General features: G+C 38.0%; 1 protein-coding gene and 3 long non-coding RNA genes across 5 annotated transcripts; 3 read left to right on the top strand and 1 right to left on the bottom strand.

The window, feature by feature from the left end:
• Window positions 1–26526: 26526 nt before the first annotated feature.
• On the top strand, window positions 26527–34534 carry LOC137244580 (uncharacterized). Its single transcript, XR_010951117.1, has 2 exons — window positions 26527–26651; window positions 33077–34534. It is a non-coding gene; the product is annotated as an uncharacterized lncRNA (long non-coding RNA).
• Window positions 34535–36791: 2257 nt separating this feature from the next.
• Window positions 36792–43270, top strand: LOC137246756 (uncharacterized). Of its 2 annotated transcripts, XR_010951690.1 has the most exons (7): window positions 36792–36897; window positions 38976–39065; window positions 39130–39185; window positions 41284–41316; window positions 41384–41563; window positions 42572–42718; window positions 42776–43270. It is a non-coding gene; the product is annotated as an uncharacterized lncRNA (long non-coding RNA). The 2 variants fall into 2 exon arrangements; XR_010951689.1 differs by lacking the exons at window positions 36792–36897; window positions 38976–39065; window positions 39130–39185 and adding an exon at window positions 39352–39455 and having other exon boundaries at window positions 42776–43266.
• Window positions 43271–50477: 7207 nt separating this feature from the next.
• On the top strand, window positions 50478–53617 carry LOC137246754 (uncharacterized). Its single transcript, XR_010951688.1, has 4 exons — window positions 50478–50583; window positions 50639–50824; window positions 52496–52607; window positions 52752–53617. It is a non-coding gene; the product is annotated as an uncharacterized lncRNA (long non-coding RNA).
• A 10658-nt stretch (window positions 53618–64275) lies between these two features.
• LOC137246753 (annexin A7-like) lies at window positions 64276–66194 on the bottom strand. Its single transcript, XM_067777765.1, has 4 exons — window positions 65602–66194; window positions 65324–65536; window positions 65032–65263; window positions 64276–64974 (listed from the first exon to the last, which is right to left on the bottom strand). Exon 1 carries the CDS (start codon window positions 66053–66055, stop codon window positions 65654–65656), a length of 402 nt encoding a protein of 133 aa, XP_067633866.1. The 5' UTR covers window positions 66056–66194; the 3' UTR covers window positions 64276–64974; window positions 65032–65263; window positions 65324–65536; window positions 65602–65653.
• Between the last annotated feature and the right edge of the window lie 5895 nt (window positions 66195–72089).

The following is a 72089-nucleotide window of genomic DNA, read 5'->3' as shown; positions in this document are numbered from 1 at the left end:
TTCAGGACAATTTGTCCAAAATTGAGGAAGTTTTCATTATTGTTTTGATTCGCATACGGATTTATTAGATCATTTTGTGAAGAACCATCTTCTAAATTGATAAGCGAATCGTTAATTTGATGTGTTGATGTAGATGAATGTCTGTGGTGTGTTGGTGTATGATACATAATAAATTATATTAATTGAAATAAATTCTCAAAAATAAATATTATTGGTGATAATTAAAAATAATATTTAAGATCTCTGGAAAAGAGCGTTTACAATTTAAAAAGTTTTACCAGATAAAAATAAATAAATCTGTATTATTGACCAAAAGAAAAATTAATAGTATGTAAATTTATATCTGAGTAATTGAATTACGCAAAAGTGATATTAAATTAGAAAAAGAATAACATTAATACATAAATGATATTATAAAACAATATTAAATATGACTACCAACGTTTCACTACCACCAATCTATTACGCAAACAACGTTCAATGTTTGTGTTTCTTTTTCTATGTTATATGGATTTGCGTTATTTTGATTTAACGTTTGTCAACTACATACAATCCAAGATTCGATAATGACGTTGTAATTGTGTAAAGGGCATTATTGGTAATGTTCTGATGTTTTTATTGCTTTTTTTTACACTTAAATGGAACACAAAAACGGCAAAGTAGTTCCAAAGGAAGTTCACTGCGTTAGGCTAACGTTTCCGTTTTTGTTATACAAGAACTGTTTGTATTTCAACTTGTTAGAACTTTATCAGTTATGATGTCACTATCATTTCAGCTCTGGTGTGGCAAAATGTGCTCTAGATTTTAATTGAATTGAATGTCCGTTTGTAATATTAGTACCTCTATGTTATCTTTTCAGCTCTGGTGTGGCAAATCGAATTGAACATCCGTCTGTAATATTAGTACTTCTATGTATCTGCAACTGAACTCGACAAAAGGCGGGATCGCCAATTGTAGTTATATGAAAATATGTTGTTTAGACTTTCCGTGTAACAACTAGGCGTATACGCAACTTTCTCGTACTGAATGTACAGATCCAATAGTTTAGACTTCCCGTGTAACCACTAGGCGTATACGCGACTTTCTCGTACTGACTATACAGATCCGACTAAATTTATAAATTTCTATTTAATATATATTGTTTTATAAAATGTAATTTTTATTTTAATAGATATTTATCTTTTATTAAGTTTATATTCAACACAATTTCTTTTTGTAATGAAAATTTTTGATAATCACAAAATCAATATTGAATATTAAAAATTGGTAAAACATTTCAAAATTACAAAATTCAAAGTAACTTAAACACAAAGTTAAATGAAAATAATAAGAATCCTACATTAAAAAACAAATACAGACAGTGGTAGTTTAACAAATTCTGCTGTGATAAGTGGGGATACAAGTGACTGTCTGCTTTATTGTTGTTGTGACTTCATTTACTTAAGCGCCAAATACACGACACTAACATTTCCGCGAACATTCCCGTTATGTCATGTTTCTGCGAGCTTTTCTGTTGTGTATGGTGGTGTTTGCCAGTTCGCGCAAATGTTCGCCAAAAATCAAAATATTTTAATTTTTGGCGAACATTTGCGCGAACTGTTCGTGCGTGTATGGCGAAATAGCTCATAACCGTAGTAATTTCTGAACGGAGCAGACGTGCGCGGAAAAGTAAAATGGACAGTAAAAAATTTCTGAGTGAATTTATTGAAATGTATAAATCTTTGCCATCATTGTGGCAAGTAAAAAGCAAAGATTATTGTAATAGAATTAAAAAGAATAATGATTATGCGCAATATTGCTGCAGCACAATTGTTGTCTGTATTCATCGCTGTCTGAAAGAGAACTAATGTTCGGCCAAAAGTTCGTATGGTGTATGGCCAAAGCTGCGAACAAGATTGCGGAATGTTCGCGGAAATGTTCGTGTCGTGTATTTGGCGCTTTAGCATCAGACTAGGGATGTGAGTATCACTTAGTGCCACTCATACTCGTCACAAAATATTATATGAAGATATTCGGTGCCTAAGTATTTTTATGAAATATATCGTACTAAGCAGAAATTTTGTATTTTTTTAGTCTTCATCTTCTTTTTCTCAGTTGAGTGTAGGAAATATGAGAAATTTCAAAAAGATGAATCTAACTTTGGTGTTTTGAAACCCGGAACATGGGTGGTTTCATATTGCATTTTGAATGAAGATAAGGTTAAAGTAAGTAGTATTCAGTGTTACTGCATGTCTATTTCATATCATTGGTTGTAAGTCAGTGCAGTAGCAAATCGAAAATTAAGATTCGACATAATAACAATTAAGGAAGGCTAAGTTCGGGTGTAACCGAACATTACATACTCAGTTGAGAGCTATGGCGACAAAATAAGGGAAAATCACCATGTTGGAAAATGAACCTAGGGTAACCCTGGAATTTGTTCGTATGACATTTGTATCAAATGGTAGGTATTAAAGTGTATTTTAAGAGGGAGTGGGCCATAGTTTTATAGGTGGACGCCATTTAGGGATATCGCCATAAAGGTGGACCAGGGCTGACTCTAGAATTTGTTTGTACGATATGGGTATCAAATTAAAGGTGCTAATGAGTATTTTAAAAGGGACTGGGCTTTAAATTTATAAGTGGACGAGTTTTCGAGATATCGGCATAAACGTGGACCAGGGGTGACTCTAGAATTTGTTTGTACGATATGGGTATCAAACGAAAGGTTATAATGAGTATTTTAAAAGGGAGTGGGCCTTAGTTCTATAGGTGGACGCCTTTTCGAGATATCGCCATAAAGGTGGACAAGGGGTGACTCTAGAATTTGTTTGTACGATATGGGTATCAAATGAAAGGTGTTAATAATTATTTTAAAAGGGAGTGGGCCTTAGTTATATGGGTGGATGCCTTTTCGAGATATCGCCATAAAGATGGACCAGGGGTGACTCTAGAATTTGTTTGTACGATATGGGTATCAAACGAAAGGTTATAATGAGTATTTTAAAAGGGAGTGGGCCTTAGTTCTATAGGTGGACGCCTTTTCGAGATATCGCCATAAAGGTGGACAAGGGGTGACTCTATAATGTGTTTGTACGATATGGGTATCAAATTTAAGGTATTAGTGAGGGTTTTAAAAGGGAGTGGCGGCGTTTTCGAGATATCAACCAAAATGTGGACCAGGGTGACCCAGAACATCATCTGTCGGGTACCGCTTATTTTTTTTATATATGTAATACCACGAACAGTTATCCTTCCAAGATTCCAAGGGCTTTTAATTTCGCCCTGCAAAACTTTTTCATTTTCTTCTACTTAATATGGTAGGTGTCACACCCATTTTACAAAGTTTATTTCTAAAGTTATATTTTGCGTCAATAGACCAATCCAATTACCATGTTTCATCCCTTTTTTCGTATTTGGTATATTATTATGGCATTTTTTTTCATTTTTAGTAATTTTCGATATCGAGAAAGTGGACGTGGTCATAGTCGGATTTCTGCCAGTCGGATTTCTGCCATTTTTTACACCAATATAAAGTGAGTTCAGATAAGTACGTGAACTGAGTTTAGTAAAGATATATCGATTTTTGCTCAAATCGTGTTAACGGCCGAGCGGAAGGACAGACGATCGGCTGTGTATAAAAACTGGGCGTGGCTTCAACCGATTTCGCCCTTTCTCACAGAAAACAGTTATCGTCTAATCTAAGCTTCTACCAAATTTCACAAGGATTGGTAATGTTTTGTTCGACATATGGCATTAAAAGTATCCTAGACAAATTGAATGAAAAAGGGCGGAGCCACGCCCATTTTGAAATTTTTTTTATTTTTGTATTTTATTGCACCATACCATTACTGGAGTTGAATGTTGACATAATTTACTTATATACTGTAAAGATATTAACTTTTCTTTTAAAATTTGAATTTAGACAAATTTTTTTTTTAAGTGGGCGTGGTCATTCTCCGATTTTGCTAATATTTATTAAGCATACATATAGTAATAAGAGTAAGGTTCCTGCCAAATTTCATGATGAATCTTCAACGACTGCCAAATTACAGCTTGCAAAACTTCTAAATTACATTCTTTTAAAAGTGGGCGGTGCCACGCCCATTGTCCAAAATTTTACTAGTTCCCTATTCTGCGTCATAAGTTCAACTCACCTACCAAGTTTCATCGCTTTATCCGTATTTGGTAATCAATTATCGCACTTTTTCGATTTTTCGAAATTTTCGATATCGAAAAAGTGCGCGTGAAAAAAAATTATGCCGTTATATTTGCTAACAATAAATATTATCTCTCTAAAAACCATAGAAAACCTAGAACATTTTTCATTTCACTTTACTGTCAAAAGTTTTCTACACATAACAACAAAATTGTCTACGGTTTCTGCATTTCCCATACCCAAGCCAATATAGTCTAAAAAATTAAGAAAATATCCTACGCTTTCTTCGGATTTTAAAGTGAGACTATTGCCCTTATATTTAGTACAGAAAATTTGTTTACGGTTTCGGGTTTCGCTTCAATAATCCCTGTAGATATTCGCTTTGGATGAATCGCTTGGGTGCGGGACATACCAAAACAAAGAATCTCCTTGTATGTGATCTGCACTTCTCTAAAAAAATGAAAATGGACCGGAAACTACTTCCAGAAGCTGTTCCGGACCAAAATCTTCCAACAAATGTGCCTGATCCCAGTGCTTTGTCTGAAAATATAGATCTTAATTCTGTTGTCGAGTTAGGAACTGAGGACTTTGATCCAATTTTCAATTATTTAATGAAGCAAGCAACTTATATTTGCTTGGTGCCGTGGTAGAAGAAAGCCAGGAGGAAATAGATTTATTGGACATCGAAATACAGCGTGATAATGATTATTTAGCAATAGAGCCAACGGTTGTACAGAGGAGAACTTAAGCTTAACCTCTGGAGCAAGCAGAGAAAAGAGACTCGAAGAACAGAATTTAAAATTAAAGGCAGCCCTAGAAGAAAAGGATAGGAATATCATATATTTAAAGTACCAATTAGCAGAGATGGCCACCAAACTAAACAACTTGAAAAAAGAGTTAGCGGATTTGGAGGTGGGTTTCGATTCCGTCCGTAACTTGTGTAGCAATCTTACTCCGGCTATGGTACAAAATTCCTTTAAAAATGACAGTCGCCACTAAAATTTCCCGAGACATTTGAAAAATAAGAAACACTTATATATTTGTATGGGTTGCTCATTTCGGCGCAATAGTTTTTAGATAGAATTAAACTTTTTAAACTCATTTACTTATAACAAATATTTTTAATACACCAAAAAATAATGCTTATGCATACATTAACAAACGACAAAAAAAGTATGAGATACTAACTATATACCTAAAGGGACAATAATAAAAAAAAAATCAGGTATATCGTTAGTTTCAAGGGATTAATTAAAATTGATATTGTTAAAATTTATATTTTAAGGAAGCCTTTTCTTCTCGCAAAATTTCTGTTATGTTTTTATATAATTATAAAATTCAATTCAAATTAAATATAGCAAGCAGTTCTGCTCTAATTAATGAAGTAGTATATCTATTTCTTGTATCAGTCCATTTTAGTGCCATCTGAGAAAAAATTCTTTCTGCAAAGCAATTAGAGTTTGGAATACTAAAAATAAATTAAATAATTTCAAATATTCCCGGAAGATCGGTGTAGCGGAATTGCTTCGAAATTAAATTCCATTTTTCTATAGCTAGCATTTCACTTACATTTTTTTCAATAACAACATCAAGTGCTTCCCTAATACGTTGAAACTCTACATATCGAGAATCATTATTAAGGTCGCGTTTACTTATAAGCTGCGCAGCCTCCTCAAAATTTGCAAAGTTTAGGGGACCTCGTAAGTTTAGAAGCATAAATTTTGAAAGAACAAAAAATCGTTTTCCAAAGCTTCCTGTTCAAAAAGGGTAAGCCTTGATAAATATGGCTTTGTTTGACTGCCGAAAAACTGGTCAATTATCCTCTGCTTTATTTTATTAAATAATAAGCAAATCTCATGATGAACCTCCATAATAGTAAGAGAATTTTATTCCAATTTTTTGATCGATCTTTCTAAACTAAACATAATATTAGCCGTGTTTTTTTTTTACACGCGTATACGTTTCGTTTGCGCGTGAAAAAAACGCCTATAATCGCTTAGATAATGGTTAGGAGACAAATCTAGCGGCAATTGTAAAACAACTAGCTACAGCACATGGTGTACCGAAAAGCGGAGACACAACCCTCTGTTGTATTTCTGTGTATAACATATAGCTGAATCAGTTGTGATAAATAGTGGAGGCGCATAGAATACATAGAATTAGTGCAGAGGGTGAAACATAAACACATATTTCAGTTACATCTGAGTATAATGCGTATTGAAATTTAGTATTACTAATTATATGCGTAGCAATTTCAGAGGTGTATTTAAAGTTTGTCACTTAGCAGTCCATATAAAGTTTAAGCGTAAACGTATATATATGTGAAAAAAAAACATAGCTATTGTGTGCAAAAGCTATGTAAATAAGCTAAAACTGTATATTCACAGTTTTTCGTCTTAAATACATTTTCTATTAAGCGAGGGCACTCATTTACATTTTCTGCAAAATGCAATTTTAAAGCAGGCCATATGGCTGGTCGGTGGCCACCGGGGTGTGATGGTAGCGTGCTCCGCCTGCCACACCGTATGCCCTGGGTTCGCACCCCGGGCAAAGCACCATTCGAATTTTAGAAATAAGCTTTTTCAACCAGAAGAACATTTTTCTAGCGGGGTCGCCCTTCGGCAGTATTTGGCAAGCGTTCCGAGTGTATTTCTGCCATGAAAAGCTGTCAGTGAAAACTCATCTGCCTTGCAGATGCCGTTCGGAGTCGGCATAAAACATGTAGGTCCCGTCCGGCCAATTTGTAGGGAAAATCAAGGGGAGCACGACGCAAATTGGAAGAGAAGTTCGACCTTAGATCTCTTCGGAGGTTATCGCGCCTTACATTTATTTTATTTATTTTTTTTATATGGCTGGTTGGGACATGTTTTACAACATCTATCCACTGCATTTCGTTATGTTCAAACTCTGTTGCAAAACTTTCCTCGTTTTTGCAGACCGGCTGAAAAAGGACTAATTTTTAAAATCAAAACCTCGACGTCACAGTCCAATTTATCTGTACAATGCTTGCCAGCATTATGGAGTATGTGGTATTATCTGCTGAAAATGCTGAAACTCTTTCCAGAGATAGCTCGTTAGCTTCCAAACAATTAACAAGCATCTTTGTAACTTGATCTGCGGATTCGTCAACATTTTCGATAAAGTCTAGCAAACGATTTTCAACGCCAGTTTTTGTAAAGAATTAAAATTGAAACACCTTATAGTCGTTTATATATATGTTTGCTTTATTTGGCAAAACAATTTCTTCGACACTCGCGACTAGTGATGGAACGATATTTCGCTATTGGTGATTGCATCGCCGTTATTGACAAATCGCTAATAGCTATAGCTATTGCAATCCAAATATATCAGTGATTGGCGATTTTCCTTCATTCGATTCTTTTGAATAACAATCACCTCTAGCAGAATATCGCCAATAGCGATTATAGCGATTGGCGATTTTCCTTCAGCATGAAATTCTAATACTAAGGCAAGGTGCACACGAGGCTACGCGTCATAGACTACAATTATCATATAGCTACAATTTCTCTACGCCTCAAGATCTGCACACGAAGCTACTTTCGAGCGTCGCTACAAAAAGCAAACAATTATTGAAAAAAATAAAAAATTCAATTTCTTCAGCTATATCCGTCCCCGAAACCAAAGGAAAATAGGTATTAAACGTTGTTTGCATCCCCGTGCCTTTGTAAATTATGAAAGGCAATTTTAAACCACCGCGGACTAGAGAAAAGGGTGATTTCTAGTTTCCAACACTTTTTAATCTTCTAAACGCTTCAACAATGTCTAACCAAGCTGTTGTGGTATTTAATACTCTTTTTCGCTTTGGTAATATACCTTACACGCAATTTTATTAACTAAAGTAACATTTTTTGACCAATTACACACATTTGCATACAAAAAAATGTAAACAAACATCTTGTTCTTCCTTTTTTTCAAGCGTACGTACGCTCAGCAACCAACATTGCTGTACGCTTAGCTACACGAAAATGTCATGCTTTGTCGCTTTCATGCAGCTGACGCCTCGTATGCAGCTCTCGATTCAAATACATGTGTTCGGCATCAAAGCGTACAAATTTCGCCTGCAGCGTCTATGACGCGTAGCCTCGTGTGCACCTTGCCTGATAGTGATAGCGGGGATGCAATCATCGGTAGTGAAATATCGTTCATCACTACTCATCTGTGTGCTTTACTTTCCGACTGAGTAAAAAAGTTTATTGGCTACAAAAAGGAATAATATTCTCGAAAATTGGAAAAAATATACTTTTACACAAGTTTGCCAGCTATTATCGAAAAATGGGGATAGTTGTCTTAAGAACTAATGCGAGAAAGTTTTTGGTCCACTTGTGCGCCTAGAAACAGAATACGATAAAAATTTAAAAGAATCGCAAACACAGGAGGGTATAGAAATAGGATGGGACGTTGGCCTAAAAAAAGAAACAATAGCATATTTTACGCTTGCTAAAACTGATTCGGACATGAAACTAATGCATGTGTTATTTATAAGTTAACACTTCTAGGCTGTAGCCGTTAACAGTTTTATAAAATTTGTGTTTTTGATGAAAAAATAAAAGAATTATAGAAACATATATCACTCGTCTTATTGTAAACAGATTAACACAAAATTTTAGTTTTTTGGGAGAATGCAATTCAAGCTTTTTCATATGGTTTGTATATGGTTGAATTCTCCGGCTAATTTCTAGGGCACTGAAGTGGGTGGCTATTTTGAAGAATTTGCTATATTTTTCCCTCTGTATTGTTCATTAAAAATTGATTCACTTTACTGTACAAATATTATGCAGCCAAATACAACTTTCAGAATAAATTTATACGGAGTATTTCTGAATACATCGGTGTAGTATAATATAGTAAATAAATCATGTTTTTATGGTGTTACATATACAGATTTATTTCGGGTTGATTCATCTAGCATTTAAAAATCAAAGCATTTTCAATTAGCAAAATTTATAAAACAAAGATGCATAGATATCTATTTCAGCTAGTTTCATCTCACTGAGTGTAATACGAGCCTGAACATATTAGAATTTCACATTACATCAGTTTACAATAAAAGGTACATATTTTTGTCTTTTTATTCCAATTTTGGTTCATATATTCAATTAACATTCAATCTACTCCGGTAAACAAACTTAAACATTCAATTTTTATATCCAAGTATACAAATAATTGCAGATTCGCTTATCAAAGATAAATGAAAGCGATCGCCATAGCTGTAAAAAATAGCCATATTATTCACTGATAGCTCAAAATCGCTGTATCACCCATCATATATTCTGTATAGAATCGCTTGTTAAAATAAAGCGATCGCTATAGCTATAAAAAATAGCCGTGATTCAAAAATAGCCATATCTATTATCACCAATAGCTCAAAATAGCCATATCGTCCATCACTACTCGCGACGTGTCATTCTCAGTTGTTAGTTATCAACTATAGTTAACTATAAGGTGTTTCAATTTTAATTCTTTATCGTGTGAATCGTTTACCGCTCTATATTTATTATTTAACCAGTTTTTGTGTTGATTTGAATAATTTTTGCTTTCAACACATCATTTTATATACATATATTGGCATTATCTTTTTTGATATTTTAAATTTTCTTTTTGGTTTGTTACTATGATTCAAATAAATCTCTATATTTTCCTTATATTTATCTATTTATTTACTTTTTTGAATTCTATGAAGAAACTACAAAATCCCCAAAATTTATCAGAAAAATCCCCAATTTTACTTTCCTTGGATGTGGAACCAATCACCTATGTTTTGAAAAATGTGCATTTTGACAGCGCTCTCTCGAAACAAAGAGTTGCAAATCCATTCATCCATGGCTAAACCTAAGAGCACTCATATCTAAAGGCCGCGGCACAGTGAAATTTTTCATATATGTACCTAGATGCGTTTAACGCAATCTTATGCATACCAGTAACGACGCCACAATCAACCAAGATGTTAGCCGTGTTTTTTTATACACGCGTATACGTTTATTCGTGAAAAAAAAAACGCATATCCTCGCTTAGATAATGCTTAGGAGACCCATCTAGCGGCAGCGGTTAAATAACTAGCAACAGCCACAGGGTGTACCGAAAAGCGGAGACACGACCCTCTGATGGCCATAGGGTATAACATATACTTAGCTAAATCAGTTGCGATGAATTGTGGACACACAGAATACATAGAATTAGTGTAGAGGGTGAAACAAAAACACATATTTCAGTAACATCTGAGTATAATGCCTATTGAAATTTAGTAGTACACATTTTATGCGCAGCAATTTCAGAGGTGTATTTTAAAGTTTAAAGCTTAGCAGTCCATATATAGTTTAAGCGTATAGACGTTTACGTGTAAAAGAAAACACGGCTGTTGTGTTTATAAATATGAAGGAACTTCAAACTTGACACTCAAAATCCGTGTTTCTTTTTTTTACACGTAAACGTCTATACGCTTAAACATTATATAGACTGCTAAGCGTCAAACTTTCAATACACCTCTGAAATTGCTGCGCATAAAATGTGTACTACTAAATTTCAATACGCATTATACTCAGATGTAACTGAAATATGTGTTTTTGCTTCACCCTCTACACTAATTCTATGTATTCTATGTGTGTCCACAATTCATCGCAACTGATTTAGCTAGCTATATGTTATACCCTATGGCCATCAGAGGGTTGTGTCTCCGCTTTTCGGTACACCCTGTGGCTGTAGATAGTTATTTAACCACTGCCGCTATATGGGTCTCCTAAGCATTATCTAAGCGATGATAGGAGTTTTTTTCACGCGCAAACGTAAACGTATACGAGTGTATAAAAAAACACGGCTAAAGTCTATTTCGCCTTGTACATTCACATAAAAAATTTCGCGAAGCACTAGTATAAGCATTCTCCCTATACACCAAATATACTTGCTAACATATTTTGTGTCGTATTCATTTGCTATATTGCAGTTTTTAATTGCGAAAAATTGTATACTGTTTTCACACAGACGGCTTATTAAATAATAAAGGCAGTTTTCTACATTAAGACGCTTATTGAGCTCAATCTTCCCTACAAAATTCGAATCTATAATTAGCCGCGTTTTTTTTTACACGCGTATACGTTTCGTTTGCGCGTGAAAAAAAAACGCCTATCCTCACTTAGATAATGCTTAGGAGACCCATCTAGCGGCTGTGGTTAAACAACTAGCTACAGTAACAGGGTGTACCGAAAAGCGGAGACACAACGCTCTGATGGCCATAGGGTATAACATATAGCTGAATCAGTTGCGATGAATTGTGGACACACATAGAATACATAGAATTAGTGTAGAGGGTGAAACAAAGACACATATTTCATTTACATCTGAGTATAATGCGTATTGAAATGTAGTAGGACAAAATGTATGCGCAGCAATTTCAGAGGTGTATTTAAAGTTTGTCACTTAGCAGTCCATATAAAGTTTAAGCGTAAACGGATATACGCGTGTTAAAAAACACGGCTATTATTTCATTAGTAGCTAATGGAATGCCTTATGAAGTCAAAAGCACAATTCAAACTCTGTTGGGAGCGTTCAGTTTCTTAGTTTTTGGTGTGTTCAGTGCTTAAAAATTTCATTTGTCAAAGTAAATGTCATTGTCTGCATGGCGGACCGATACAAGGTGGCCGCATCGAACAGCTGATTATAACCTTTTTTTTATTTGATTTGATAAATGTACGATTTTGACATTTGTCCATCGAATTTACAAAAACAAAAGGGGGACTCATGTAACCGTATAAATGCCTTATAAAGTGTGTAAACGTATAAATTTATCTAGTGCGTAAACGAACTGTCAAATTTTGTATGAAAAATCATTTACCCAATTTGTATAAATTTACGCGCACATTTCATTGTGTAAACGCGGTAAACTCAAAGGAATGCAACCTTGCAGACATTACAGCAGGCATTTTCATCAGAAATCTCCAACATTAGCAAGTCATTTACAAGAATATCTTAGTACAGACGTTTTAGTTTTGATTTTTCACTTAATCTTGCCATTTTTTAATTAGTATAACAATCTAAAAAATTTTGTTAAACAATAATACATCTGATAAACAATCAAGTTTATCAAGAGTATTACTAGGTGCGTTCATATAACAGCGTGTGTAATGGGTATAATTTTACACCTTATAAGTTTATATGCTTTCATGAGTCCCCCTAAAGTACATCCCATCAAAAAACGCGAGTACTCTATAAATAATGTAAGGAATACTCCTTTGGGAGTATAGGACTGCTCCAAATCTAATCTGTATTCATACAAAAAATGTGCTCCAATTAACATTGCGATGTCATAGGAGAGGAGTATGTGATCCCACTATCGTTTTGTTTGTGAGTATTCCATAGAGTACATACGTGAGAGTACTTTCCAAAGTACTTTCACTGTAGTACTCCATGGAGCACCCACAGAGGATCATATGCCAAATTACTAAAGAGGAATTGTGTCGGAAAGAATTATCGAAGTGAATTTAATTTAAAATGAAAGTAAATGAAGGGGGGCAATACAACTTTTATATTTTATACTACGAATATTCTTATGTTATTTAGCATTTGCGTGAATAAAGAAACTAATATAATACGTATACGCATACGTGAATAAAGAAACTAATATAATATGTATACATAAAACCAGTGCGCTGTTGCATTTTATCAGAGTTGCCAAAGTCAAATTTTATTATTATTTATTTGCATGCAATATTTTACTTTTGGCAACTCTGTTCGATCGTCATCGTGTCATGATCACTGTCGTTAAAAAACGAGCAATGATCGGCTGATGGTGGTCCGCAAACGCATTGCAAAGGAGTATTGTTAGAGTACTCCAACATGAAGAAAATGGAACACGTAATCCAACAATTTTTGCAGGGATGGAATTCTTATTTATGTATGTAGGCATGTCACCATGCTGCCACCTTGTATCGTTCCGCCATGATGGTCTGTCATATAGCATTGTCATTTTATTCGCTTGACATTTCATCCTTCATACTAATCCAGCAGTTACTTCTGTGTGAAAGCAAAAAATTTACGATTTCATTAGAAGGTGAAATGAGATCATTAAGTTTCTGTGTGAAAACAGTATTAGAAAAGTTACCAACGAGTGGAGAAATAGTTTTACTTGCCAAGTCTGCCAGCACCCTTAGCCAAAGCAAATGTCTTACGCTTTGCTTGCACCAAAGGTTGAGATTTGGCTGCTTTTGATAATTTTCGTTGATACGTTGCAGACATATTTCCGTTAGTTGAGTGATAGAAAATCGGTTATATAAATGGCGAGTTGGGCAAATGAAATAATTACAATTTTTAAGTTTTAGGGAAACAGGTCTCTAAAATTAGATTTTATACTTCACTAGAATACATGGCGGAACCATACAGGGGGCAGCACCGCGTCAGCTGATTGGAACTTTTTTATTTGCAAAATATGGTATTATGTCAAATTCAAGGTGAATTCAAAATAATTGGTAATTTATATTGTAAAATTTTCGTTGTTTTATAATAAAACGAGTTTATTTTTTTGGCAAAAATAGTATATAAATTTTTAAACTGCGTTATTTGTTTAAAAAAAATTTTACGAGGAACTGGGTCGTTCTTCCAGGTACCTGCCGACGACGAAAAATGTTTGTTGTGGGAAAGTAGCTGCCAAATGTACCTTCGAAGAAAGGATTTCATTTCCGCAGAACATTTTTCGCGAGCGGAAATGATCTGCGGTGGAAGGAAGGCAAGATTACTGCCAAAAGCAATACCATTTCGGCCTTTGGCAAATGGTTCCAGCATTAGTTGTACGCTGGCAGCTCACGAAGCTTTAGACTCCAATTTCAAAATGAGTAAGTTGCCCTGTTACTTTTCAGTTGAAATTATTTTTATTAATTGTATAAAGTAAGCAATTCATAAGTATTCGGAGCATATGGATGTATAAATGTTGTTCTAATGTGTTTGAATGGATTCGGCATGCTCTCCGAAAAAGTACGCGCGTTAAATGGAAATGATCGAACATTTATACTGGTATGCACACATAGCTCCAATATTGATATCACATGCATACCGCTGGGTTACAACCCCGAAACACATAACCCGTTACATACAAAAATGTACAAAAATAAAACTTGACAAGGTTTTCTTCAAAATGTGCATACAAATATGCAATTATAAACTAAATATGTTTTTTAACTAGTTCTGGGCAATTTTTCCAAATGGAGTTTGTATGTAGTGAGGACAATTCTTTGGCTACAGCAAATAAAGACGTCCAAACACAAACAACAAGGGAGCTTGTAACAGACGCTGAAACCCAAACCCAGTAAGTGGCTGTAAACAGGAATTTTGAATTAAAGTTGATTTCAATATACTTTAATATTTTAAAAATCCTTGCAGCTGTATAATTTTCGAGGCCCTAATGGATCCCGAAATACAGATGTTAAAAAAAAGAGATTAAAGAGTTAAAGGAAGTCAACAAAGACTTGCGTCGTAAGCTGGACGAATCCAACCTCGTGCTGTATAGTTTCCGAAAAATATTCACGAAAGTCAAATACGGAAGCTGGTTTGTCCAGGTATGCTATTGTGTTATATGTCTTTTTTTTTTTTTAACTGTGAGAGTAATTTTATAATTTAAACATAGATCGCAGGGTCTTTTGGAAAGACCTGACTGATAGACTGGAAAGGACTGGAAAGATATTTCGAGTGCGATATGCTTAAATGCGGCTGGACCGAGAGCTTACCACCACTTTTATTACAAGGGTTTTCCACTTCCCCACGTCACAACTTTACAGCGTTCGTCTCGATGCGTTGGCACACATGTCTGAACTCAGTGAAGATGACAAAATGTGTGTTCTTTCTTTTGACGAGATGAAATTCGCAGAGGCGTATGAGTATGATGAGCCAAGAGACCAAGCTCGGCAGCGGGTTAGGGGGTCAGAATATTCCCGCGGTAGGTATGCCTGTCGTAAGAGGCGACTAAAATACCAGATTCAAAGAGCTGTGTAGCGCAACCCTTCAGGTTGCCAGCGCAATATATAGCTTCTGCAAACCCAATTGTCAACCTCACCTATCCGCGGCGAATCCTGTTTCACTAACAGACGAGGCTCTGGCGACCCCAAGATCCTCATGGAACTTGGCGGTGGGGAGGGAGGGGATCCCCTGAAGGTTTAATGTGGCCACATAAATCGTTCCATCGATAACACTCCCCAAAGCCTTCGGTGAGCAACCTTATCGCTACAACAACAACAACAACAACAACATTGTGCAAGTGGTGATGGCTCTAGGGTTGCTGAAGTCATGGAAGCAGCCTGTGTTTTATGCTTTCGTTACAAAAATTACGATAGATATATTGTGTCGTTAAAGAAAATAAAGATCACAGTGGTAGCTGTGGTTTGCGATCTAAGATCCACAAATCGCTCACTTTATAACCAGCTAAAGATAATCCCAGGTAAAACAGCACTTAAAATAACTTTCTTGGTTTTTAAATTATGCAATACGAAGGATGCTCAACTTTTTTCCCTTCTTTTCAGATAAGCCCTGGTTTCAACACCCGTCGGACGAGACTTGGAAAGTCGATGTTTTTTGGATGCACCGCATCTTTTAAAGCTGGTGCGAAATCATTATATAGACGACGAGATCATATGGTATGGACATCGCCTAGGCACAAGGACAATTTGCGATTTGCCAAATAAAATATGCCTTATAAAATATCGCACGAACACCTTTCTGTGCAAGGACCAGGTAGGTAGTTACTGTTTTATATTAAGTTGCAGATTATTCCATGAAGCATAAAATATAATGTGAAAAACTAGAACTAAATTTTTATACTCTCCTACTTATTGCGGAAATACTCTCCATTCCAACTAATATGTTAGTTTCAGCACGACAAAAAGTGAAAATAGCAGCCCAGTTGTTTTCAAACACGGTTACCAATGCCATCCGACGATGTTATTCGGTAGGGTTTGACTTATACAAACCAGTCGAGACTGCTGATTGAGCTTGTTAATAGATCACCAGGAACCTTTCGAGGTAAACGGATGTGCTTAATCGCATGAACGATTCCATTTCGTCGCTCATTCTGCCCGAAAGGACGCACCTGGAAATATTTCAGAAGGGAATATTATTGACCAATAGAGCGCTGGTAGGTTTATAAAACGACCTTAAACAAAATTCAAATGTGGAATATATGTATATTGACATACCGGCTAAGCCAAGATGTCCTTGAAAATTTCTTTGGTGCTATGCGTAGCAAAGGTGGTTTAAACGATCACCCGACTCCAAAGGAATTTCATGCATAGACTCTTTTAAACCGTTAAATTCAAGAAGTAAGTCAAAGCGTAACAACTATCGCGCATGGAATCATCCTAGGTGGTAATACTGGTTGCGAAGACGATAAAAAAACTGGTAATATAGATGATAGCATGCCTGCATCCCAAGAACTATTGAATAATATCGGCGACGTATACGACTGATGTATTTTACAAGAGTACGTTTTGCCGTACGTCATTGGATATATGATTAAAAATCTGAATTTAGAAGAACTTCGCGATTTTGGACCTTCATTCGGGTTTAGAGACCAAACCAGCAAAGGATTTAAAAAGAAAAGCCTAATGCGAATTTCCTACACGGTGTGGAAACAATGGAAAAAATATTTGACCATATTAACGCATAAGAAATTTCTAATTGTAAAAATCTGCATAAACGTATAGTAGATAGTAGCGCGCAGGCCCAAGTACCCGAAAGCGTGAAGCGGCTGTTTTTCAAATGCTTCATTCACTTTCGCATCCGTAGCCTTAAAAGGCGCCTAATTATTTGTAATTGTATATGAATAAATATTTATTTAATATTTTCACAGATTTTATTGTAGTATATTTTAAGTTTCGGATTTTATGTTGAATATAAGTATATCGTCCCTTCATATTTTTATGTATATAAAAGGTATTATTTACAATGTTTAAATTTTTACTTTTGTCGGCTTGCCGTTATCTTACCATCGAGTTTTACTATATTAACAATAATTTTTTACATAACCTAGAACTCAATGCTCATTTTATATGATAAGTATTAACGAAAATTTCTTCTTAAGATTTACTGTTGACAAACGAAAATTATGCTCTACAGGTCACTTATCGTATCTGAATCTATACGAAACAGATAGCAAAACAAAACGTAAATACTAAAAATTCAATTGTTTTGTACGTAAAAGTGCAAAAGTTTTTAAAACCTGTGATAATAAAATTTTTTCTGCAACCTCTGTTGCCTTTTTTATAAACTCAAATGAATAAATTGACGAAACTTGCATAGAGGTCATAGAAAGAAGAAAATTGAGAGATGCTTCCAATCTTCTTGAAATGAACTCTACACTATAAGTACTTGACATATTAAAAGTAAAAAAATGTTGAATAAAAAAAATAAATTTCAGAGTATGTCTTAACAGAAGTAGAAGGCAATTTGCGCGCCCGTAAAAATAGGTCATCCATCCCAAATATTTTGAAGGTTTGTACCACTTTAAGGTTTCTTGCCCAGGGTGTTGCAACATAGTGTTGAGGCTTTAGTTGGATTATTTTGGATTTTTTAATAATTTTATATTTACTTTTATTTAAATAGCTCCCAACGTATCGTGCAAAAATTTATCAACGATAGCTAGCGTAGAAAATTGAACAGCTGATGCGGTAGTTAGCGTATGGCAATACCACGATAAACGATAAACGCTAACGATCGGATTTCACAAACTAGAATTTATTTCATAATACGGTACAACAGATTGCAAGCGTTTATCTTGTATCGTATGAGTTCATAATAGGGATGTTACTTAAAAAGTTTTCTCAAAAAACACTATGTTTTCAAAACTTTGCTTTTTGTTTCCAAATCAATAATCGAAGCGGCTCGTTGCTTTTAAGCTTATTAATAAAATTTCTAAAAGAAAGCTTGATATAAATTGTTTTCGATTCCAAAATACGATTGAAAAGTTATTTAAAGTTTTGTTATTTGCTTTTGATACCAATTTCATTATTCTTTGTTAATTTTCATGAAAACTTATTATATTATTGTTAGTACGAATAACTTTACACATATAGGTTTAGATTTTGTTAAAACACGTAAGATATTTTATTGTAGTAAATTGGAGTTCCACCGAAATAAATCTGAAAGCAAAAAGGAAAATGACTTTGACTTCAAAGCATTAAATATCAATTCTTTAGGTCGTAATTTGACGGAAAAAAATATATGGCATGAAAAAGTTTGCTTTCCTATTTAGGAAACCGCTTGAACGGTATTTTTCAAAATCTGTGGTTTATTTTTATTTGAAAGTGAAACAATTTAAATAAATATTTTCATTAAGTTTGAATATTGAAATAACTTACAAAAAAGTGGAAAATGATTTAAAAGGTTACACTTTTACTTTTTCTTTTATGTTCATAGGTACTATCCCTCAGTAAACCCCAAATATAGTCTTCCATCATGTTTTCATTATAATGACCTTGATAACGTTGTTCGAAGCTCAAATTGTACTGATGAAAATGTTCTCCTTGTCTTCTGAATATGCCCCATGTTGTTTTTGAATTTATCTAAATGAGTGTACAGCACATTTACTTTTAATGACATTCTGCAGCACATCGCCTTAAAATTTTTAGCATATTTTCAACTAGCTTTTCGTAGTTTTCAGCTTTGTTATTTCCAGAAACGACTGCTTTGAAACAGTTCCAACTCGCTTTTGAGTACGACTCAGCAATGTTGGAAAATTTTCATTGCCGAAAATCTGTCTGATTTGTGGACCATCAAAAACTTCTTACTTACTTAATTGGCGCTAAACCATCTAGAAGGTTATGGCCGTCCAACAAAGCGCGCAAGTCGCTACTTCGCTCCGCCAACCGGCGCCAATTGGTCACACCAAGGGAGTTTAAATCGTTTTCCACCTGGTCCGTCCAAGGGAGTGGGGGACGCCCTCTACCTCTGCTTCCATAGGTGGGTTCCGATAGAAACACTTTCTTGGCCGGAGCATCATCTTTCATTCGCGTAACATGGCCTTGCCAGCGCAGCCGCTGCGTTTTAATTCGCTGGACTATGTTGATGTTTGCATATAGATCGTACAGCTCATCATTAAATCTTCTTCGGTACTCGCCATCGCCAACTCGTAGAGGTCCATAAATCTTTCGAAGAACTTTTCTCTCGAACACTCCCAAAGCCGCTTCATCTGCTGTTGTCATGGTTCATGGTTCTGCCCCATATAGCAGGACGGGTACGATAAGTGACTTGTGGAGTATGATTTTCGTTCGCCGAGAGAGGACTTTACTTTTCAATTGCCTACCTAGTCCAAAGTAGCATTTATTGGCAAGATTGATTCTTCGCTGGATTTCAGTGCTGATGTTGTTGCTAGTGTTGATGCTGGTTCCCAAATAAACGAAGTCTTTTACTATTTCGAAATTATGGCTGCCAACAGTACCGTGGTTGCCAAAACGCGTATGCGCTGACTCTTTGCTCAATGACAGCAGGTACTTCGTTTTGTCCTCATTCACCATCAAACACATCTTTACCGCTTCTTTTTCCAGTTTGGAGTAAGCAGAACTAAAAGCGCGGGTGTTTAGGCCGATGATATCAATGTCATCATCATATGCCAGTATTTGCACGCTTTTATAGAATATTGTTCCAGTGCGGTTATATAGAAATTGCATGATAGGGGGTCACCCAGTCTGAAACCTCGTTTAGTTTCGAACGGCTCGGAGAGGTCCTTCCCAATTCTGACTGAGATGATGGTGTTGCTCAACGTCATTTTGCACAGCCGTATAAGTTTTGCGGGGAAACCAAATTCAGACATAGCGGCATATAGGCAGCTCCTTTTCGTGCTGTTGAAGGCGGCTTTAAATCGACGAAGACGTGATATGTGTCGATTCTCTTTTCACGGGTTTTTTCCAAGATTTGGCGCATTGTGAAAATCTGGTCGATGGTAGATTTACCAGGTCTGAAGCCGCACTGATAAGATCCAATCAGCCGGTACACGGTGGGATTCAATCTTTCGCACAATACACTTGAAAGGATCTTATATGCGATATTAAGATGGCTGATTCCACGATAGTTGGTGCATTTTGCAGTATTCCAGTTCTTGTGGACTGGGCAAAGAACACTTTGATTCCAATCATCGGGCATGCACTCGTCCTCCCATATTTTGCTAGGAAGCTGCTGCATGCGCCTTACCAACTCCTCTCCGCCGTACTTGATCCATCAGCGCCCACGGCCTTGTTGTTTTTCAATCTGGTTATTGCTATTCTAACTTCGTCATAATCGGGCGGGGGGGGGGGACATATATTCCATAATAATCGATTACGGGATCGGGTTCGTCATCTCTGCGCGGTGAATCGCTGCCTCCATTTAGGAGAGCAGATAAGTGTTCCCTCCATAATCTAAGTACTCTCTGGACATCAGTTACAAGGTCGCCGTTTTCGTTCCTACGGGAGTTTGCCCCAGTCTTAAAACCTTCCGTCTGTCGCCGTATTTTTTGGTAAATTTTTCGGGCGTTATTCCTGGTGGCTAGCAGCTCAAGCTCCTCGCACTCACGCCTTTCTGCTTTTGCTTTTTTCTTCCTGAAAAGGCACCTCGCTTCCCTTTTCAACTCACGATAGCGTTCACATACTCCTCTTGTTGCACTCGCTTTTATCGTAGCCCTGTAGGCAGCGTCTTTTCTTTCGGTTGCAACGCGGCATTCTTCATCGTACCAGTTGTTTTTTCGTGGCCGCCGGTACCAATTTTTTCCCGGGCGGCAGTACGAAGTGCTTTTGAGATATACTCCCGCTGCTCCTGTATTCCTTTGGGCTGAGTTGTGCTCTCAGAGAGCAGGTGTGAGAGTCGAGTTACGAAATCATTGGCAGTCTGTTGTGATTGAAGCTTTTTGACGTCTAGCTTTCCTTGTGTTTTTTGTTCCTTGGCTTTAGCCGCACTGAGGTGCGTATTTTAGCTGCAACGAAATAATGGTCCGAGTCGATGTTAGGTCCTCGGATCGTGCGCACATCAAAAACACTGGAAGCATGCCGTCCGTCTATCACAACGATCTGATTGCGATTATTTCGATCAGGAGACAGCCATGTAGCTTGATGTATCTTTTTATGCATGAACCTCGTGCTGGATATGACCATGTTTCGAGCACCGGCAAAGTCAATCAGCCTCAGTCCGTTAGGAGAAGTTTCGTTTTGTAGGCTGAACTTTCCGACTGTATGGCCAAAAACACCTTCTTTGCCCACACTGGCGTTAAAGATGCCAGGCACGACTTTTATATCATGACGGGGGTAGCGCTCGTATGTGCGTTCTAATTGTTCATAAAAAGTGTCTTTCGTCTCATCGTCTTTTTCCTCTGTCGGCGCATGGGAGCAGATGAATGATATATTAAAAAATGTTGCTTTTATTCGAATAGCGGCGAGACGCTCGTCCACAGGCGTGAACGCCAGAACTTGGCGACAAAGTCTCTCTCCCACCACGAATCCGACCCCGAAACTGCGCTTATTCGTATGGCCACTCCAATAGATGTCACAATTTTTGATCTTATTTCTTCCTTGCTTCGTCCAACGCATTTCTTGGATGGCTGTGATGTCAGATTTTGATTTGACGAGGACATCAACCAGCCGGGCATCTGCACCAATCTCATTCAGGGAGCGGACGTTCCAGGTGCATGCCCCCAATTCATTGTCATTCAAACGTTTACCATGGTCGTCATCAATAGAGAGTGTATTTATCCGAGGCTTGTTGGTATATTTCATTGGAGTATGGTTATACGTGGCGTGTCCCAAGCACAGCGCACAACCCACTCAGCGGTGGTGAAAATATTACTTGCACCTTTATATAACGAGCCGCTTGCTCCAAGACAGACGCCCGCTTGCAGCCGCACCTAGAGGTGTACAGACGCTGCTGATAGATCTCCCCGGCTAGCCCTTAAACCGACTATGTCAGAGTGGCCTAGCCAGGTTGTCGCCCTCTCACATTAGCTCACCGATAAACGGATGGTTAGCGGCTACCCAGAGGATACTTGGCCGCAAGCGACCGGCAGTAGTAAGCTGCTTGAATCGCATACAAAAGAATCGCTCTGGCCATTCCCAGGTGAATGGCGGTCAGAAGCTTTCCCAACTTTCGTGGACTTCTACATACGGCTCCACCCTCCTCCATCAAAAACACTAGCTTTAATTTTTGGCTCCGATAACTTTGGAAAACATTTTCTCAGGTACTCAAATACTTCTGAAGTTTGATCCAGTTTTTTGACAAATTGTTTCATCAACCATAATTTAATGTGAAGAGGCGGCATTAACACTTTTTCCGCTTCAATAATTGCCTCAAATTTTACGTTTTCTTTCCCTACACAAAATTCTGTTCTTACAAGCCATGACCGTTGAGTATAATGCTTAGTATCCGCTCTACTGTCCCATAAGCACAAATAACACGGATACTTTGTATATCCGCTTTGAAGTCCCATCAAAAATTCAACCATTTTAAAATCTCCAATCAGCTGCCAGTTGAACTCACGATATTTTACAGATTCAAGCAAAATTTTGACAAATTCATAATTTTCTTTAAGATGTACTGAGTGAGCAATTGGAAGAGGTGGAAATTTATTTCCGTTGTGTAATAAAACAGCTTTTGAGCTTTTTGTTGAGCTGTCAATGAATAAACGCCATTCGCTAGGAACACATGGTATGCCAATTTCTTCGAACATACCTTTCATGTCATTACAAAAACGAAGTCCATCTTATTTTGTTGAGAATGTCCCTGCAGTCAAAAGCCAAAGTAGTCAGCGAACATTCTAGTTCATTGACTAGAATTTTGTGGCGCTATTCATACTAGTTAGTGTATGAGTAGTTAACTGACTAGAATTGTGTGGCGTTCATCATACTAGTCAGCTTTTGAGTAGTTCATTGACTATAATTTTGTGGTGTGATTCATACTAGTTAGTGTATGAGTAGTTAACTGACTAGAATTTTGTGGCGTTCATCATACTAATCAGATTTTGTGTAGTTCATTGACTATAATTTTGTTGTGTGATTCATGCTAGTTAGTGTATGAGTAGTTAACTCAGTAGAATTTCATGGGATTCATCATACTAGTCAGTTTTAGAATAGTTTATTGACTATAACTTTGTGATGTTATTCATACTATTTAGTATTTGAATGATTTAATCGACTAGAATTCCCAAAGGTCCCAGACGGAATACCTATGCCGATGCCAAAGCACCTTGACCATGAGCGCATCTGAAGCCTCGCACATTTTTTCTACTTATCTTTAAAAGCACTTGCCATTCCAAAATAATGGACAATGGCAACGATAAACCCCCTACCAAAAACCGGAAACCCAACCAGTATCTACCGATATTATCCCTTTAGTCAGTAACTCATTTAAACGAAATTCTTTTCTTTTCTTTCTGGTTATCCAGACTTCCGTAAAGTGCATATCACTACTGAACTCCATTAACACTCATCATAGGACGGTGCTGGTGCTGCTTGGCCTGCCAACCATGACTGGCTCGTTCAAAAGCTTTTGATATGGTCAACTACGGCACGTTAATGGAAGACCTAGAAGGGTCTCCCCTTCCCCCAAGTCTGATCGGCAAGCATCGGTGCAATTCAGGAAAGTAACATCAAACCAGAGAATTATTATACAAGGGGTGCCACTTTTGATTAACTTCTTCATATCACCACCAGAAAGAGTCACTATCGCTTCCTACGCCGATGACTGCAAAATAATGGCCACAGGTCCAGGCGCACAGATCGATGAGCTTTGCAACAGAATAAGCTACCTCCCTGATCTCTCCAGTTTGTTCGCCTCGCGAAACCTGGCATTATCACCGACTTAATCCTCCGCGACCTTCTTTACAACATGGACGTCCTAAATGCCGACCATTGTGAACATCCACGTCGATGGCACTACGCTACCGACTGTCTTATACCCTAAAATCTTGGGAATGACGTCTTGCCGGCAACACTTATGGTAAAGACAAAGAAACGCTTTTTCACTTACAAAGCAAGTGGCCGGCATGATATGCGTCCCCGATATGGTCGCCAAGTTTAAATAAAGGGTACTCACTGGAAGAAAATGCAGGCCTTCCAAAATTCTGCCCTCAGAATCGCTACGGGCTGTCTTCCTATGTCCCCAGAACACCATCTACACTATGAGTTGAGAGTACTCCCCATTAGGGAGAGAAATAAAATGCTAACCAAACAGTTTCTCTTAATACCCACAAACTGGCCATCCAAACCGACATCTGATTAATGAGACTACACCGCCCAGTGGCCATAAAAGGCCATATCCGTAAGCATTATAAGGAAATACGGCACCTGAGAACACAGTTGTATGATGCCAAAAAGCACAAGCAGTTCCTGGATGAAATCCACAAACAGGCGTCGAACCTCTATGCCAGGAGTTGCCCGGCGAATCCGGTTCTCGAAGAAAAGTACTCAGAACTAGCAGAGGAGGAACGTGCTATCCGTAGGAAAACGTGCTATCCGTAGGAAAACGCGCGTCACTCCAGCTCAACTTCGATCTGGATACTGTAACAGGTTAAACTCTTACCTATCCAGAATCAACCCCGGCATACAAAACATATGTACCCACATGACACCAACCATCTCTTTATCTGTATTGGGGAACCACCGCCTCTAATACCCCTCTCATTATGGTGCACCCCTGTTGAAACAACAAGTTTCCTTGGACTCCCGTTAGAGGATATTGATGACAATTTATGATGGGTCGCACCTATTGAATGGGGCGAAGCACTGCTACAACAACAACTGGCTCGTTCCTTCTCCATTACATGGATAGATAATTTATTGATTGCGCTGCGACCTCCTTCACACCACCTCATCAAAGGATGAACCCTAAAAGTTCTCTTGGCTTGAGATTGCGTCACATATCAGGAGGATTTGTTCCGCTCTCCGCTGATCGATTACAAAATCGCCAAGTGATATTTCGTTCCGTTGGCTGAGTAGATTGCGTGCAAGCTTTTTGAGTGGCCGGCCAAAGTCGGCAAAGTTTAGGAACGAAACTTCAAAATCAAGGAAAACTATAAAGGAGGAGTTACTATCATTTCTTATGCCGACAGCTGCATAATAATGGAAAAAGTCCGTGGCCCCTCAATAGATAAATTAGTTTACAAAATGATTGATTATCTATCTAATTTAATATCTCTCTAGTTCAATATACATCAACTTAATTGTAATATGCATACAAAGGTATTACTATAAGGCCGCAAGACACCCTTAATACACGTCCTAAAATTTTGGAGAGGTATCAAAATACTTGTTTTGGAACGCGAATCCGAAGATAAAATCAAAGAGTTTGTGTCTATCGAAATTTATGTTATTTATTTTATTTGCTCGATGCAATAGATTAATATAACATATCAATGTAAACAAATTATTATGAAAGGCGTCTATAACTCATTAAAATTTACAAATGTATAAGATGAATATACCATTAAATTTCAAGATCATAAAAATTTACCCGTTAATTTCAGATTAAAAAAAAAAAAACAATTTATTTGAACATTATGATAATAGCAAGACTATAAACTAATATTAAAATAAATGTACGATAAATGCCCTTCGTATCCACTGTCTAAAACAATTATTTATTTAGGGCTCCATTCTATATACAAAAGGAACGTTCGTTTCGCCTCAGAGACGAAACGCCAGTATATTTGCACTATTGTAAACGATGGTAACATATCATTTGATAGTTGCTTTCGCCTTCCTGTTTGACATAAAGTAAGAAACGTAAAGTCCGAAGAATACCATTGCTAGGCGCAATCGTTTGGAGGCGAATCAATCGTTTGAACTATCGTTCGTAATACAGACTGAAGCTCTTAATTTCATTTTCTATTTTCCTTGTCATAACCTAACTCATGATGTTTCTCTATTGCAGCTATAGTTTCCCTCATCTCACCATTCCGTTTTTCCAGGGTATCTGTTGAAGCCAAAAGGCTTGCAATAGTTGAGAATCACTGGACATTTCTCGATGCAGCCGTATGCTGCAAAACTACTCGTGCCGGGAAATGCACCGGTGAGAATTTGCGAAAGCAGTGAGAACAAATTGATGTACGACTTGAGAAGACAGTCTTTGGCTATCCACCAACCGCTGCGCTTCCAGTCGTCATCAACATTACAAGGTAATTTTTCTGCCTTTCATTATTTTACTTTCTACCTTTATTTAATTATTGTATATATTTGCATAAATTCATATATATCTTTCTATATATGTAATTTATCTCTTATTTTTATGCAAATAAACAATCCTTGAATTGTCTTCTAATTCATTGTTTTTTCTTTCTTTGTGGTTCGCTGCTTGATCAACTTGTCCAACTCGTGAGTTCGTACCGGCGCTTTCTTTCGTCGCTATCCCCCCCAAACATTTGGTCCTCCGGAGCCTACGAACTCAACAAGCAACGAACAATTCGCTAAAGCATCTCTACATCTTTTCAGCCTTAGAGAGAGAAGAATAACCAAAACGAAGAAGGAAACAAAATTAACCAACAACTCATCGAGAAAATTGGAACAAAAAGGTGCGTGTAAAATAAAATATTTTGTTGAGCTACTTTATTAAGAATTTAGAGTGCATATAAATAAATATAATTTTGGTTGTTTTTATTAAATTAAATTAATTGTGGTGGAGTGAAATTTGTCGTTTTTAAAGAGTGAAAAAAGTGATAAAAGCAACAAGTGTACAAATAGGTTTACTTCGTGACATATGGACATATGTACAAATATCGAGTGATAAATACGATTGCTTTCATACATTAGACGGGCCGGCGTTTGTTTTATTTGATTCCGAAGCACCTTTCTATGTGCAAATAGATTGTGATAGATAATTTAAATAAACTTAATTTCTGCCGTAATAAGTCAATACGATCGTATTTATCTGGTTTACAACTATCGTGAGTTAAGAACCTATCTGTACAAAGTGCCTACATCCTTGAAAAATTAATAACAAGAATTTTTGTCATTTAGTGTTCGGAACAAACTCTAATAAATTTCGATTTCGTTTATTTTTTTGGTCGTTACCTTGTGCCCGACGGTTTGCTTTTTTTACTCTTTCGCCTACGTTCACTCCAACAGTGGTAGCTACATATTTGCATATACATACGTACATACATACGTCTGCTCAGTGCACAAACGATAGGCGCAAAATCAATTGCTTGTTCTTTTTGGTCAAAGTTGTCTAACTCAATATAACTCAAACGTGAGTATTGTTAGAATTTTCTAGTGATTAAAGGTCTTAAAAACATAGTAAAAACTACAGCCGTTGAAGCACCTAATTTTCTTTGTACTCTGCTATTAATTTTCCAATAAGATTCCTTAATCACAAATACTAATTTTTATTAGCTTTGTCCGATTCAAACTTTTTGATTTAGACTACTTTGACTACAAACATTTGTTAACATTGACTTCGCTTTGTTATTTGCCGCTCTCGCAATATCAGTTGCACACTAAACGACCATTTACATTGGAACGCATATCACAGTAGTAAATTTCCTGGTAGGAAAAAATTTGCATCAGCCCAGTAGTCACTTGTGGAGTAGTACTGGTTCCATTAGAACCACTTAGAGTTTTGCTTATAATTTGGTAGCGTTTATCATTCCCTTCATACGGGTCGCATTTTAAGCTCATTATCATTATAACTTACGCGGGTTTTGAGGAATATTTAGTACTTTTTTTCAATCTGAATTTTCATTGAACGTAAATCATTCTACTTCGAAGTGCAAAGATGGCTTTGAACTTTTTCACCAGATGCTCAGATCAGGTCGTCAGATTCAACGCAGAATACTATGAATCAACGTTAAAAGAGCATCCAGTAGCTTCCCTAGACATTTTAAAAGCAGAAGTATTGGACATTTGGTCCAGAACAAAGGAAGCGTACGAAAAATGTTTATACTCGCTGACTGATCAGGACGAGTTAGAAGCTGTAAAAGCCAAACAATCTGCAACCTTTAAGGATTATATGTCTGGTTCAGCACGCATTACTGAATGCATTCAGAAAGCAACCGTCGTACCTATCCAGGCACCTTCCCAGACCCTTGCCCAAGTAGCCAACTACTCGAATAGTTTACGCTTACCGCCATGTGACACAGACATTTTCCATGGGGACTATGTGTCGGGATCTTTTTACCGCGATTTATATAAATAACGGGCGACTCAGTGACGTTGAAAAACTGTTTCATCTTCTTAAAAAGACAAGTGGCGAAGCAAATGAAATCGTCAGCAAAGCCCCACTAACCAATCAGGGTTTTAATATGGCATGGTCCAATTTAAAAGCGGCGTATGAAAATAAGCGGGTGTTAATTAATAGCCACTTGAAGGTGCTCTTCTCGCTTCCAGTCATTCGGACTGAAAGCGCTTCAGCTCTAAAAGAGCTACAGCGGAGCATTAATGGATGCTTGTCCGCGATGAAAATGCACGAGGTCAACATTGAAAATTGGGATCCAATCCTTATTTTCATATGTTCCAACCATCTCCCAGAAACCACACTTGCCCATTGGGAACAATCTTTAGTAGACAAAACGGCTATACCGAAGTGGAGTCAAATGGATTCCTTCCTCACCATGCGATATAGGACTTTGGAATCGATAGTGGATGTGAAGTGTTCAGCGTCTTCAACGAACCAACAACAAAAAATTTCGTCACAGTCACATAATCCAGCAAATCCAAAGAAGGTGGCACTCGCAACTAAAGTCACCTCATCAAATTGTATATTATGTCCTAAGCAACAACATCTTCTACGACTTTGTACCAAATTTTTAGCCCTAGTCGTGAATGACAGGTTTGCGCAAGTTAAAAAGCATAATTGCTGCCTCAATTGTCTGGGAAAAGGCCACTCATTAAAGGACTGTAAAAGTTCATACTCGTGTTCCAAGTGCAAAAGTAGACACCATACTCTTCTGCACAGAGTCCCTTCTAACATCCAACCTTCCAAAGACTCCACCGTAGCAACTGCTTCACAAGCATTCCACACCAATCTATAGTCCACACCATCCAATAGAAACTCATCTCCAGATGAAGAAACCTTGAAATCGTCAAGCTTATCCTCAGCTCTTCTCGGAACCGCAATGGTTCACATTTGTCACTTGGGGTCAACATATGTCGCTCGGGCATTGATTGACTCAGCTGCGGAAGCATCCTTCATTTCGGAGCGACTTCGCAAGCTTCTAAAGCTTCCATGCTCAAAAACAAACGCGGTTATTTCGGGACTAAATCAAAAAGTTTGTAATAATTCCTCGAAGAGTTGTTCCTTCATTTTGGGCTCACCCCGTGACCCAAATCTTTTGATAGAAGCCACCGCGTATGTTTTACCAAAGATCACTGGCAACTTACCCTCAACTTCAATAAACGAAGAGATTTTAGAACAAATCCCCAAAGTAACCTTGGCAGATCCGAATTTCCTACAAAGCAGTCCGGTAGACGTTCTCATAGGAGGTCACTTGTATCCCAAAGTCATGTTAGATGGGGTAAAGCGCAATGTCCATAAAAATTTACTGTCCCAAGAGACCGTGTTTGGGTGGATCATCACCGGAGCATCTTCCACTGCACACGTCTCTTGCTTTGCCACCAAAGTCTCAATGGGAGAGGACATACCACTAAATAACCAATTGCGTAAGTTTTGGGAATTAGAGGAAGTTCCTAAAAGAAACCTTCAAACGGCAGAGGATTCATTTTGTGAGGAGCTATACGCAAAGACCACCATACGGAACGCGGAGGGGAGATACATAGTGTCACTGCCCTTCAAACAGTTTTATCCTACGGATCTGAAGTTAGGGGTATCTCGACCCATCGCGCTACGCCAGTTTTATAGCAATGAATCTAGATTATTAAAGAATCCTTCTTTAAAGGTAGAATACGACAAGGTGGTCAAGGAATACTTGGAACTAGACCACATGGAACAAGTCGATTCTCCCACCTTTGAACATTCTCCTAGTCATTTCTATCTCCCACATCACGCGGTATTAAAGCCTGAAAGCACTTCAACGAAGTTGCGAGTAGTCTTTGATGCTTCTAGCAAAACATCCAATGGAGTGTCATTAAATGATATTCTGCATGTAGGTCCCGCTCTTCAAGCGGATTTAACACTTTTAATCATTCGATGGAGAATGTATAAGTTCGTTCTCAACAGTGATATACAGAAGATGTATCGTCAGATTCTGATAAATCCAGCGCATAGGCCTTATCAAAGAATCCTTTTTAGAGAGGATCCACAAGGTAACATAAGGGACTTTCAATTAAAAACGGTAATCTTTGGGGTCAATTGCGCGCCTTACTTAGCAATTAGGACGCTTCACCAGCTGGCCCAGGATAACCAAGATTCTCATCCATTAGCAGCTCAAATCCTTCGAAAGTCTATGTATGTAGACGATGTACTAGCAGGCTTTCATGACGTATCTACAGCGCTGAGAGCACGAAATGAGCTAATTGAAACACTAGGTAGTGCAGGTTTGTCTCTAAGAAAGTGGTCGTCAAATTCAAGGGAAACTTTGATAGATCTTCCCCGAGACCATTTATTAGATAAAGATTTCTTAGAATTAGAGGAAACTAGCACTACAAAAGCTTTAGGTATACGATGGAATGCTAAGTCAGATCAGTTTTTCTTCCAAGTTCATACCCCTCCTATGAAAGACAACTATACCAAGCGTGAAGCGCTCTCGATCATAGCAAAGCTTTTTGATCCAGCCGGTTGGCTAGCACCAGTAGTAGTATTAGCAAAGATAGTCATGCAGCAAATTTGGTCAGATGGTACCTTGTGGGATCAGCCTTTAAAGCTTCAAACTCTTTCCCATTGGAAAACCTTTTTGGAAAACTATAGATATGTCGAGGAGATACAAATTCCACGATGGGTGGAATACAACGAAAAATCGCCCTTCCAAATTCATGCCTTTTGCGATGCCTCGGAAAAGGCATACGCGGGGGTGATATACTTGAGAGTGGAAACCGCAAACATCACTTCTTCTCACCTTTTATTTGCAAAAACCAAAGTTGCACCAATCAAAACGATTTCTCTACCTCGATTGAAGCTATGTGGTGCTCTTCTCATCGCCGAAATGCTTCAAACTCTCCTCAGCGAACTTCCATTTAAACCGGAAAATATCTTCTGTTGGACAGATTCAACTATCGTGCTAGCATGGCTTAAAAAGCGACCTAGCTCTTGGACCACCTTTGTCGCTAATCGAGTGGCAAAGATACAGGAACTAGTCGAGGTTGATCATTGGAATCATGTGGACTCAAAGGAGAATCCTGCAGATCTTGGTAGCAGAGGAGCCTACCCCGTGGACTTGCGAGAAAATCAGCAATGGTGGCACGGCCCTTCGTGGCTGATAAAGGATGCGGGGCAATGGCCATCGTACTATCCTGAAACCGAGGACTTAACCCTCGAAGCGAGGGGAGTGAAGGCGCACACTTCAGTCGTATCCAAATATGAGGACCTTCTCGCAAGGTTTTCTTCGTTTCCGCGAGCACTTCGGTTGCTTTCCTACGTCATGAGATTTTACCATCGGACTTGTACACACACGCGTCGGTTCCATGTGTATCCATCTCTTATCATCTCGGGAGAGGAAATCTCAAAAACGCGTAGACGGCTAATTATTCTTGCTCAGATGAATTGTTTCCCAGAAGAGCATCGCAATCTAACGTCCAAAATTCCTATGAGCTCGAAAAGTAAAATTTTGACCTTGAATCCATTTTTTGACAGTCAGGGTGTAATACGAGTCAACGGCCGGTTAGCAAACTCGCCGACCATACCCTACAACAAAAAACATCCAATTCTACTTCCGTACAACTGTTCGTTTTCCAAATTGCTAGTTTACTTTCTACATTGCATTTCCCTTCACGGAGGCAATCAACTGACACTACGGTTACTTCGTCAGCAGTATTGGATTCCGTAAGCCAAAAATCTAATCAGGACTACGATTCATCATCGCAAACCTTGCGTTCTGCATAGACAACGAGACCAAAGTCAAATCATGGCTGCTCTTCCAGAGGAAAGGACAACTCTCACCAGGCCGTTCGAAAACACTGGGGTCGATTTTGCGGGTCCATTCGACATTAAGACGTATTCCGGACGATCGTATAAGGTGACCAAAGGATATGTGTGCATTTTCATTTGCTTTTCTACAAAAGCAATTCATTTGGAAGCGGCCAGTGATCTCTCCACAGAAGCCTTTCTCCGGGCCTTTTCTAGGTTCACTTCCCGCAGAAGTTGTCCAAAAAATATCTTTTCGGATAATGGGACAAACTTCGTTGGTGCGTCAACCAGCCTTAAAAAGGATTTTAAGCAATTTTTAACCTCATCTCAGGAATCCTTGTGTAACCTCTATAGTCATCAAGAGGTGTCGTGGTACTTTATACCGGCGGGCGCTCCTCACATGGGTGGGCTATGGGAAGCTGGGGTTAAAAGTTTTAAATTCCATTTCCGAAGAGTCGCTGCGTCTCAGAAATTCACATTCGAAGAGTTCCAAACTCTGTTATGTCGCATAGAAGCTTGCCTTAACTCTCGACCACTATCGCCAAATTCCACTGAAGTATCGGACTCTGCCGCCTTAACACCTGGTCATTTTCTCACGGGAGGTCCCATCCTCTCGCCCGCAGAACCATCCATTGAAGCCAATCCCACATCGCTAATTAATCGGTGGCAGAAGTTAAAAGCTTTGAGCCAACAGCATGCCCTTCGATGGAAGGAGGAATACTTAAAAGAACTCCACAAACGTTATAAGTGGAAGTTCCCCAAGAGAGATATCGCGATTGATGATTTAGTAGTTGTACGTCACGAAAATATACCACCCAATGAATGGCGCTTGGGCCGGGTTACTAAGGTCTACCAAGGCACCGATAAAAGAATTCGCGTCGCCGACATTCGCACCCAAAAGGGAATGATAACGCGACACATCGGGAAGTTAGTAGTCTTACCCAATTAACTTTTATGTATATTCTATTTCTCTCACTTTAGCATCATGGAATTGGCACGTTTAAATGAATCGACAACCTCCACGGCACGCGCCTCATCGCCCCCAGCGCCAACTGCACCGAAAAAAGCCATCCAACCCCCATCAAAATCGGACGGCCGATTCAAATGGAGAGTTTGCCACCGCGCGCATCCACTGCGGTACTGTAAGAAGTTTCTGCAAGCGAACCATGAACGTCGTTTAAGACTCGTACTATTGCATCGCTACTGTTCGCGCTGTCTAGCACACTCACATGGGGCCAAAAATTGCCAAAGTAATGGAACGTGCCAGTACTGCCATGACACTCACCACACGCTCTTACACTCCAAAACTCCTCTATACCTCCAAAAAGAGGGAACCATCACTGTATTGCCAACCGTCGCGGTATACTTACATGTGGGGCAGCGGAGGGTTTTGACCCGAGGCCTGCTCGATCCGTGCTCGCAGACGAGTAAAGTTTGTGGGTCATTAGTCAAGCGTCTCAGCTTGCGAACCTTACCGGTGGCAACCACCGAAATGTGCGAGTTGCACGTCAGCTCGTCTAATGACCCATACGTGCAGTTCTCGTTTGCTGCTAGGGTCGTCGCGGAGGTCGGGTTGAAAACCCCTGTCCGCCACCTCAGCCAAACGACGCGAGACAAATTCGTTAACCTGCTATTAGCCGATCCGAACTTTCATACCTCGTCCGCGGTAGCCGTAATCTTCGGCGGCGATGTACATAATAAAATAATGCGTACCGAGAGCATAGCGTATTCTGGCTATCCTACTGCCCAGAACTCAATATTCGGTTGGGTCCTTTCTGGCCCATGTGCCCTTTAAGACACATCTACCCCCTACTGGGTACCGTTTACAAATTTACGAAGGCGCCTCCTTACTGAGGACTAGATGTAAGAATATACTATAACATATTGAATTCCTAAAACATACGTAGTTATACACATATATAAATAAAAGCTCAACAATTTATTTCCTTTACACGCATGTTTGAATTTATAGAGTTAAGCATTATATTGTAAATTGAGAGCTACTACATTTAGAACGAATCTTGTACATACATAGATTACCAACGTTTATCTCCAAGTCATTTGCAATTCCTCAGTATTGCAAGGCTGGCGGCAATGTTGAAGCCAAAAGGCTTGCAATAGTTGGGAATCACTGGACATTTCTCGATGCAGCCGTATGCTGCAAAACTACTGGTGCCGGGAAATGCACCGGTGAGAATTTGCGAAAGCAGTGAGAACAAATTGATGTACGACTTGAGAAGACAGTCTTTGGCTATCCACCAACCGCTGCGCTTCCAGTCGTCATCAACATTACAAGGTAATTTTTCTGCCTTTCATTATTTTACTTTCTACCTTTATTTAATTATTGTATATATTTGCATAAATTCATATATATCCTTCTATATATGTAATTTATCTCTTATTTTTATGCAAATAAACAATCCTTGAATTGTCTTCTAATTCATTGTTTTTTCTTTCTTTGTGGTTCGCTGCTTGATCAACTTGTCCAACTCGTGAGTTCGTACCGGCGCTTTCTTTCGTCGCTATCCCCCCCCAAACAGTATCCTTCATACGAGTTTTGATCTTTGTCAGTGAAACATCATATTCTGTTTTAAGTCGATCATATTCTCGCAACATATGTATGTGTTTCTTTATCTTCAGCGTAACGCTTATAATTCGCTGCTGTATCGTTTGCTGAATTGTATTTCTTTTGCCATGCTGTCAACGCCTTTCGGTGCGCTCGCTTCAAAGTTTGTACCTTATCTTTCCATTCACTCTCTATAGCATCGACATGTTTACTTTTCTCCTCCCATTGCATCATTACAGCTTTCATCGATTGACGTTAGGCTTCGATTTGCGTTTGCCATTCTTCTAATTCTTTAAATAGTTGAACAGCATGTTGATTTTTTGCTAATAATTCATCACGACATTTATGCAATATGGCATTTTCAATCATCGCATGCGCTTCAGCATCTTTTTTGTTTAGTACTTCTGCGATATGTTCACGTTCAGCTAGAATAGCTTGCTTTAATAGCTCCACTTCGGTTTGTCGCTGTTGTAGGACTTTACGCACAAGTTCATATCCACGTTGTAAACAAATATTTTTCTCTTCAGTTTAAGTTTTATTTAAAAACGTTTAATTTCAATGGCAAATAACTTGGACATTTCATCGCGTACACGCGCTTCAATTTGCTTTATCTCAGTTGTGTGCAAGTGCTTATTTTCTTGCCCATTACTGTTGTCAGCATCATTGGCAGCCTGTTGCTTTGGTGACTACTTTGACTTTTGATGTACTCTTCGAATCGTGCAGCTTTGGCTTTGAACTCGCGTATAAGCGTTTCTTGTTCTTCGATTACCTTTAACTTCTCATTTAGCTCTACAATTAAAGCTTTAGATTTAATGCGTAAGACCGTCAATTTCCTTTTTATAAATTGAATTGGCATTACTCTATTTTAGATTTTGTAATTCAATTCGTTGAAGAATTGCTATTTTCTAGCCTGTTGAAGATTGGCTATTTTTTCTTTATATATATGTAAATGTCAACGATGACAAAAGATGGTCGATAAACGAAACTATCGATTTTGATATAGCGATATAAGCATTATGGAATTATAGAAGGTGGCGCATTGCGCATGTAAACATTATTTCAGCTGATTTTTAAGGGCAATTATTACGTCATTTGCCTTAAGCGCTTGTTTTTCTCTCTTTCATTCGCTTAAGTAGGGAACTGTGACGTAGATGCGCAGAACGAAGCAATTTTGAACTTGTGAATGCGCAATCTGGGTAGGTTATTTGTGCGATTAAGCATTTCTAAAGCTAAGAGCACACTGAGCTGCACTACACTGCACTACAAAATATTATTTGCATGTATTCTTATGGAGCAATTCACACCTAGCGGCAGTAGCACTGCGCGGCGCGGCCATGAGCAGCATTGTTGATCAAATAGGCAAAAAAGTGAAGCGCCGCTTAGTATGCACGCACTTTAAATCTTACGCGCTGCCTTATATTACCCATAACCATTAAGTTTTGGGTTCACGTAAAAGTATACTGTTCAAAATTTTAAGAATACGACTGTGTGTAAATTAGTTCCAGTTCAGTGAACAAAATTTGATGTTCAAAAATTTGTATAGAAATTTCATTTAAAAGGCGATTGTAATTTTTATGCATGGATTCAAATTGAATAGTGAAAACGGTACAGATATGTCGTCAATAAAAGTAAAGGCGGACTTACTTTCGCGACATATAGCGGCAACGGCGCTACACTTTTTGGACTTTGCCCATAAGAATACATGCAAAGAATATTTTGCCGCGTAATGTAGTGCAGCCAAATCTGTGCTTGTATTAAAGCAGCAAGACGTTTCATAGTTCAAAATCAACGCAGAAATGCGATCCATGTGAATTTTTTGCTCGCGTTGCTTTGCTTTGTGCCTTTGCTGCTATATTCAACCTATCATCGATTTGCTATCTGTCGTTACCGCATTGGTGGTTTTATATGTAAAGCTTTATATATTATTTGGAAAACAAAATATTATGGCTATTCAATAAAAAGTTCGTTATAGTTGTAATATAACAACAGCTGTTTTAAGAAAAACATAACACGAGCACGGACGATCATATCAGCCGACTACATATTTTCGATCTATCGGTGGTAATCGCAATAATCGATAAACGGCTTGCGTATACACATCTAACTTTTTCAATATACATTCCAAATTATCAAGCGTGTACGGAAAAATGGAAAAATTTTGCTCGTGCCTTATAAAAATAATATAAAATAAAAAATAAAACTAAAAATATAAATTTTGTTGTGTTTTGCGATTTTGGTAAGTTGAAAATTGCATGTAACAATGAGTAGCAAACGTAATATGAGAAGACTTTTCAAGAAGCAAAGGGAAATGTATGCTAGGACTTTGTTTTGACCAGTTTCTAGTAATGATGAAGCAGGGCCATCAAAATCCTCTGTGGAGGAATGCGGCACTAGCATAAGTGGAGTTGGCGATATAGGGAGTTTGCCTACTAAGTACGAATGTGAGGAAAGTGATTGTTCTGATGGAGCTATTAATGTAGATAGTGGAAATTCTGTTATAGGCAAACTGCAGCGTTCCTTTAAGGAAAAAATCCTGGAATGGTTTACTACTTTTAGACCACCACGTAGAGCATTTGAGAGCCTTCTTAGTATTTTACAAGAAGAGACTCTAGATGTACCAAGAAGCGCCGAAACACTCTATGCCAAAAGAAGAGAAATCGCAGTTACTAAATCCATTCCACCAGGACTCTATTGCCATGTTGGTTTGAGCAAGCAATTGGAGAAAATTGCATACATATTTAAAGAAATTGACACTGTTTATATAGACATCAACATTGATGGGTTGCCATTATTCAGAAGTTCTCGCATTCAATTGTGGCCAATATTGGTGCGGCTAGTTGATTTTAGTTCAGTTTGTATTTTTCCCGTCGGTATATATGTTGGAAATAAAAATCCAAGCGATGTCTCGGAATTTTTAAATCCTTTTGTTACGGAAATGGAGAATATCTTGGAAAATGGCATTGAACTAGGTGACAAATTGTTAAAAGTTCTGATAAGGTCAATTGTATGTGATGCTTCCGCGAAAGCGTTTGTTTGTGGTACACCTTATCATTCAGCTTCTCATGGTTGCAGCAAGTGTACGCAAATCGGGGTAAAGGTATACCATGTAATGGTATATTCTTCTGTGTCTGGAAATTTGGTAACTGACAATGACTTTTTAACCAGAAGATACCAAACATATCATGAACAGAAATTTAGGAATTCAAAGACTCCACTAGAAAAAATGGGTGTAAAAATGATAAGCCAAGTAGATATAGATAGTATGCATTTGGTGGATTTGGGGATAATGCGAAACTTTTTAAAAAGAATTATACAAGACGATATAAATATAAAAGTTGAAAAGCTTAAAAAGAAACGTATGTCACAATTTTTAGTCTCTCTAGCACCGTTTATAATTAAGGAATTCGCCCGTAAGCCCAGATCGTTCGATGAAATCTCAAATTGGAAGGCAACTGAGTTTCGCCAATTTCTGTTATATACAGGGTCCTTATTCTGAAAGACAATGTTTATGGTGACTTACATTATCAATTTTTGCTTCTATTCTGTGCGTATAGGATGCTCCTTTGTCCCAAATCATATTTAGATAATTTGCGAATTGCAAAAAATATGTTATCTTTATTTGTTGAAAATTTCTCAACTATATTCGGGGATTCCAGTGTTACTCATAACGTTCATCATTTACTACATCTAACGGAGAGTGTTGAATCAATTGGTCTGTTATCAAGTTTTTCAGCTTACGATTTCGAAAATTATTTGCAAACATTAAAAAAGTATATCAAAAAGCCAACTCAAATTCTTCCACAAATAATAAATCGAGTCAGTCATGAAACGTTGCTAACAAAGGAAAAGCATCAGAGCTTTAAAACTTTGAGGGGCAGAGGTTTGTGTTATTTTTTCCAGGATTGTGTCTTTTCTTCTAAAAAGCCAGATAGCTTCTGCCTTATTAAACCATTCAAACCAATAGAAATTACAGGGTTTTCGGAAGACAGACGTTTTATAATAGGGAAAGAGTTTGCAAATTTGAGAAGTTTCTTTTTAGAACCAATTGACTCCATGTCCCTTCGTATTTGCGTGGGCGTTTTCTCACTCACAGACGAGGAAACCCAATTTCCTATTGAAGAAATATAATGTAAACTAGTAGGTCTCCCTCATATTGATAGCATATTATTGCTGCCATTATTATATGGCACTTTTTAACTCAATTTGAATTGAAAACATTAGGGAAATTAATAATTTGTTTTGTTTGTTGGTGCGAAATCATATGCAACAAAATATTAATTTCCCTACTTATTAAATAAATTAACATATATCTAGTGAATTTAAACAATAAATATAAACCAACCATGCCGAAAGATATAAAGCGCGTATCCTTCACCAACGTAGAGAACGTACCATCATCCTCTTGTAAGTTCCATCACATATACATCTGCATAAGTTATCATAAACTCGGGTTTTTTTTCTTTTCCAGAGTTGCAGAGTGTGCAGGTTGCAAGGCGTTGGATGCGAAGATAACAAATTTGCAAGGTAAGTTATTTAATGGGTATAGTAGTCACAGTTTTAGGCGATTTGTCGCTCCCCCGGCAAATACATGCACTTAACCGTCAGCTCACGATGATGCATACAAAATCTTATGTGTAGGGCCTATAAATTTCAGTCCAAGGGTTAAATTAATGCACCATCGGTAATATGCGTTCTCTAACTACTCCCCTGTCATATCGAAAAATTATGTAAACAAATCTGTTTATATTTTGAGAAGTTCTGGATAACATAAATCGTCAACTTTCGCTTAACCAGGTATTTTAAGGGATTTACAGCCATCCCTTGACTTTAATAAAAAAGGAAAATTATTGTGCTACGGATTTTTACTTTGCAACATGCGTTAGCTGCTTAGGCACGTCTAAAGATTGCCAATATATTACCCTTTTACGTTTGTTAACCCGGCGCTTTAACTAGAGGCAAGAGGAATTAAAAAAATTACCATGGTTGAGTTCGATACCGGTTTGGGGACCAAAACTAAATGCGCGCAGAACACCTTTTTGCATTAGTGTGTGTGTGTGTACAAACAACAAACATAAAAAAAAACGGTAGTAGTCTAGTTGAGGGGTCGACTGCTAATACGCTACCAAAAATATCGAGAGAGGTGTCAAAAGACGCGTATTAATCTCGAGAACAATTATCTGATGGCGGAAAAGAAAAATTTTATCTGTGTCCGGAGATATTTGCAGTTGAAGTTGGCGATTTTCATGTGGTTGTTGTTGTGTTTGTACCCACAAAAAAAATTGTGCATCACCGTGGCGGTAGCCACGGTTATACCACACACCCGGACTTGGCATGGCGTAGCCCAGGGTTATTTTTTATAAGCGCGGCCGAAGGCCGCCAACTCAGAAAGGCGTTCTGCGAAAAAATACTATGGATCCCATCCCCGGTTTCGGAGGTACCCACGGGTCTTTTTTCGGTTTTTCGTTAATATCTTTTGAACGAGTTAATATTTTTATTACCGCGTTCGCCTATTAATACTGATGCCAAGACGTCTCAATATTTTTGGTAGCGTATTAGCAGTCGCCCCTCAACTAGACTATTATCAAAAAAACAACCACATGAAAATTGGAACCGATTTCTTGCTTATATCTGTTGGACAGAAATAAAGATTTTAATTTTCGCTTCGGGATTCTAAAAACGGAGGTCGAGGCGCGTCTTTTGATACCACCTTTGATAAAAATTAGGTGGTGCACCGTTTTGTGAAACGTTACCCTGTTTATATATAAATAAGCCACACTCAGATTTTCACCGTGTGGCCCATTTAAATTAAATATACATCAATTTGTTAGAAAAATTGATTCAGTGCATAGGGGGTAATTTTGATATGTATGGAGCGTGGCATCTGATATATATACCAACAATACCCGGGCAATGATACTTGGCAAGCAGATGCCTAATATCAATTTTATATCAGTGGAAAAAAGTGGTAAGAATTGGAAAGGAGGGTGTGGTTCTTTCAATGTCACATATCCTTAACAGATTAAGTCACGTTACATAAACTTGGCATATCTGATATTGTTAAATTCATAGCTTTAAGGAGAAGTGGGGTAAATGGGAATGACGGTCGTGACATCCCCCATACAATATAAATCTAAATCAAATCAATATACTTATTTTCAACACAAAAACAGCATATGTTGGAAAGTTCCAAAACTCTAAGAGATATCAGCAAAAAAATTTAAATTTGTGTGGTTGTTGAAATTTTGCTGATTTCAATGCATATTCCATTAGTGCGCCATTTACGATTCAGGGTAATAAAAGAATTTTTGTTAAAAGTCTACACCTTTTCCAGTCAAGTTCAGAAAATTACAATAGAAGATCAGAAATTCCAAATTAAACTCAGAAAGTTACAATTTAAGTTCAGAAAATTTAAATTCAAGTTCAGAAAGTTATAAGTAGGGTGTTCTTTCTCAAAAGTTATTACAATTTTTCCTGTTTGCTTGCAATTGACTCAATTTTAGGGCAGGACAAAGTTTGCCAGGATGCAAATTTTTTATAAAAAAAATTTCATTGGCATAGCTAAAAGCTCTACATGAATGCAAGATCTATTTGGTAATTTGTGTTTTTTTTTTTTTACTTTCAGAAACCGTCGGAAACCTGAAGGAGACCATTTTGTGTAAGAATGTTAAATATATTTCTATATACATATTACATTTACCTTGATTCAACTTTGTTTTCTTTAGCTTTTATGTCTTCTCAAAATGCTGCAGTGATGACTGGACTTGCAGACAAAAGTGGTTATGAGCAAGTTAGTTGAAAAAGAAGCTGTAGCGTGCTCAGTAAAATCTTGCTTTCCTCTGTCGTGTGCAGAGGATTTGTTTAAGATTGATGAAAAGGTTGTACCTGAGAATCGGAGTTTGTTTGTAAGTATTTTTTCCAACAGTGAAAATTATAAATAATCAATTGGGTTTGAGGAACTGTAGGTCGAATTTTCATCATTTACGTTTTCTAAAATCGGGTTAATTTTTTCAGAAAGGGAACTCCGCCTACCACATGGAAGGTCCTGGGTTCAAGTCCCGAGAAAAATCCCAAACATTTAGAAATATATTTTTTCAATTAGAAGAAAGTATTTCTCGGCAGTGATTTGGCAAACACTAAGCGTGTATTTGTGCATGAAAAGCTTCTCAGTGAAAATTGATCTACCTTGCAGATGACTTTCAGAATCGCCGTAAGCCTTTTAGTTCGCGTTTCGCCAATTTCTGAGAAAAACCAAAAAAGCGCTATGCAAATTGAAAGAGAAGTTCGGCCTAAACCTCGTCGTAGGTTCATCACGCCAAGTATTAATTTTACTCAATTTCAAAAACTTAAACTAATTGTTAGTACGATAAGCGCTCTTGGCTGAGAATATGGAGTTTGGTTACACCCGATCTTAGAATAATTTTTAAATTTTTAAATAAAAAATTAAAAACGAATAGGTGGAAAATTTTTCAAATTGATAGTAATTGGTGAATCGGATTAATGACATACGTAAACTAATGATCACGCCTACTTATTAAATCCACATTGTATTATCATTTTCACAAATAGTTTGACAGATTCATATTTATCGTTGGCGTAAAATCGGTTACGTCATTGCAGAACAAATACGGACCCAGGAAAAACATTTCAAAAACTATTTTCCATAACCTTTTGCTGTTTTTCTTCATTGTACTTTCCTCTGGACAGTAAACATTTGTTTTAAAATTTTTTTAATTACTTATCGGTAGCTCAATTCATAAAGTCCCTAACCAACAAATACAAGATATGTGAAAAATTCTTCTTAAAAACAATTTTTGGTTATGGACTTTGTGAATGGAGCTAAAGCTATGTTGTGCTTGGAACGATTTTGTATCATACATGGTCTATAATAATAATCATTTTCACTTTCACAGATTTCAACAGGAACTTGCTGCAAAATTCGGTTAAGAAAAACGTTGAAAAAGTCCTCAGCAGTGCAGTCATAATGGACTACAATGTTGACGGGACGCATGGGAAGAAGGGCCTTAAAGACCAATCAAAGTTTTATTCAGTTTTCTTGGGTAACATCCGTAAAAAGTATTAAATTTACATAATCTTGATATTTTATTATTTCGCAGAATTTATTATAAGCCTGACTTCCAATGATGAACCGGAAGAACAACTTAGAAAAGCAATGCAGTTGCACAAGAAGCGGGTTTTTCAAAAAAAAAAAAAAGGCGGCATGGCGAAGGCAGTAAAAACATTGCCAGAAAGTCTGGAGTAAACTGTTTTTCACTTTTTCAGTTTTAGTTGGGAAAGTTGCAATTGAAGTTCAAAAACTCGGACTATAATTTTCTAAACTTCAATTTAAAATTCTGAATTTCAACTGTAAGTTTCTAAACTAAAACTAAAAAAGGTGTAGCTCTTTAATTACATAAGAATGATGAAACCTTGAAGGTTAATTTTTGAAAATAATTTAAGTATAGTTAGAAAATTTTGAATTATAATTTTTTAGTTTTTGTATACAAGTAATTTTAATTTACATTAGTTCCTAAGTTTATATATTGTGAAGTGATATATATGAAGTGATATCTATACATAAATACTTTTATAATTTAATTAAATTAATCAAAAATGCATTTTTACTAGTTTGGTAATTTTGAATTATACTTTTAAGTTTTTATATACGTAGTTATATGAATTTTTATTAAAATCTATTCCAAAGTATTATGTATTTAAGTGATACATTTTAAAGTGATATATGTGTATATATACATACTTTTTATATATATGCAATATAATGAATAAAATGAATTTGAGCAAATTTAACAATTTTCAAGTAATTTTTCAACCCGACTAGAACTAATATATTAACTAGTAGGATGGTGATCCAAATATCGACTAGTATGTCAACTGGTATTACAATGATGCATAGAATGAGTAGTATGCCAACTGGTATGTTGATGTTGAATACACTGACTAGTATGTCAATTGGTATGATATTGGTGTATATAATTACTAGTATATCATCTGGTATAATGCTGGCGAAAAGGCTGACTAGTGTGTCAATTGGTATGACCCTGATGGGTATGCTGACTAGTATGTCATCTGGTATGATGTTGGTGTATATAATGACTAATATATCAAGTGGTATGATGTTGGTATATATAATGACTAGTTTGTCAATTGGTATGATGCTGATGCAGATGCAATTGATATTTCGTAGGACATCGCCGAGTTAAAAATACCAGTTGCTAATATGGAAAAAAGACAGAACTCATACTAGTTGGAATTTTTGGCAAACTAGTATTCTTCTAGTATACAACTAGTTGGTTTGACTGCAGGGGCCTCATGCCTAGTCCGCTACTATCTAAGAGGTGAGCCACTTCCCTGCGATAATTTTTTCGGTGGCTCTGGTACTGGTGGTGTCAGATCGTGTGCGACTGGAGCAGAAGAAGTTTCAAGATCAGGATGTTCGATAGGTTTTGCATTTTTACCTCTGAGTCTTTTACTCGTATTCACAATGCAAATGTAGCAGTCTTTAACGTGGTCTTTTGGTTCTCGTCAGATTATTGGTATTGCAAATTTCATAGATCTTTTCTCACCTCTTTCTTTACCAACCTAAAATATAGAAAGAGAAATCAATATGTCTACTTTATTTAATTTACTATTTAGGTAAAATTTGCTTACCTACCAAACATCTTTTACAATAACTACAAGCAATATATGGAGCCCATGTCTTGTCTTGATTCCAAACAGGACAGCCAAAACATGCTTCGTAGGCTTCACAGAGGATGAGAGATATATCTAATTCATATCTTATATCTCGAGCTGGTATAAATTGCCCACATATATATCAAAAAGCATCAGCTTCATATTTACACTTTCGCGACAATATTTTAGGTTATTCTAGATTTTTACAAAACACCTTATTGTTGTTTGTCACTAGCGCCATGAGTATTGTTACTATAACTATTACGAAAGCAAACTTTATACCAAAAAAGGTATTTTCTTTTCGTTTTTGTTTATGATGAAACAGAAAATCATGAAATAAACTTTAGAACAAAGAACAAAAAATTTTGTGTAGAGTCGTGTATAAAAGAGTCCGGCTATTCGCGAAGGCGTGCTTATCAGGTCATCGGCTTATGTACTTATAACTATTTCTCTATTCCAAAAGAAAAATGAGCTGAACAGAAATAGTTTTTAAACAGATAAATTGATAAACATGGTCACGTGAATAGACCAAACGTTTTTCATTTCACTGGACCTTCTTTTGAGCACCTTGTTTGACAGTGTAGACTGCATTGAATTTACATTCTGGTGTACTAACGAACCCCGTACGAATATTCCGAATATGTACAGCGATTCCAGAAATATTTAAATGGAAAATAATGCTCCGAGCATACGGAAGGAATAAGTAAACGCGCTTAACGAGTGCAACATTAAAATCGGAATAATACCTCGGAATTATGCAGTTTAGTACTTTTTCATAAAATAACAAAGAAACAACACAGTTGGTGAATGTCACTTCTTCTACAAAGTGGTTAGGGAGGTGATATTCTAAAGCGTCTGCTATGTCATAACCAGGTCGTGTAGAGTTCTAGCGAAATCATTATATCACACCTGCGAAAGTCAGGCTAGCGCCGGATCGTAGAACATCTATATCCGGCAAGGGACTGGCCATTTACGTAACACTCCATTAAATCTTCCACGAGTGTATTGCGGTTACAGCACAATACATTTTCACCATTTACGAAACTTGGCGTCCACACAAAAAGTTAGCGACAAGCAAAAGTCAGAAGCAAGTTGTTATATATATGCTACCAGGTATAGATCGGCGTATGGGAAGATAGGGGTCATTATCATGTTGCGCAAATAATTCTAAGTCTTCTTCATACGTTGTATAGTTATTCCAATTTAAGCATTTTAACTCCATAATTCCATCGTTTATAAAGCTGTTCTCGTTCTATACGAAATCAAGAAGATCTTTTTCCAGAATTCGCAATTTGGCTCTTTACGATGTTTTGCACTGTCGGGTCAAACAATGCCAGGGCAATAAGTTCAGGACTAAGATACCACAGGTGATTTTTCATTTTCTTAATTCCTTTTTGTGATATTTCTTTGTAAATTCTTTAGTATTTCAATGAGTTGTAGGTCTTTTTTTGGTGCTAAACACGCTCTGGGGGCGTTAAACCAAGCTTTACAGTAGACTCGAACGATGAAAACACAAAGTGCTTCTAGGGCCTCTTGTTCTTGGGAAGTCAGCTTAAACTGATCACGGAAAATTTGTACTTTCAGACAGTAAATAGCTTTGCCATCCATCGGACATGTTGTACTGGACCTGGAGAGCACATCTTTTTGGTCAAGATGGCCAACATATATCAATGCCAACTGTAACAGCTCTTTGTAGTCGTCTCTTGGCTGCCATTCCATTAGTTATCTTTGCAGTTCTTCTTTGATATTCTCTACATCTTCTTTGGGTAGTAGTTTCAAAACATTCTCACTTACATCGAACTTGGATTTATCAATCGCCGCTCATTCTTTTTGAAATCTCTTGAATATGTCTGGTTGAGGTCCCGATGTGCACCTAAACAAGCAGTAAAAACCCCTCTCAACAAGACTTTTAAAACGTGGTGTCGGCACGCTGCTCCAGGAGATGGCACGCTCAATTGAGTCTCCCAGTATTTGATGCTGTTGTATCGAACCACATAGCCACGACCGAGCTGGCGAGACCCCATTCCTCTAGACATTCGTACATTGCTAGGGCGTGTTCCTCCCCTGAGCTACTGTCAGTTTCAGGAATGCCCAGGATTTGTTCTTTAGTCCCATGTGATACCAGAACAGCAACCCTTTATTTCTGTTCTGTCTTGAGGATACCTGGTAGTCGTTTTCCATCTCAGTGCACGCAAACAGCCTCCTTTTGGGATATCTTAACTTTGTCTTGAATTTGTTCCATGTATAATGCTTCTGGAGATCTTCAGCCCAAATCTAAACAAAAACTCCGTACGAGTTTTTTTACCTTCTCCCATTCCTCGTATTCTAAATAAAAATTCCTTGTGAGTTTTGTCACTTCTCCCTTTCCTCCTATTCTGAACAATGTTCGAAAAAGCGGAAACCGGTTATGGGAGAAAAGTAGGTATTATGAATGTGAGTGATAGGGAGATTTCTCTGCCTTTACTTACGAGTTTTTTCACTTGTCAATATTCTTTATTTTAAGTCGAACAGTATATCATAAGCAACGGGAGTGCTCTTGGTATATTTGATGCAGCCATCCAGAAATTGCGCAAGGATTTTTTAAGAAGGCTTAAATCGGTTTTGGCATGTGACGAAAGACGAATTCAACTTGACTTGCTCGCCAGAAAATTGCTTTGCTGAATGGAAGTAGGCAACTCCGGCGGATTTGTGTTATCTCGCCGTCTTCTTCTTCTTCTTATGCTCCTCTGTTGATGTTGCTGTGGCACCAATTCATTACTCATTTCAGTGAATACCACATGAAATGCAATACTGTGCATTGTTTATATTTTATTTCTTAATTTCAAGCAACAATAATTAAAGTTTTAAATTTTTTAAACAAAATAAGAAATTCGCAACGAAATTTCAATTGACAAAGCAGCTGACTTCGAAAATTCGAAATTCCTATTCCCCAATTATTATTCTCCCTAGGAGAAAAGAATTGGAGGAATTTTTCCGCGGGAATAAAAAAATCCGCGAGAATAAAATTCCGAGGTGTTTAAGCGACTTAAACTATGCACATTTTTCGTTCGTTTGTTTCAGTAGCCATTGAGTGTGCTTGTAATTCTCAACTGGTTAGTGAAATATTCTAAAGACATAGTTTGAGTTTTTTAATTAAAATCGAGGTTCTTCGGATGGTGTGCTAATACATCAGAGCCCAGTGCTCGCCTCCATATCACACTTTGAAGGGGTTCTTCAAATAGAAGATGAGGTGGCTCATTAGAGCGAAACCTCAGAGTGCCCAACTCTCGCCCCAAATTAAATAAATAGAGGTTTTTCTTCTAGAAAATGGGGTGCCAATACCTCAGAGCCGTCCCGTGCTCGCCTCCAAATCACATTTTAAAGGGTTCTTCAAATAGAGGATGAGGTGGCTCAGTAGAGCGAAGCCTCAGAGCCCCCAGTGCTCGCCCCCACATTAAATAAATAAAAGGTGTACTGATGCTATGCATCCTCCCATGACTTAAACACACCAATAACACTAAAACCACCCAACTTAATAAACTGAATCCCTTAAAATAAACACAAATAAATAAATAAAGGTGTACTGATGCTATGCATCGTCCCATGACTTAAATACACCAATAACACTAAAACTACCCAACTCAATAAATGGAATACATTAAATCAAAAACCCCATAAACTCAATACAGTCCATTAATAATAATAATTTATAAATTTAAAAAAAAAAAGGAATGCTTGGTGGGAGTTGAACCCGCAACCCCGGGCGTTTGGTCGGGTACGTCAGCCACTGTGCCACGACTCATACGCTTACAAGCACATAAAATTACTCATTTATAACTCTTATTAAACTGCTCGCCCTCAATTGCCCAAAGCTTAGACACGAGGGAATAGTTAGAAATGGGCTGCTTATATTCTTTGGGATCCTCTCCGAGAGCTTCTGTACTGTAACCAAAATGATACGAGTAGCCTTCCTATCGGACACCATACAGCGGTCCAGCAACAATGACAATTTCATGGTTAGGACCTCTTTGAAGCCACGCTTGAATCTCTTGGGGGCAGATGGTCCTTCAGATTCTACGTTCATCTCGAGCTCTTCATATGGCGTTTCATGCCCTTCTGACTCTTCTTTTGTCTCGTTGTCCGTGAGCTCCACCGTCTCTGTAAACAATGAGAAGAGACAATGGGGAATATTTTGAATAGTGTGCCACGATTTTCCATTTTTTTTTTTTTTTGGAGGGGAAGAGGGGGTCCTAAAAATCACAAAATTATCATTCGGATCTCCAGGAAACTCTTAGATTATGACAAAATGCCTTTAAATTCCGAAATTTGGTAATATTATAACTAAGTGTTGCACCTGAAATTCACGTCGAACTTGTCGAAGGTACCCAAAGACGCGTATTTTCGTCAAGATTCAGAATCCTTTAGCGGAAACTATATATATTTTTTAATCTTTTTAAAGTTATTCGCGAAAAACCGGTCGGTACGGTTGTCGATTTTTTTCGTTGTTGAAATTAAACAAACGAAAACATTTGAAGGTATTCGTTACATTGTTTGCGAGTTTCCACTCAATTGGTTTTATAACCTTTTTTGTCATTGTTTGCTATTTAAACGCGTACAACTGCTTTTTCGTGTGAATAGTCGCCATAAAACACAAACAAACGCGAATATATTCAATCGAAGTGATAGCAAAGAGGATAAATATAATAAGAGCCACCAGTCTTCTACGAGTGGCGAGTAACGCGCTGGAAAGTAAAAAAAAATTGATGCCTAATGTTTTCTAAGAGGGACATTTTTAATTGTCTCCCATTTAACCATGCCGTGTAGGCACCTTGTGCAACTGTGATTTTTGGAAAGAGAATTAATTAATTAATTAAATACAGTCGGAAAAGTAAACACAAATACCCTACGAATGTATAGAAGACATTTTATGTACATCTCGCCCCAAAAAAACTAGCGACTACTTCGAAGAAAACATTTAGCAAATGGCTACAATTAACGAGTGACGTCTCTTATTAGCTATCATCCGGTGGCAAAATCCTGGAGCCAGATAAATAAATTTGCATGTAAATGCAACAACAACGATTTGATCCAGATAAATCCAGATAGAAGTCTGGTTCAATTTGTGAGCCAGATAATTTGTTAATTACTTCTTTTTAGGTTGGCAACGCGGCCTTTAATATACCTACTTTTTCAAAAATGGATGTCGCTGCTTAGCCTTTCGCCGTATGAGTTAAATGAAAAACAGCGGCGAAATCTGCCTATAATATTTCACGTGTGCGAAAATTTCACGACATCTGCTTCTCAAGTCTCTCAATGATACAAAGCATTCCCGTGAGAATAGAGCGTGAGCCGCAGCTGTAAAACTCACTGAAAGACGGCATATGTCTCTGTCAAAGGCTACAAAATCCTGTCATAAGTCTCAGGTCTCATGCTTATTCATTTCATTCCGTTTACCATATTGATTTTGTAAGCTTTAAATTTTTTTTACATGAAATCGAAAACATCTGGAATTTAAAGCTTATTAAAGAAAAGCGTCGCACTTTTTGGACATAAAATAGGAAAACCTCACAAACTTTAACTTTATAAAAGAAAAACGACACAGGCGAGAATTTTGAATGAAAAATCACGCGATTTTTTATTCCAAATTTTCTATTTTTTGGACATGAAGTTGGAAAATCTCACAAACCTTAGAAAAAAAAGGGTTTTCTCAGACCCTTGCACATTGACGCATCTAATGCCAAGTTTAGATGGAAAGCTTCAAAAGCAACATAGTCTAAAAATATCTCAACTTTTCGACTCGCTTCATATATGTTAAGCTTTGTGTAGATATATTGGTATATGTGGTGCCCTAAATTGAACTTATCTGTAAAGTAAAGCAATGCAACAAAGCGTTCTACGAAAATCCCACATAAAGAGCGGTACGCAGATCACAAGAAAGTAAAAATTCCATATAAAAAACCCTCAAGAAATGCCTTCCTTGTCGTCAATTTTCTTGAGGTAGTACGCAGTTTAAGCGTGGTACGCAGATCACAAGAAAGTAAAAATTCCATATAAAAAACGCTCAAGAAATGCTCAAGAAAATTCCTTGTGGTAAATTTTCTTGAGGTAGTATGCAGTTTACAAGATATTTAGTACGATACTTTACTATTATTTTTTCATCAAATTTACATACGGCAACACCGGTTTCCGCAAGAAATATGTCAAGTGCCATATATTTCTTGAAGAAAAAAAGGTAAACAACTGGAAAAATTAGGTAAGCACATGGTTTTTTAATTTTTCTGCAATAAATAATTATTATTTTATTTCAGAAATGGAAATAAATATTGCTGCAGCACCAAAGCGCGTATTAAATTTCACGGCGGAGGAGAAACGGGCTCTGATAAGGGAAGTGAAAGAGTGGCCCAGGATATGGGATACTTCTGATCCATTGCATTGCAACAAAAATGCAGTGGATCAAGCCTGGGTCCACTTAAGTAGCTCCCTTGTGAAAGAAGGTATGTTAATAAAACTTTTTGTATGTATATTTGTGGTAATTGTTTACTTTAGCTCACAACTGCTATAACTCGTCCAAAAATATCGGGAGAGGAGTCAAAAGACGCGCTTTGCACCCAGGATCACGAATCCGAAGGCGGAAATTCAAAATTTTATGTCGTTTCGGAGATATTTGCAAACAAAATTGAAAATTTTCCTGTGGTTGTTGTTTTGATGATTTTGTAGTACCCACAAGAAAACCTGTGGGTAAAAGTGTTTTGCGCGGATATAGTTTTGGTATCCAAACCCGTGTTGGACCCACCCAACGTAATTTTTTATAAGCGCGGCCGAATGCCGCCAATGCAAAAAGGTGTTCTGCGCAAAAATACTATGGATCTCACCCCCGGTTTCGGAGCGCTCCGGGTCCATTTTTCGGTTTTTTGGATATAACTTTCGACAGAAATGAAATTGAATGAAAGCTATCGCTACCACGCCAGAGCATCCAAGCGGCAAAAGAGTGGCAGTAGCGGCGGCACTGCTTTGGATGAGCCTAAATTTTCAGAGGAAATTGGGAGTTTGCCGGGGAAATGGCATTCTTGCCAAACGTATCAGAAAAACGAAGATAATTTTGCAATCCATTTTTAACTAACTGGCGGCCACCGTGGTGTGATGGTAGCGTGCTCCGCCTATCACACCGTATGCCCTGGGTTCAACTCCCGGGCAAAGCAACATCAAAATTTTAGAAATAAGATTTTTCAATTAGAAGAAAATTTTTCTAAGCGGGGTCGCCCCTCGGCAGTGTTTGGCAAGCACTCCGGGTGTATTTCTGCCATGAGAAGCTCTCAGTGAAAACTCATCTGCTTTGCAGATGCCGTTCGGAGTCGGCATAAAATATGTAGGTTCCGTCCGGCCAATTTGCAGGGAAAATCAAGAGGAGCACGACGCAAATTGGAAGAGAAGCTCGGCCTTAGATCTCGTCGGAGGTTATCGCGCCTTACATTTATTTTTTTATTTTATTTTTAACTAACTTCCCGATGACTTAGAGTCTTGAAACTCAGCACGTAGTTTGAGACTGGGTGACAATTTAATTCATGGAAAACCAAATTCCTTTGGGTGGTGTAGGGATCGAGATAACTGAAAATCTCGTAGAAACATGGTGAATCTTGCGATAGATTTGAAAAATTACTTTTTGTGCATGAGTTGTATGGAAGAAAACAAGGCTGCACAACGAAATATACAAAAAATTTTTCTTCGACAACGAAATCAAAAACAAAATTTTTTCTAAATTCGTTTCGTTGGCTTGAGAAACAAAATCAAAAAATTAGAATTTTTGAGCAATTTTTGTATGGAAAAACATACTCAAACTCTAAAATCATTTTTTTTTTCTTTGATATCAACGAAATGAAACTTTTGAATATCGAATAAAAAATGAAATATTTTTATTTTTTTTATGAAAATAACGTTATTATGCAGGCCTGGATGAAAATAACTAACACTCTCGACAAAAAAAGTTCTAAAAATTCGGGGAAACTTCTAACTTGCACATTCCAAAACTGCATATTCGAAAAATTTTTTGAAATTCGGATTAAAAAAATTCAAATTTTGATAACAATTTTTTCGAAGTTTGATCCATTGTCCTGAATTCTGTGTGTATACTTCAAATATGTTAACATTGTACATGTACTCTCTTGCAGGACATTTACATCTTCATCGAATTTCAGTGAGGAATCAAGCCAATATTTCTTAGATCCCTCAGACGACGTGAACAGCACGCAAATTAATGACAACGATTCCCAATACGACTATGTGAGTAATATCGACAGCAGTATTGCGCATTTGCCACAGCATCACATTCTGCGTTGATGTCTGGCAATATGCACAAACAGCATGACGTTCTATAAATATAAATAAATAAAATATATAAACAGACCTACCATTTTGTATTTACAGAATCCAAAGCGTTCGAAACCGTCTACGTTATCTCAAAGTCCAGAAGTGGGGGCGCTTCAATAAATTTTAAAAAAGCAAGAGGAGTTTTTGGAGGATCGTAAGAAATCCTCATACGCCCAGGCATTATCGACTTTTGACTGGCTGCTAAATAAGCTGCCACGTTCTGTCGGAGATGACATGTGTTTTCACATAAACAGTATCCTTCTACAGAAAGTCGAGTAACACAAATCCAGCCAGACGACAGAATAAATTGGTCTGTACGTCAGTGCACCACCTGTGATCACATATCACATATCGTCCTCATGAAAAATTGTTATAAATTATATTTAAGTAAGCAGGCTATACCGCGCCGTCGAAATTGTAATTCCTTATGTTGGTACGAACAAAAAATTGGTCTACGACATACACTCATTGCCAAATTAATAGGTACAAATTCATCGGTCAACTACACCTTTCAGAATAGTTAATTGAATTTCAGAATTTGTCATTTGGATTAAGAATAGTTTTCTGGATTTCAGAATATGTTAATTTGATTTCAGAATAGGTAATTGCCTATTATGAAATCCAATTATAGTTCTCTGAAATCCAAATAACTATTCTTAAATCCAAATGACAAATTCTGAAATCCAATTACCTATTCTGAAATTCAATTGACGTTTTCTGAATTCAAAATGGAAAAGGCGTAGATTTGCGAATGATTCCTTCTAATTTAAAAATTTTTTTTTTGTAACAACATTAAATTTTTGGTTCGTACGAACATGAGGAACTATAATTTCGACGGCGCGGTATTGGCCCTTATTGAAAGTATACATTTAATGAATTTAATAAGCTCTTAAAGCGTCCAAATATTGAATTCCATTAGTAAACTCTTTTGTTCATATTACCCAATATATTATTAGATAAAAAAATGTTATTTTATGTTTGTTATTGTTTAGGCCCAATGCCTAACTTTTACCTGATTGACGGCGCCCCTCTCTAACGTTTTAATAATATTTCCAGCCACCCACACTCACGCCGCATTTGTGTGCATGCATGCACATGCATGCGTTTCATACACATGCACGTGTGTGTGCAGGTTGTTAGCACCCATGCACGTATATGTGGGGGTGGTTGTATGTGTGGCCTTTCCCCTCCTTAACACCAGAGGACTTTTTCGCGGCTTAGCGGTTGTCATCAACGGGACAACCGGCCTCTCTTTCGATCGGCCAACCGGTTTTCGACGCACTCAGGCCGAACATTGAGCAGGTTTTGTTTCGAAAGTGTATTTCAATTACAATTGCCATTTGTATTGTACCGACTTGGTTGAAGGTCTAGTAAGCTTACTCTTCAAATACACTCTGCTACAAAGGCGGTCTATAGTACACACATAATCGCTTTGGACACTTTGACTTCGGTTATTGAGAGTATCGAAGATAATTGTCTTGCCACAACGAATGTTGATAATGAAGTTTGTGGCAGTTCGGCCACAGGTGTAACTAGTTCCACGCATCATTCACGTCATAACTCTGAGCTGGAGAGCACTATAGTCGATGGCATCAATGATGATAATAAATCGGTTGTGGAAAACATATCCAAATTCTTTAATAGTGTGTTTCATGTTTACGCCTAGGCGCTGGCGGTGGTGTAGCCAATGCAGGCCTAGCGCGCGAGTATCTCCAAAATACAAAAGAGAAAAAGCGTGTGCTCACACAAGGTACGGAACTGTTTAATCAACGACCCGATAAGGGGATACAATACTTGCAAGAGCATGGTATGTTGAGCTCGCAACTCGATCCCATGCCTTGTTTTTGCGTGAGAATCCGGGGCTTGATAAAAAAAAATGATTGGTGAATATACATCGAAGAAAAAGATTGTTGATTCAAAGGTTTTGAAGAATTTTGTGGATTCATTTGATTTTGCTGGTTTGAGAGTGGATCAGGCGCTGCGTTCGTACTTAGAGACGTTCCGTTTGCCGGGCGCCGTTAATTTTCCTTGTACTTGAGCACTTTGCTGATCTTTGGCATAAACCAAACACTGAGACCTTTGCCAACACAGATGCAGCCTTCAGTTTGGCTTATGTCACCATCATGTTAATTATGGATCAATATAACTCGAATGCAAAATGCCTGCATGTGCCAATGACATATGAGGACTTCGCCAAAAACTTACGTGGCCTAAATGGTGGCCATGATTTTGATCAGGAGAGGCTATCAATTATTTTTCAAGCCATTAAAAACGAGGAAAACATCATGCCAGATGAACAAACAGATATGGTACGTGAGAATTATTTGTGGAAGATGCTGTTGCGACGTGGGGTTGGCCCGGATGTGTAGGGCTCAGCCTATGATTTAGAAGTATCCAATATGCTCTGGGGTGCTTCACTAAGTGCTTTAAGCTTAATGTTCGACAAATGCTCAGATAATGGCTATCAACGTATACTGAATGGTTTCACCAAATGCGCTGGCATGGCTGCTCACTACAATTTACAGGCAAATTTCGATGCGATCATATTCACGCTTTGCAAAAATGCCACACTTTCAAATTTATCACAGCCGGAGGCTCTTACCTTAACAATGCCAAGGCACAAGCCGCCATGCGCACTGGTTCATGAGTATGTTTGCGTCAGGCATGCTTAACCAACGATACGATATCATTTCGTTACGATAATCAACGTTAATAAACGAAACGAAGTCATTTCGGCTACTCATGAACAATTTTTTGATATGACTCCTCGCAATGTTCAAAAAAAAAAAAAACTGAATAGAGAAAGTTTTCCAATCACACATGGTGGAATCATACTTGAATCTACTGTGGTTACTGTAGATGATCGAAAGTTTTGAATCATTTTCAATTCAGCTTTCTGAATATTTCTGGCTATCTTACTGATTTAATAATGAGTTTTATGCCAATTTCACAGAGGCGTAATGAAATAGTTCGTCAAGTTTTCTACATTAAGTGCTTTTAAATTCAATCCAGCAGATGACAATACAGAAATGATACGAGAAGAGAACCCCACGAAAAAAAACTCAAATTCTAATCTCTGCGTTTGCGGCAAAAGAAAACACCTTCTCGAAAATAAGCACGTAGCTGGTTAGGTGCAACCTACATGGGTAGTTGCACATTAAGGGTTTTTTTTTTGTTCAGTTATCTAAAGATTTTGGGTGATGGGATAAATTTTCATAAATGCTGTTGGCCGAGTGCAGATGCATTATGTGGCAGATCATGGATCTGCGTTAGGGTTCTGGTGTCCTCGCTCTGGGGAGCGAGTGAATTTGGGGTTTAATTTTTGAAAATTCAAAAATAAGTGTTTTGGGACAGTTGGGGGATCTGCATTAGGATTGTTGGTTGGCCTCGTTCCGGGTGAAGGACAGCTGGGTTTTGAAATTTTGAAAATTTAAAAAGAATATGGGCCGAGTGCCTTTGTTTTCTGTGGCAGACCGAGGGTCTGCGTAAAGGCTTTTCTGGTATACTCGTTATGGAAAAACGAGTGAGTGGGATGGCTTTGGATATTTCGAAAGTAGGGAGGAACGGAGGGATTGTTAGGAGGAGCTCTTGGTCCTCTGGCAATCGATATCCTCCGTGGGAAGAAGGATCAGTTTGACCAAAGGTCGTCGGACTTGACCCTTATCGGTAACGAGGTCGACCACACGTACTCGGTTATCTTCGCCGGGGTATACGTTGACGACTCTACCTAACCTCCATTCGTTGGGAGATAAGTTGTCCTCTTTGAGGACAACGAGATCTTCCACTTGTATATTTTGTTTGGGGTGTTTCCACTTCACACGCTTTTGAAGTTCGGATAAATATTCGGGTTTCCATCGCCGGCAGAAGGCTTGATGGAGGCCTTGAGTTTCTGCCATCTATTTAGCATGGAGGCAGGGCTTTCGTTTGCATCCGGTTCTGGCGGCGCCAGAAGATGGCTGCCCGTGAGGAAATGTCCTGAGGTTAGTGGCTCCAGGCCCGTTGGGTCATTGGACGCCGGGCTGAGAGGCCGTGAATTTAGACATGCCTCGATCCGGCACAAAAGTGTTTGGAACTCCTCCATAGTATCCTTATGGGGAGACGCGACCTTTTTGAAGTGGCTTTTGAAGCTCTTCACTCCCGTTTCCCACAGGCCGCCCATATGTAGAGCGGCGGCGGGGATAAAATGCCAGCTCTATGCTTGATGGCTATACTTTGAGACTGTTTTGTCTCGGCTTTTGGCCAGAAAGGCTTTAAATTCGGATCGTAAAGATCTTGAAGCTCTGACAAAGTTCGTACCGTTGTCGGAGTAGATGTTTTTCGGACATCCTCTTCTCGCGATAAAACGCGAGAAAGCATGGGGTGCTGAAGTCACTAGTGGCCTCTAAGTGCATGGTCTTAGTGGAGAAACAGACAAAAAGGCATACGTAGCCTTTTGACAGACGACATCCCTTACCGCGGTAGCTTTTGATGTCGAAAGGCCCCGCAAAGTCTACCCCGGTATTGGTGAACGCGCGGGTAAAAGTAGTCCGTTCGCAGGGAAGGGTACCCATAAGTTGGGACTGCGCCTGCTTTCGATGAATAATGCAGGTTTTGCAATTGTGGATGATGACTCTGATCATGGTCTTGACATTCGGTATCCAGTATTGGGTTCGGATAAGACGGAGCATGAGCTGGTTCTCGCCATGAAGGGAGTCATGATGAGCCATCATAACTGTAAGGCGAGACAGCCTACAATTGTAAGGCAAGATGATCGGATGACGCTAGTTGTATGACATGTCTTTTGAAGCCCCTAGACGCCCTCTGTTCTAATAATATCATCTTTGTCGATGTATGGGTTGAGTGACAGTATTTCACTCTTTCGATCGATAGGTTCCCTATTTTTCAATTTTAAATATTCTGTATCGTAAAATTGTTTCTGGCAGACTCGTATTAATGCTTGAGTCGTTGCCTTAATCTCATCGGCTGAGATTATACACGACCTTTCGTGGAACATTGCTTTAGTTTTGGGATGCGTTCTTTTATAGAATCTCCTAACATAGGATAGAACTTTCAAAGCCCTGGGCAGATTTTAAAATCGGTCGAGAATATCTATTTGATCTACCTTTGTTGTTGCATATGTTTGTGCCCTCTTCTCCTCAACGGACGTTTTGTATTCGGTCTCTTGTGCTGGCCAGTGGGAATTGTCTTCTTGCAGCCAAGAAGGTCCCTGCCACCACAACGAATTGTTGACCAAATCTGATGCAAGTAGGCCTCTGCTTCCTAAATCCGCTGGATTAGATTCCGAGTCCACGTGAAGCCAGTCTTTGCTACCGACCATATCGATGATCTTAGTGATTCGGTGTGCGACGAAGGTTGACCAGGAACAGGGCGGCTTTCTTATCCATGCTAGTACGATGGTTGAATCCGTCCAGAGGTGAACTTTTGCTGGTCCCAAATAAATGTTTCGGAATATTGATTCCATGATTTCTGCAAGCAGCACGGCGCCGTAGAGTTCTAAACGTGGTAGCGAGATGGTTTTCACTGGAGCTACTCTGGTTTTTGCTAAAAGTAAGTGTATGAAAACCTGATCGTCTCGGAAGCGTCACAGAAGCCGTGGATTTCTATGTGGCCTTCCGGTGAAAAATTTATCCACCGAGGTATCCTAATGTTATCTATTTCGCTATAGTGTTGGGTGAAATTTTCCCACCGTTCTAAGGTAGTTGGGGAGACAGGTTCGTCCCACCCGGTGCCCTCTAACCAGATATTCTGCATTAGTATTTTTGCCACTATGACCATTGGTGCAAGCCAGCCTAAAGGGTCGAAAAGTTTGGCTATAGCGGATAGGATTGCGCGTTTGGTGATGTTCTCGCCATTCTCTGAAGCTCCTGCTGTAAAGTAAAACATGCCTGAGTGCGCGTTCCATCGTATTCCGAGTACCTTCACCGAGCTAGCCTCTTCAAACGCTAAGAAGTCCTCGCTGAGCAGATCCGTTTTGGGGATGTCCTGAAGGATTTCCTCACAATTTGATGTCCACTTGCGCAATGGAAAGCCAGCTGAGTGTAATGCGAATCTCGTTTTTTGCTTTGATAGTTGACGCTATTGTATGTCCTCCAGATAAAACGTCGTCGACATACATACTTTCTCGTAATATACCCGATGCTATTGGGTGGGTATTTTCTACATCATCAGCCAATTGTAGAAGTAACCGTATCGCGAGGTAGGGGGCACAGTTTACACCAAAGGTGACAGTCTTTAGTTCGTAAAGACTGATGGGTTCGTTGGGGGATGTTCGATGGACAATTCTTTGAAATTTGGCATGATTATCGGTCACCCAAATTTGCCTATACATCTTTTCCATGTCACTATTAAAGACAAAGCGGTACAGTCTCCAACGTAGAATTAAAATGGGCAAGTCTGCTTGGAGTACTGGACCTGGGTGGAGTATGTCGTTTAGACTAATGCCATTTGCCGTCGGACTTGACGCGTTGAAGACGACGCGCACCTTGGTAGTGGTACTTTCCGCCTTTACAACGGCGTGGTGGGGCAGGAAATAATTATCCGTATCGCCGGATGGTATATTATTCTTGATTTTTCTCATATGTCCAAGTGTTTCGTATTCTGATAACACCCGAACATACTCTTTCCCTAACTCTTGATTTTTTTTTTTCTTGATTTTTCAGTAATTCAGAAATGAGGGGCATTTCTGAAGAATTGTGAACATGCGCGCTTTAGGGAAGGTACTAATTTAATATTCTCAGGGTAATCCTGCCTGAATGGTAGCGAAACTGTATACCTCCCATTTTCATCACGTTTTGTCGTTTCCTTAAATAACTGTTCACAATACATTTCTTCTTCCTTAAGCATTTTATTTTCAACCTCCCAGAAAGCTTTTAATTGGTTGTCCAACGCAACTTCGTTGTAGAATGACATGATGCTCTTCGTTGGACTCGGTGCTTCGATGCGACCGGTTAGTATCCAACCGAACACTGTCTCTTGGGCCAAAAGTGTATTTAGTACATTCTTTTTCAGACCGCTCAGTATAATTTGTGGATATATGTCTCCTCCAAGTATTAGGTCTACGTCTTCGTTGATGTAGAACCTCTTGTCTGCCAAAACCAAGTCTGGGAATGCCTGCATATTCATGGCGTTGATATGACAGGATGGAAGATTCCCAGTGAGTTTGGCTAGGACTAGAACGGGTGTAGTCAGGCTGAAGCAGGCATCCATTGGTGAACGTAATTCAATTTTGGATGCTTCTTTCACCTGAGCTGACACCGCATTTGTGATGCCTGAAACTTGGGCATGCATTTTCCTCGCTGGCAAATTGATTCTGCGTTTCAGTCTTTCAGTTATAAAGGAACATTCAGACCCTGAATCAATTAATGCCCGCGCAGAGAAGTCGGTACCATTTTGGCGAATGGGTACGCGAGCAGTTCCTAATAGCACGCCTGTGCTGGAATTGGCATGACAGGATTTTACATTCTGTTTTGCAGATTGTCGCGCCTGTGCCGAAGTTGTTGGGATATTATTCGCATCTTTGAAAGGATTGCGCAGAGCAGTTTGCTGAGATGTATCCGCATGCAGGAGCGTGTGGTGGCGAGAGTGGCATTTGGAACAGTTGTAGGAACTGGTGCACTTCGTCATGGTGTGTCCTGGGGATAAACAATTCAGGCAGCCACTTGTGGATTTTATAAATTTAATCCTTTCTACTGGGGTTAACTCGAAAACGCGTGAACAGTTTCGTAATCTGTGCTCAGGGGATTTGCACATTTTACAAATTGATTTTATTGTTTGCTTGGATACTTTTGTTTGAAAAGCACCAAGTCTTTTCGTAGGGGGTTCTGTCGATTGTAGCGACGCGTTTGGTTTTTGCACTTTCGAAGTGGTATGCCCTGTAAAACCAGACACTGTTTCAAGTGTCTGAAACCGATTACACAGGAATTTATCCATATCCTCCCACTTGGATATGTCCATTTTATGGTCTATACTTTGCTCCCAAAGAGCCAGCGTGCTCTCTGGTAACTTGGTTGAGCAGCGATAAGTCAGGATTGCATCCCAATTGGACGTGTCAATTTTATGGCATTTGAGGGACGAAATACAATTATTTATATCATTTTGTAGCTTTTTTATTGAACTGCCACACTAACTTTCTACCTTTTTTAAGTTAAATAAAATTTGTAGTTGTGTGTTAACTAAGATAGGTTTGTTCTCGTATCTTTCACACGAGTTGGCCAGGCCATCTCGAAACCTTCATTTGTGAGAGGGCATTTTTTAACGTTATCTTTTGCTTCACCCTGCGTTTTGTTGTTGAGATGGAATAACTTTTCCACCCCTTTCAAGCTATAATTGTTTATATAAATTGCCGTGAACAGGTCGCGAAAATTTGGCCAAGACAGATAATCCCCTTTAAAAACTTCCGTGTCGCAAGCAGGGAGGCGAATTTTATGCCCATGAGGTTCTTGCTCAGGGTTGACGTTCTTTTCATCCTTCTTGTATTTTTCTGCCTCAGCAGATATAGACGCTGAACATCGCACGTAGATTTCGTATGCCGCCTTTTGCTTCTTTCTGACCGCCATAACGTCATCCGCTGACACCTCATCAGATCCCAATAGCGAATCAAACGCAGACTTTACCTTCTTCCACAAGGACCGCAACTGTTCCTGCTGTATTGCAAGGGTGTGTTTGCTATGGTCGCTTTCCGGAATAAGGCTGTAATCTTTATCAAACTCTGCGATTGACTCTGCTAAACGGATGTAGGTTTCCATTGTTTTATTTACGTTTATTAACGAGAAAATTTCCGATTAGAAAAATAGAACTCTTCAGAGTTAAAATGCCTGCCCAGCCCTAAATAAAAACTATTGAACTTCGAAGTTTATTATTTATTTTTTTTATTGCAGACTTTGTCAGACTAGCGACAACGAAAAGGGTTTATTTTTATGGACTTTTTGTCACAGCAGCGACAACAGCAAAAAGGTTTAATTTACAGACTTTTTGTCTCAGCGGCAACAACAAAAAAGGGGGACCACTCCCCACCTCCACAGATAATGGGTGTATTTTTGAAAAAGTGAAAAAATGCGTGCGATATTCGAAACTAAGGAAAACCTTACCACTGGCGGAGGGATAGACCAGATAATCACAAGGACCGAAGTAAAGGCTAACAAACCAAGTGATTTAACCTTTGAAAATAGAAAAATAAATTGGTGCTCACTAAATAACTTCACTGTTTTCACTTCTTTTTGATTTCAATTTTTCGCGCACTACACGGGTTTTTTCTTTATTTTGCAAAAAAACAACACTGAAAAAAAATTGGCAAGAAATATAAAACTTTTTATTTTTGCTGGAGGAATTGATGTGATGGCTGTGGCTCCGGTGGCTGCTAATATCGTGTATAGTATAAACTTCCAACTTTTTGGTGGTTCTGCTGGGATATGCTGTGGCAAATAAATTCTCGTGGCAAACCTTTGGCAAATTGTGCTGTGTTGTGGACTGTAGATCCATAGGTCGCTGGTTCATATCCGGCTCGAAGGACCAATGTTCTGCCTGAGTGCGTCGTAAACCGGCAGTGGGTAGGCGCACAAGGGTCGATCTCGGGATTGGTGTGCTTCACTCGAAATGAAATAAGCAAAACACAAGAGGGTTTTTCCTCGTTATAATATGATTTAATTCAAGTGAAAAGAAAATGTACAGTGGTTATAAGGTTTCCTTTATGTTGAAAGTGATGACGGTGATCCTCGGCGATGTGTGCTGGTTGGCGGTCGATCGAAGAAGAGGCCGGTTGTCCCGTTGATGACAACCGCTAAGCCGCGAAAAAGTCCTCTGGTGTTAAGGAGGGGAAAGGCCACACATACAACCACCCCCCACATATACGTGCATGGGTGCTGACAACCTGCACACACACACGTGCATGTGTATGAAACGCATGCATGTGCATGCATGCGCACAAATGCGGCGTGAGTGTGGGTGGCTGGAAATATTATTAAAACGTTAGGGAGGGGCGCCGTCAATCAGGTAAAAGTTAGGCATTGGACCTAAACAGTTATAAATTATCCCCCTTATTCATAAAAAATCAAATAGGTTTATTAATGTAATTGGAAATTTGTATGGAAATGTCATTTTAAAAATCTTTATAAACCCTCAATATTTTTTATGAATAAGGGGGTATATTTATTTAATCCCATTATTAATACAAAATATTGAAGGTTTATAAAGCATTTTAAAATGGCATTTCGATACAAATTTCCAATTATAAGAGATTAATAAACCTATTTTATTTTTTTATGGATAAGAGGCGAAGTTTATAGGCGCTTATTGAAAGCATGCCTTTATTATTATTTATTGTATTGTATTATTAATGAGCTCTCCAAGAGTAAATATTGGAGTCTGTTGGTGAAATTTATGATATATTGTGTGCGACATAAATAAAGGACCGATATTCCTTTCAGAAAATCTACATAGCTTAACAAAAGTCAAATTATAAGTTTCCTAGAACAAAGTATCTTTTATTAAGGAAGAACATATACTCAATATAATATATAACTGTTTAGTATATCGAAGGCTGAGTGGAAGATCACCCTGTTTCAAAACATTTAAAAAAAATGCCCTTTCTCAGAAATTGTTTCAAGAACGCCCTATTTTATAGCTTGGTTCCAAAACGCCGTATCTTAGAATGAGTTTACAAAATGTCATATTTGAACGAAAACTAAATACATTTCCAGCTGAGATAGGGCGTTTTTTTGAAACTCATTCTGAGATAGGACGTTCTTGAACCAAGTTTTGAAATACGGCATTTTTGAAACAAGTTCTAATTTAAGGCGTTCGTGAAACAATTTCTGAGAAAGGGCATTTTCGAAAAATGTTTTGAAATACGGTGATGTTCCACTCAGCCGTCGATGTGGTCTTCATAAATAAAAGCAAAATATTGGGGCATATTCATAGTCAGAATTAAGTGGGTACTTAAAGTTAGTTGTAGCTTTTTGACAAAACTTCCAATGGGCTATCTGTCAAAAAAGTTGCAACTAATTTAAAGTATACGCCTCATTGAATTAAGAACTTGCACTTAAGATTTTATTTAACCAAAAGCAACAGAGACTTTTCGGTGCTTTAGTTTTGGCGCACACTGTACATATCGTCACTTGCTTGCCAGAAGCGTGAGTGTGCCATTTGATAAATTTTGATCTAATCAGGCCATTAGATGAACCATTAAATATTCTAGTATATTGTACCAAAATCTCGATTAATATGCATAACAGGAAGGCTGTATAATTTGCATAACAGAAAGGCACTCTAATTTGCAAAATATAGCTAAATCTATAATAGAAGCCACCTAAACAATAGTTGCAAAAGTTACAAAGAATTAATCAAACTTTGAAAAACGGACATCAAAATTTGCACCTTTTTTGGCAGAGGGTCTAGCAAATTTTTGAGTACGCAGTTTTGTAGCCCAATCAATTTCATAATAATGATGTAAATGCTAGAACGACTAAAAAGTTTATCTAATTTTCAGAATTTTTTTTTCTAGAGGCTGTTGAGAAAATTTTTTTTTTTTGAGAAAAATTTTCTTTTGTGTGGAATAAAATGTTCCAACAGCCTCTACAAAAAAGTTCTGAAAATTCAGATAAACTTTTTAGTCGTTCTAGCATTTACACTATTATTTTGAAATTGATTGGGCTACAAAACTTCGTACTCAAAAATTTGCTAGACCCTCTGCCAAAAAAGGTACACATTTTGATGTCCGTTTTTCAAAAGTTTGATTAATTCTTTGTAACTTTTGCAACTTTTGTTTAGGTGGCTTCTATTATAGATTTCGGAGCCACTGTTTGTATGTATATTTATTTTTAGTTTTTAGTGTTTCTTTGTATATACACACTTAGTCTGAAAGTGAAAATTATAGACTGAATAAAAGCCTTCAATCCCATTCTATATTTTATAATGCGATTTTATATTTTTTGTATGACTTTGGGTCCATCAAAGGAAAGTACAGCGTCCAAAACCATTTTAGAAAATAAATCTTTTTGTTGATGAATAAGTTTGGAGGACATTGCTGTGGCAGCGCATTTTTCCAATAAAGCACGTTGTTGTTGCTTTGATTGGCATACTGCGTGGACCCAATTTAGTGCGTATAGCGTCCACAATTGAATGCAAGGCATTGATGTTGGATATGAGTTGAGGTTTACCTTGAGAGCTATCGGTACCCAACATTTTTTACACAAAAACTCATATGTACTCAATACAAGTTCAGGACATTCATATTTATCGACACGCTGTCCGGTGTGGCCCAAATGTTGGAAATATTCATTTGGAACTGTTGAGAAAAAATATGGATCAATGAAAACAAGTAAAAGTGAAAGATTTTGTTTACCATCTGTTGTTACTTTACACATAAGACATTGGAAACGACGACCAGCATCTACAAATTGCATATATGAGCCTTGCAACGATTACATCTAATTGGACCCAATCCACCAAAATTTACAATGGGTGGCTCATATTCACCCTCAACCGTGCGTGCCATTGGTGAGACGGTAAGTGTAATGGACAAAGCTGTTGTTTTTAATAAATCAGCTGATGCAGGTATGCAATACAAAGAGGACCTGCAAAGGAGAAAGATCAATGTAATTGCCAAACAAAACATTAATTTCGAATATCAATACCTAACGTAACGGGGCGAGGAGTTACCCTGATCTTGTACCATATATTTTGTGGTCACCAATGGTGGTAATAAACCCTGTTCATTACTATGCGCTATGTTGATTTTCAATGATAACGCTTGTCGGATTTGGCATCTGATCGGGATCTAAACGGCGTTGGGCTTCATCATACTGTTGCGGCTGTTGATATATACCAGTACCAGGTGCAGGTAGTTGCTAAAGAAAATAATAGAAAAATAATCATCAGCAATATTTGAAATATATTAGTTGTATTAGCATACATTATAACCAGGACGTCCGGGTATTGGGGGTTGACCCGGCATGGGTGGCTGACTAATCATTGGCGCCTGTCCAGATTGTGTTGGTGGCATCATTTGACCCATGTAACCACCTGGTGCACCTGGTTGTTGTAGAGGATAACCGCTGTTGAGGATAACCAGGTTGTGGTGGATAGCCCGGCTGTTGTGGCATTGGCAGATAGCCAGGCTGGGGAGGTTGTTGCTGCTGCTGTAGTGGCATTGCATAACCCGGTTGCTGTTGTGGTATATACCTTGGAATAACTGGATGTGGTGTCATTGCCCCACCTGGTCCAGTAGATGCGGGCGGCATACCTGGAGGACCATGTTGCTCATGGCCACCAAATTGCTGGTGCATACGGTGCTGAGGTGGCATTATATCAGATTGTGACTGCATTAGACCAGACTGTCGTGGCATTGGACCCAGTTGCGGTGGCATTTGCTGTTCACCTGTTTGCTGGTATGGAGATGTAACACAGCCTGCAATTGATGTTGGTGGTGTAGCTGACCAAGCTGAGGACCAGTCTAGAAAAATAACAACATTTATTAGACAGACAATTATTTAAAAATATATATTTGTGTATACTTTCCCCAATAAGGGAAGTGACATTCTTTACATTTCTTTTGTTTAGGTGCTCTTCTTGCTTGTTTCACTATTCACCGTGGATTTTTAAACGTCAAAAACACTTCCATACTACTATTTTTGATGCAAGAAAAAAGGCTAAATTTTTCTTGAGCAATTACTTGTGATCTGCGTACCAACCCTTACAAGAAATTTAGTACGCTACTTTACTACTATTTTCCATCAAATTTGCATACGCCAACACCGGTTTCCGGAAGAAATATGTCAAGTGCCATATATTTCTTGAAAAAAAGGTAAACAAACTGGAAAAATTAAGTAAGCACATGGTTTTTAAATTTTTCTGCAATAAATAATTATTATTTTATATCAGAAATGGAAATAACAATAGCTGAATCACCAAAACGCCAAAAGCGCAGAGTGAACTTCACGGCGGAGGAGAAACGGGCACTTATAAGGGAAGTGATATTCTTTACATTTCTTTTGTTTATGTGCTCTTCTTCTTGCTTGTTTCACTATTGACGGTGGATATTTAAACGTCAAAATTACTTCCATACTACCATTTTTCACGCAAGAAAAAAGGCTAAATTTTTCTTGAGCAATTACTTGTGATCTGCGTACCGCTCTTAAAACGAGAATAGCATACTTTTAAATATACAAATATGTATGCGCGTCCGCAAACAAGCAACTATTTACAAAATATCAAAACAACCATTAAGGGAAAAAGACATAAGTCAGAATTTTTCATTTATAATGATGCTTTTATATATTTAATATTTCTGCTCTCTGTTCGTTGGTTAGCTGGTATTTTCCGTCTCTGACAAGCGTGGCCTGTGAAAAAATGTTTTAAATTGACAAAAAGGAGAAAAGACTAGCACGCAACGGTGTTATGTATATATGAAGTTACCACATGATAATATTACTCTTACCGATATTAGAGCAAATTGCGACGCTTAGGAATGTATTAGTTTAAATGCAATTTGATAAGCATAGCTGTTTTTAGTCGAAACTCCTTTTCGTCTTCTTAAGACAAGCTTTCCTGTGGTAGATGATGCGACCGACTTTTTATACATTTATATACAGGACACCGTGGTGTGATGGTACCGTGCTCCGCGGGGTCGCCCCTCGGCAGTGTTTGGCAAGCGCTCCGGGTGTATTTCTGCCATGAAAAGCTCTCAGTGAAAACTCATCTGCCTTGCAGATGCCGTTCGGAGTCGGCATAAAATCATGTAGGTCTCATCCGGCCAATTTGTAGGGAAAATCAAGAGGAGCACGACGCAAATTGGAAGAGAAGCTCGGCCTTAGATCTCTTGGGAGGTTATCGCGCCTTACATTTATTTTTTTATACAGGACAAATGATATACCGAACGGATTTTTTTCAATCTTTCCATGAGAGGTGGTAGTGCTGTTACTTGCTGGAATCTGATTGCCTCAACTGTCAGGCCAAATATGCTGGCCGTGTTTTGGAAGTCGCACATGACATCCTCTGCATTGACGACGACATTAGGCACTTCTATTGCGAATTAAATTAAAGCTCAAGCTAAATATGCGGCAGTGGGCATATTATACCTCCTTCTTTTTCAGGAATCATTGAAAGTACCACAACGCACGAGCGGAAATTCAGCACCGCTGCCAAACTGTTCAACCAAGCCGCATTACACTCCAAGTTTATATGCAAAATGTTTGAAAACTTCCTATAAATACTGCCATTTTTGATCAGCTTTGATTTTCATATATGCACCAACATTTTTTTCTATATTTCTACTAAACTAATCTAATAGCGTTTTCTTTTCTGGAATAAGTGTTACCCTAATGTTGCAATCTTGGACTCTAACTTTTGAACTAGTGTACCTGGCGCTCTGTGAAGTGGCTGAATTTGTAGTTTATCGTACCTTATTTTTCATTCGGTGTGTAATATTTTGTGAAACTAACATATAAACTTACGAAAGAGCTGAGAATACCCAATAGGGCGATATTATTTTCAGAAAACTAAACGCCAAAATTATTATTATAATCCGATAAAAAAAAGCTGCTTACGAGAAGAACTATGATGCAATAAACCAGACAGGTGAAGTTTATAATACAACAAAAGGGGTCGCATTGACAAAACTCACCTATAAATTGAAGTGTTGCTTCTCCACTTGTCTGCAACGTTGATTTTTTTGTACAGTATCAAAAAAAATCTTACTTATTAATTTTTTGGCGTTAATTCCGAGAACATTGTTTCACTGCATCAGAACTACGAACCTCCTTAGAGGAAATTACAATATTTTGGTAAACGGAACGGAATGCCTTCATCTTCAGATTATCACATTGCCCACAACTAAAGAATATCGAAACAGACCGTTGACGCCACTGAGATGACTGACAATTTGAAGCAATACAACGAAGATACGGATGAGTATAAGGGAAACTAATAATACGTAATTTTTGTATTGACCATATACTGTTTCAAGGACAAATATTTATGTAGACAAAGCGTCAAGATTTATAAATAAATAAAGGCAAGACGCGATAACCCCCAAAGAGATTTTAGACGAGCTTTATATAGATTTACCTGATGGCAAATAAGAAGTTTTTAGCTTATAAGATCGTCATTTCTAGCCCTGAAAACGTGAAGAATAACATGAAATACTTCCAGTTTGTCTCTGTTTCTTTCAGGTTTACCCTACACGACCCACTCAATATCTATCCCTTTCACTCTATTGCGACTCTTCTCTCTTTTCCTCTTTCTCTTGTTATACTCAGTTGAGCAGAGCTCACAGAGTATATTAACTTTGATTGGATAACGGTTGGTTGTACAGGTATAAAGGAATCGAGATAGATATAGACTTCCATATATCAAAATCATCAGTATCGAAAAAAAATTTGATTAAGCCATGTCCGTCCGTCCGTCCGTCCGTCTGTCCGTTAACACGATAACTTGAGTAAATTTTGAGATATCTTGACGAAATTTGGTATGTAGATTCCTGGGCGCTCATCTCAGATCGCTATTTAAAATGGACGATATCGGACTATAACCACGCCCACTTTTTCTATATCGAAAATTTCGAAAAATCGAAAAATTGCGATAATTCATTACCAAAGAGGGATAAAGCGATGAAACTTGGCAGGTGCGTTGAACTTATGACGCAGAATAGAAAATAAGTAAAATTTTGGACAATGGGCGTGGCACCGCTCACTTTTAAAAGAAGGTAATTTAGAAGTTTTGCAAGCTGTAATTTGGTAGTCGTTGAAGATATCATGATGAAATTTGGTAGGAACGTTACTCCTATTACTATATGTATGCTTAATAAAAATTAGCAAAATCGGAGGACGACCACGCCCACTTTAAAAAAAAATTTTTTTTTAAGTGAAATCTTTACAGTATATAAGTAAATTATGTCAACATTCAACTCCAGTAATGATATAGTGCAACAAAATACAAAAATAAAAGAAAATTTCAAAATGGGCGTCGCTCCGTCCTTTTTCATTTGATTTGTCTAGGATACATTTAATGCCATAAGTCGAACAAAAATTTACCAATCCTTGTGAAATTTGGTAGCGGCTTATATTATAGGACGATAACTGTTTTCTGTGAAATCGGTTGAAGCCACGCCCAGTTTTTATACACAGTCAACCGTCTGTCCTTCCGCTCGGCCATTAACACGATAACTTGAGCAAAAATCGATATATCTTTACTAAACTCAGTTCACATAATTATCTGAACTCACTTTCTATTGGTATAAAAAATGGCCGAAATCTGACTTTGATCACGCCCACTTTTTCGATATCGAAAATTACGAAAAATGAAAAAAGTGCCATAATTCTATACCAAATACGAAAAAAGGGATGAAACATGGTAACTAGATTGGTGTATTGACGCAAAATATAACTTTAGAAAAAAACTTTGTAAAATAGGTGTGACACCTACCATATTAAGTAAAAGAAAATGAAAAAGTTCTGCAGGGCGAAATCAAAAGCCCTTGGAATCATGGCAGGAATACTGTTCGTGGTATTACATATATAAATAAATTAGCGGTACCCGACAGATTATGTTCTGGGTCACCCTGGTCCACATTTTGTTCGATATCTCGAAAACACCTTCACATATACAACTACCACCACTCCCTTTTAAAATTCTTATTAATACCTTTAATTTGACACCCATATTGTACAAACACATTATAGAGTCACCCCTGGTCCACCTTTATGGCGATGTCTCGAAAAGGTGTCCACCTATAGAACTATGGCCCACTCCCTCTTAAAATAAGCCGTTTATTTTGAAAGTGGCATAAGTCATTTCCAACTCGTGGTCTTAAATGCATTGTTATTTTTGAACGAATGCATATATAGATGATTCTACAAATATAAAATAATAATAAGAATCGCATCTTTTGGATGTTGGACTCTAAGAAACTGGAGGCGAGGAGAGATGCAAACAAATTATCACTGAACCTAAACGACATGAAATGACTTATGCCACTTTCAAAATAAACGGCTCAAATACTCTTTAATACCCTTTATTTGGTACCCATATCGTACAAACTAATTCTAGAGTCACCCCTGGTCTACCTTTATAACGATATCCCGAAAAGGCGTCCACCTATAGAACTAAGGCCCACCCACTTTTAAAATACTCATTAACACCTTTCATTTGATACCCATATCGTACAAATTAATTCTAGAGTCACCCCTGGTCCACCTTTATGGCGATATCTCGAAAAGGCGTGCACCTATAGAACTAAGGCCCACTCCCTTTTAAAATACTCATTAACACCTTTCATTTGATACCCATATCGTACAAACAAATTCAAGAGTCAGCCCTGGTCCACCTTTATAACGATATCCCGAAAAGGCGGCCACCTATAGAACTAAGCCCCACTCCCTTTTAAAATACTCATTAACGCCTTTCATTTGATACCCATATCGTACAAATTAATTCTAGAGTCACCCCTGGTCCACCTTTATAACGATATCCCGAAAAGGCGTCCACCTATAGAACTAAGGCCCACTCTCTTTTAAAATACTCATTAACACCTGTCATTTGATACCCATATCGTACAAACAAATTCTAGAGTCACCCATGGTCCACCGTTATGGCGATATCTCGAAAAGCCGTCAACCCATAGAACTAAGGCCCACTCCCTTTTAAAACACTCATTAACACCTTTCGTTTGATACCCTTATTGTACAAACGCATTCTAGAGTCAGCCCTGGTCCACCTTTATAACGATATCCCGAAAAGGCGTCCACCTATATAACTGAGCCCCACTCCCTTTTAAAATACTCATTAACACCTTTCATTTGATACCCATATCGTACAAACAAATTCTAGAGTCACCCATGGTCCACCTTTATGGCGATATCTCGAAAAGCCGTCCACCTATAGAACTAAGGCCCACTCCGTTTTAAAATACTCATTAACACCTTTCATTTGATACCCATATCGTACAAACAAATTATAGAGTCAGCCCTGGTCCCCTTTATGGCGATATCTCGAAAAGGTGTCCACCTATAGAACTATGGCCACTCTCTCTCAAAATACTCTTTAATACCTGCCGTTTGATATGCATGTCATACAAACACATTCCAGGGTTACCCGAGGTTCATTTTCCTACATGGTGATTTTCCCTTATATTGTCTCCATAGCTCTCAACTAAGTATGTAATGTTCGGTTACACCCGAACTTAGCCTTCCTTACTTGTTTATCTTACTTTTGCTTAACCCGCACTCCAACTATTACTGTTAATTCTATCCTTATGTTTTTTCACTCTTCATGTTAACCTCTTTTTCTTACCTTTTCTCAAACTATTACTCTTACTCTCAATCTCTTGTTCCTCATGTTCCTCATTAACTACTTCTCGGCTTCCCTCCAACTTCCTCCACTTTCTATTCTTCATTTTCTTTTACT

Source organism: Eurosta solidaginis, chromosome 3 (assembly GCF_040869045.1).
Source record: "Eurosta solidaginis isolate ZX-2024a chromosome 3, ASM4086904v1, whole genome shotgun sequence".
In the NCBI taxonomy this organism is placed as follows: Eukaryota; Metazoa; Arthropoda; class Insecta; order Diptera; family Tephritidae; genus Eurosta; species Eurosta solidaginis.
This window is presented reverse-complemented; position numbering and strand designations above follow the sequence as displayed.

Bases quoted from the DNA above. Each gene is read 5' to 3' on its own strand.
- LOC137246753 (XM_067777765.1), bottom strand. From the start codon at position 66,055: ATGCCACCGCAACTGGGTCCAATGCCACGACAGTCTGGTCTAATGCAG.